Source organism: Dasypus novemcinctus, chromosome 13, assembly GCF_030445035.2.
Source record: "Dasypus novemcinctus isolate mDasNov1 chromosome 13, mDasNov1.1.hap2, whole genome shotgun sequence".
Lineage (NCBI taxonomy): Eukaryota > Metazoa > Chordata > Mammalia > Cingulata > Dasypodidae > Dasypus > Dasypus novemcinctus.
This window is the reverse complement of record NC_080685.1, coordinates 100,970,539-101,042,627: the sequence shown is the minus strand read 5'-3', so window position 1 is coordinate 101,042,627 and position 72,089 is coordinate 100,970,539. Positions and strand designations below refer to the sequence as shown.

The 72,089-nt window shown below is 39.2% G+C and overlaps 1 pseudogene; it reads left to right on the top strand.

Moving 5' to 3' along the window:
- Window positions 1-52,128: 52,128 nt before the first annotated feature.
- On the top strand, window positions 52,129-66,384 carry LOC101422520 (sorting nexin-18 pseudogene; annotated as a pseudogene).
- The last annotated feature ends 5,705 nt before the right edge of the window (window positions 66,385-72,089 follow it).

Sequence of the window (72,089 nt, the reverse complement as noted above, 5' to 3'; positions counted from 1 at the left end):
TCTGGAAAGGAAAAAAAGAAATGCTCAGAGGCTGAAAAACAAAGGGGAAGGGGAATTGAGAGAGGCAAGCAAAGCACTGGCTCTGGCTTCAACCTCAGGGCGTCGGCTGAACTTGAGGAACCTGAGCTTGAGTTTTGATGGCCCTGGCTGGGTGTGAAACCAAGGAAACAAAGCCCAGGCAGAGCCAAACTAAGACTGAGAGGCAAATGAGGACCCCCAAATAGACTTGGGATGTCAAAGAGTCACTCTCAATGTGAAGCCGAACTAGAAATAAACGCATTCACTGAAGGGGATTTTCGAGGAACATGCTTGTCCTAACTTTGGTGCCAAGTAAAGGGGGAAATTCTCCCCTGAAAATTCAGAAGACAAGCTGGCATTCAAATTCACACTGCCCATAAGATAAGAAAAAAACAAACAAAACCCACCTCCATCTGAGAATTAACTCCAAAGTAGTCCTGGGTTGATAGTATCCCAAAGACTAAGCATAAACAAAAACAAATTTCTCTGAATGTATGGACTTTCAAATAAGGCCCAAAATCAGATGGCAAAATATTCAAATATGAATAAGAGCAGATAAGGAAATTTCAATGTCTAAAGTAAGGTTTAAAGAAATAAAAATGGGGCTGATAATATAAGTAAGGAAAGGGATTGAAAAATAATCAAGCAAATTTAAAAAGAACCAAATAAATATGAAAATGTTAAAATTTGAAATTAAAACTCAAAACACTTTTTTTCATCAGTTGTGTTTAATTTTCATCTTTTTTTTAACAAATCAATTTTATTGGCATGTATTAATAAAGGATACGATTTATCCAAAGTGTATAATCAATGGTATTTGTTATAATCACATAGTTGTGTGTTCATCATTTCAATCATTATTAAAGCATTTTCATTATTTCAATAATAATAATAATAAACAAAAAACAGACAAACAAGAAAACTCCTCACCGCTCAATCTCTGTTTCCCCTACTGCACATAGCTGCTATTTCTGGCTCTTTTTGCACAATTATTTATTTGCTTATGAAGCTGTTTTGTTGAGATATATTCACATACCATATGATCTATCCAAAGTGTATAATCAATGGCTTTTAGTGTAACCATAATGTTGTACATTCATCATCATAGAAATTTTAGAACAATTTCATTACTCATTTTTTTTCCTCAGCCCTGTATAACCATTAATCTAATTTCATCTTTATAAATTGAATTAATTTACATTTTATACAAAAGAAATCACACAATATGTAGTACTCTGTGTCATCTCCTCAAAAGATTTAATAGCAGAGCTAAAAAAGACTTATTGAACTGAAAGATAAATTGGAAGAAAATATTCTAAAGATAAAAGAAAAGTTAAGAGACATGAATAATGTAAGAGAAAAGTCCAACATACATCTAAGATGATATGTGTAAAAATTGGAGATAGGTAATACATGAGGGGACAGCTTGAGATGCCTTGGTAATCTCACAGTCCAAATAGGAAAAGAAACTTGAGAAACTTTTTACCAAATAAGACAAATCCTAACAATTATTAATAAAAGTCATTACCTATAGTCAGTTGGGTATATGAAAATAAGTTTTCCAAATTATCAATAATAAAAAAAAAATTGACCAACCATTCTTAGAAGAAAGAATGGATTATTTTTCTATTCTCCCTAAGAAAATTTTAATTACATAGCTGCTACAAATACAGATTTTCAAAAACTATGCAGGAAAAAATGTAATAAAAAATTCTTTTTATATATTTTATATGTTAATTATTACAAAGTTATGTTAGTTTTCCTGCTTTTGTGGTTTTGTAGAATTTTTCAGCTTTAATTCATTTGTAATTTGTTGTGATTTCTCATTCTAAATAAACATACAATTTTGCATCTAATTTTGTATTTGTAATTTTTTTTTTTTTTTAAAAAGAGGACTTTCAAAATGTGAGTTTCAGGGTCCCCAAAACCTAGATCTACCCTTGATCTCAATTTATAGTTATTTTCCACAAAAGAATTTATTACCAGGAGTGTAACTTATAATTTTAATTAGCTAATTTGTGACTGGAACTTATTTTGAAATCAACTTGCAAATGTTAAATATGCAAAGTGTTTGTAAATGATTGGGAAAAAAGTAGATAAAAATTTCATGTACGCTTATCCTTCAGAGACCCTTAAGTAAGGTAACAGGCATCCAATTAGCTTCATCTTTTTTACTTCTAAGAAACTAGTGGAACAGGCCAAAAGTCTTTCCAGTTGTGAATATAAGGTGAACAAGATACAAAATTCTCGAAGGACACATATGTAACAGGAAAGATAGAGATAAACTGGTTTTTCGTGGATCTTCTGAAGTCCATGAAATTTTAGAAGGTCAGTTTCCTCTCCACTTTCAATTGTCCAGCATGTGTAAACAAATACCAAGAGGGGAGATCTTCAGGAAAGTAAAGTGTTGCAAAATAAATTATATAATATAGTCCAGTGCCAAATACAAATTATTCTCAATTCATTGGAATCCTCTACACGATGGATAGAATGGAGAATGGCTAGTTATGTCTACATATTCTGCACTCCCTAGTACTAATTGAAAGTGTATGCAGATTAATGGATTTATGCATCAGTTACAAAAGAATTATATCTGCTAGTATTTATCAGCAGAACAAGCACTCTAGCTTCCATTTAAACAAAACATATTAATGTTTCCATTAGCTAAAGATTAGAATTAATTGAAATGAACATAGCATGACTGAGAATGCAGTACTTTCTTATAATGGCTTTCTCTGGTTCATTTATTCATTCTACTGATATTTACTAAGTGCCTACTTTTTGCCAGGCACTGATGAATACTTTGTAGAAGGCTCTGAACCAGAATTTTAAAAATAAAAAAAGGGGGAAAAATACCCTTCCATTTCAATAATGTTAGAAAGTAGATATTATAATAATGTAGAACAAATGTTAACTAGGTATTTTACTAGATACCAGTAACATCACAATGATCAAAAGAAACCAATCCTCTACTCTCATGGTACTTGTAGTCTAGTGGTGGAAGAATTCATATGAATCTTAAATGATCCTTACTTTCACTTCTCAATACTCTAATAATAAAAGAATATCAATGTCATGAGAACCATGACATTGAGCCATGAGCCTGAGAACCAAATACTAAAGAACATGGGATTCATGGATTTGTTCAACTGAAACTTATTGAGATCCTGTGCATATCCCTTTGGCGCTCAGTGTTTTCAAACAGACCAATGGTATCCAACAGCCCACACCTGTGACCCTCTACCTGAGGAAATTTTTAGGGTAAGCAAAGGTAGTCTGAGTTGCTATGAAGACAACACCCTTAGAAGCAGCCTTCTGCCAATGACAACTGAGATGGCAGACAATGCCCCAGCCTCTTTGTTCCGTGGTCGGGACAACTCTGCAACGTTCCACAGGTCCACCATCTTCCCTGAGAGCCCCAGAGGGATTAGGAGCCAGTTGTCCACAGTGGTAACTGCTCACTCTGAACTGGCATCCTTGCCCTTCCTGTCTTACTTCTCCACTCCCCAACTAGAGCATCCTAGGAACACAGTCCCAAATAAGCCACTTTCATTTCATTCTTTGTCAGGGTTTCCTTCTGGAGGAAACCAGCCTAAAGCAATCCCAAAGGTGTTTCCTTGACTTCCTTTGCTTTCTCAACAGGAATATAAATTCTATAAATTTACACTTAAAGACAAGGCACAATTATTATATCAAGCTGTTATATAAGAATATTCTCTTATGAAACAATCATTATCTGGTGGGTTTTCTGGAAGAGATTATTTAGGAATAATTTGTATTGTGCTTGTTTTGCCACAATTACTACTGCAAAAAAAAAACTCGTTTGTAACAAAAAAAATATTTATCTGAAAAATAGTTGATATTTTTACAATGAGGCTCAAAGTATAAGCATGTGTGAGTATATACTAAGTAGGTGAGCTTTTGTAGGAGATAAGCAAAACAGCATGAAAGCAGAAAATTTTCTCATGCTCTGGATATATAGAAAAATATGATGAAACCTCACATTTTGCTATGGCCTTTGAAACATTGAAATCCTTTTTTCTTTTATTCTCCTTTATCATCATATGCTTCTTCTAGTCCCTTCTTTCCCTCCCTTATTTGCAATAATTTTACTATGAAGCATATTTTTATTGAATTGTGCTTATAACATTTCCATATAAGGGAGATAAAGGGGCACATAGCAATGGTAAAATCCATCTTCTACCATCCATTAGGGTCACACCGAAAGCACCCTGCAAAATAAATTTATTCTGATTTTGAAAGGCTTTAGCAAATGAGTTATTTCTCAATGGTCAAGAACTTTCAGGGAACATATGAACCTTTTGAAAATTTCTCAGGTATGCAATTTCTATGCACATTTTCCTGAGAAATAAACCAATAATTTTCATAGCATTTCAAAAATGTCTTTTCGTTTGAAAAAGGCTAACAATGGCTCAGTTGCAAAGAAAATCAACGCATAGATTCAACTGGTCTTCTACGTCAAAATCTGAACACTGACAGGGAATCGGTAACATCCTTAGACCTAAAATAAGGACTTTTTGGTGGAGAAACCCAAGAATTTTGAACCCCAACATTCTCTGTCCTATCTCAGCTAACAGAAGAAGCCCCTTCTTAGTTTCCACTGGGAAACAGTTATGATCGCACCTGAAGCCGATAACCCTAAACTTAACCTTGCCAAATGTCACCTCATCTCTACAAGATTTGCCTTGCTCCGGGCCGTGAAGCTGAGTCAGATCTTAGCAAAGCTGGAGTGAAGCTCCAAGAAAAATAGCCTTCACACCAAAGGAACTGCCGAGCCTGGGAGCTAGGTCCTGGCGTAAACTTGGGAAACGTAGGAGTAGAGTTTGACAATGTCAGATGTATGCATGCTTGGGGGAGGCGGGGGAGGAGGTTGCAGAATGCAAGGCTGGATAAGAGAGAACTTACTAACCAGAGAGGTCTTACTCGATGCCGGATTCAGTGTTTTGGCAAGAACGCTGGATGGCCCCTAATGATTTGGGAGCTCAGCTCTTTGAAGCCTGGGCTCAGTGATGGCCTCCAGCAAACAAAACGGAGATGATAGATTGACTTTAGCATACTACGGAAGAAGGGATTGGAAGCCTCAAGAAGATAAAAATGTTCAAATTCGTTTACTGGATATGTTTCAAGAACCTCCATCTAACTTTTTCCAGGGGAGAGCCCTTAGAATATTCCCTTCACAGAGAATATTACTGTAAGCCTTTGAAAAGGGCAGCACCATCTTAAAGAAATGCAGCTCTGGCTGTCTTCTACAGCTCAGTGATGCTGGGGAGGGGTGCTGCGTCGAACTGGGCTCCCTAATTCCAGTGGGGAGGATGGCATTCTATAACACACAGGCAAAACGGCAACATAAAACTGCGAGAGGCAAGACAGCCATCATCAGGGTGTCTTGACCTCCAGAGATCTATGATAATGGCTATAGATCACAGTATTCTTAAGTGGAGAGCAGGCTAAGATTTTTTTAGTTAACTGATTTATTGAGATCTAACGCACTACCAAGAAATTCACCTTTTTCAAGTTTTTGGCTGTTATGGATAATATTGCTATAAGCATTCATGTACAAGGTTTTGCTAGAACATACGTTTTCAATTCGTTTTTGATACATACCTAGAAGTAGAATACTGTGTCATATGATAGCTCTACATTTAACATTTGAGGAACTGCCCAAGTGTTTTTCAAAATGGCTGCACCATTTTAAAGTCCTGCCAACAATGTATGATGGTTTCAATTTCTCCACAATCTTGTCAACCTTTGTTACTGTCTGTCTTTTATTTTAGCCACCCTAGTGAGTATGATAAAGTGTCCTATTGTGGTTTTAATTTGCATTTCCCTAATGATTATTAATTATTTTGACCATCTTTTCACATGCTTATAAGCCATTCTCATATCATGGAAGAAATTCAAATCTTTGCCCGTTTTCTAAATTGGGCAAAATCTTTTTACTGTCGAATTGTAAAGAGTTATTTATATATTATAGATACAAGTCCATTATCAGATTCCTGATTCACAAACATTTTCTCCTATTCTGGGGGTATCTTTTCATTCTCTTGATGGTGTCCATGGCAGCACAATTCTTTTTTAATTTTGAAGGAGTCCAATCTATTTCTTCTTTTGTTATATATATCATATACAGGAAACCAATACCTAACAAAGGTCATGAAGATTTATTCCCATGTTTTCTTCTTTTAAGAGTTTTATAGTTTTAGTGCTAACATTTACATTTATGATACATTTTGAGTTAATTTTTGCATATAGTGTGAGGCAGGGATCCAACTTCATTCTTTTGCATGTGGATATCCGGTTGTTCCAACATCATTTGTTGAAAATATTACTAATCTTTTGATATTCAAAATATCAAAATCAGGCAAAAAGATAATTTAAATAAGCCACCACTGTACAAAATTGTGACCTGCACACAGTTTCCAGGTCCAGGTAATTTCCAGATACTGAGTCTATCCATTGAAGTGGAGAACAGGCTCCTTGAGGAGGGTCCTTGAAATGCCTCCATACATATTTGTAGTATGTGTTCCTTCTGTCTCTCCCCAGAAGGTATCTGTGGCCATTTCCCTGAGTGAACTACATTGGTACAAAGGAATTTATTAATATTTTTAAAATAATTGTAAGTTATGGGGTATAGCACTGACACTGGGAGATTCCAAAGACAACGTGGTTCTGGTTTGTGCAGGCCAAGTTCCACAAACCACCACTCCCCAAAGTGGTTATTTCCCCAGTTTCCCTGTATATAATTGAGATAGATATACTTAGCTCCTGGAAGAACCCTCACATTGGTTCCTTAATGGCCCTTATGGTAGGAATGACAATGGAAGTCCCTTAACAGCCACCATCTCACCAAAATAGTGTATCAGACAGAATACTGCATTCCTACAAGAAATGCAAAATATTAGAGTCATCCTGAAACACTTGCAAGAGGCAGTGTTAATGATCTTTATTATATCACCATTGAATTCACCAGTCTGGCTTTAGCAAAAACCAGATGGCTTATGGGGGATGACAGTAGACTTGCAAACACTTAAGCAAGTGATATTATTAATTGAAGCTGCTGTGCCAGGTGGGTGTCTTGACCAGAACAGAGCAATGCAGATTCTGGCAATTGTTATACAGTTATGAATCCAGCAAGTGCTTTCTTCATGATACCCATCCAAAGAGGGGATCAAAACTTGCTCACCTTTCTATAGCAAGGACAACAACACATCTTCACTATCCTAACTCAGGGTTAAGTTAACTCCCTTGCTTTCTAGCATAATGTAACCCAGGGAACTTAGTTACTTTATATCATGCTGGTCAATTATATTAATAATATCATAATAATTTGGACCTAATGACCAGTCCAGGAATTGGCAAGGACCCTATATACACCAAGTAAGGCTCATGCATACCAAAGAATTAGAGTGAAACCCTCACAAGACTCAGAGACATGCCACTTCTGTGAAGTATCCAGAGTATAATGGTTGGGGTGGGCATTTGTGAGAATATAATTACTAAAATAAAAGATAAAAGGGAGACACAGCACTTTGGATTTTGGAGAAAGTGTATACCACACTTAGGTACAATGCTTAAACCCATATATTGGGCAACTTAGAAGGCAGCCAGTTTTAAGAAAAGCCCAGAGAGAGTTTACACAAGAGCATTTGCTCTGAAAGCAAAATAAGACAAAGACTATTGCTATCAAAAGGCCCCTCCTAAAGCTAGCACCTAATCCTAAAAAGATTTAAACCTGTAAGCGAAATCCCAGTCTACATGTATGAATAATAAATAACCCCACCATTAACTCATGGATCTCTTTGTTTTTCCAAAATCCCAGCAATGCCTGACTCTTGAGGATTCCTTGCTCGCTCTGGTGAGGATCCAATGGTTTTTGATTTTGTTTTTAATATTTGTACTAAATCAAACTGGATTTGACATGTTCCTCAATATGAATATCAGTTAAGCACCAATTGGTATTTTACAATTTTTATTTCAAGGCTAATGTATTTGGGTCACATGGTATTCATTTGTTCAATATTATTTCCCATTTGATGGTCTACAGCACGTTTTGTATGCTTCTTTTAACAATTGCATTGGGTTATAGTTGTCAACGCTATCTTATTTCCCCTACTGCATTCTTGCGTACTTGAAAATCAATATCACCTGGTTTCTTCAGCAATTAATATACTTCATTCTGGTGGGTTGTTTAAACTTTCTGCCTATAGCATCTCCCTGAAGGTGAACATTTGCCTTACTTTGGACATTTTCTTTGATCTTTCCTTTCTCTGAAAGTCATCTGAAAGTCGTGACTGGTGGTATCCTGAGACTACAGTGATTTTCCTACATATACTTTCTTGTATGACCTCCCACAATTGTCCAAATAATTGTCTTTTCAGATCGAGGACCACCATTATTCTCATTCCCAGACCAGACCCAGACTCCGCAGCTGTTGTAACCCTCGTTCACACATTTCTCCTTCACTGCCACCATCCTGATGTCTGGCTACATCCTTCATCCCATTATCAAAAGGGCACTCTCAAACTCACGAGGCAAACTCTGGAGTATAAGTTATTAGGAGATAGAATGTCGGTTGAGAATGGGAGCTGATGCTTACTGTGTGTAGAATTTTCAATCTAGTTTATTGTAGAAGTGTGGAAATGAATAAAGTTGATGGCAATACACTACAATGAGTACAAGTAACACTGCTGATTTATAAATGTGATTGTGGATGAAAGGAGTCGTCTGTGGACATAAATATCAATTGAAAGGAAGCAAAAGGATAACCTAGGGACTACACCATTGTGACTTCAGTGATAGATGAAGATTGTGGTTACTAGTATAAATAGAAGAAAGTCTTTTTACAAAGCGTTATGAATATGGTGATACACGGGAAAATTACAAATAACGTAGCCTATGGATGATAGTGAACAGTAACACTGTAATATTTTTGCAACATTGGCAAAGAAGCTATTATTTCAATTCTAAGGTTAACAATAAGGTGTATAAAGGAGTACCCATATTCCTTTTAGAGTAGTGAAAACATTCTAAAAATGACTGAGGTGATGACAGCACAACTCTGTGATAAAAATGAGAGACACTGAGTGTGCACTTTGACTGGATCGGACAAAACATGGGGCCACATAACACAGGGAATCCAGTGATGGAAGATGGACTGTGGTTAACAGAACACATATGACAATGTTCTCTCACGAACTATTACAGATACACAACACAGGGTTTAATAATCAGGTGGGTTGGGGGGAAAATACACCAAATGTAAGATATGGGTTATAGTTAATAATGATATTTTGGTGATACTCTCTCCTCTCACAGTTTGTAACAAATGTTTCACAACAATGCAAGTTGGTGGTGGTGGGGTGATGTATGGGAGTTCTGTATAATGATATGCATGTTTGTTTTGCAAGTTCACAACTTTTATTACACATTTATTGTTTATGTATGTTCATGTATGAATGATATACTTCAATTTTTAAAATTTAAGGCACTCTTTTTGCAATGTGCCTATGAACTGATTTATAAATTGGTGTGGCCCAGAAAAATGGGCCAGTCAATTAGCTATTCTTCTACATCAGTCAACACCAAGTATTTGTTGAACGTCAACTATTTGGCTCACACTGTGTTACTCATTCTGAGAATTATCTGTAGGCCACTTAAGTCTGGGACATAATATTTATGTATTTTTCCTTTTTAATTCTTTCAAGGTTGTGCTCCCTTTTTCTGTAGTTAAACACTGTAGTGATTTGTGGTAGGGTTATCTCAAAGGTTTGATAATACTCTTGCACCATCCTGTTAAAAGCCTGCTGTTAAAATCATGTGGGCTGTTGCTGATACCCAACACCACAGGGAGGTATTAACGTATGAGACCATTCTTCTCTTAAGCCAGATATCATATATTTGAAGAGGCAAGATGAATGCAACTAAAATAATTGGATTAGTTCTAGACAATAAGCTCCCCTATTACATGGTAAGCTCTTTAAGGTCAATTACCAGCTCTTGTTCATTTGTTTTTCCTGTACATAATAATTTTGTTTCTCAGAGAACAATATAGGGCCGAAGTGAGAAAGTCAGCAGTATAAAATAAATTCCCATGAAATTTGGATAAGAGATAAATATCCTAGTTTCCAGAATTGATTATATATGAAATGACATTTTCCCCTTACCACAACATGATGATATGGAGATAGGACTCTAAAATAAATGAGAATAATTTCACAAAGAGCACACAAAAATTCTAATTACTTTATAGTCACTTCCTGTTCCTTAGAGTTTTTAAACAATGGTTTAGGTTCAGCATTTTTCATTGTTTCCCAAAATTCATATTTTGTCTATTTTGGAAGATAGTTCATGCAGGTGTACTCCAAATAAATTACTGATCTCTCTTTCATATATCAACATGAATTCTGGCCAGGTGCTCTGTTCCTAGGAATTTAGCAGTATTGTTTAAAATACACAGATCTTTTCGTCTCTTTTCCATCTGAAATTCCAGTCTGCCTTAGATTACACTGCTTTTAAAAAAGCAGTACAATCAGATTTTTTCGCAAAAATGATGAAAATCCCCTCAACGGGTAGGATATCTAGAAATCCTCTGAATCTTATATCTTCTTCAGCTAGTTCCTTCATCCTAGTTCCAAATAATTTTATTTCTATTTAAAAAAAACTTATATAGGTGTATTTGTAATAGCCTTCCTCTTCAAAAAGAATTTAAATTGTCTTGCCAAAATATATAGGAGAAAGAGGCAAAAAATTAATAAAATAGAAATTAATGAAATAGAAAATTAGGGTTGAAGAGAATAAGGGAATATGCAGTCAACATAGTAAGTGAACCTAATTGTAATTTTCCTGACAACAAAAATTAAAAGGATAGCCAGTATGTTATACAACTTAAAAAGTCAGCAAAGAAGAAACATAAATTCTTCTAGAAACACATATAGTGTTTCATCAAAAATGCCTAATCTTTTCTCTAAAGTACATTAAGGTGGTGGTAATACCTTGCCATTGGTCTTACTCAATAATACTTATTAAGCATTTAATTTGTTCAAGGAGCTGCACTACACATTGTGGTGAATATCAAGATTTTTTAAAATCTAGTTCTTACCCATAGAAAATTCATAATTCAGCTAAGCTGACAAGGCATGTGCTTATAAAAGTAACTGAAAATACAAGGCTGTATATTATAATGTGAAATAAATTGTGTAGATCTTAAGAGTTGGAGGAATTGAGAGGAAGGAGAGTTTGTGGCGCCAGGTTTAAGATAACTATAATACAAGCAAATCTGAAGAAAGTAGGTCCGAGATTTGGGCAAGCAGGAAAGAATGCTATTGGAAGTCCTGAGGGCAAAGATGAGGTCGGAATCCAGGGCATCGGGACAAACCGGATGGCATAAGCAAGTTTTAGTCTTCAAGAAAACTGACCAGATTTGGCTCTCAGAGATCCAAGCCAGGCAGGAAGACACAGTGGGAGTAAAATCCGAAAATACATTCACAAGTCAGGATTCAATCGTCAAGCCAACTATCAATGACCAAGTGAGGAATGGATTTCCACCCAGGAGACTTGAATTCCTGCCTGCCGTTACATAGACTCCTTGGAGCGAGTGGGTTATGGGGAGTAGGAAGGCAAAGGGAGGCCGTATTCTCAGGGGTATGGTGCGCCTTCAGAGGGCCAGCTCTGGGAATTATCTTTCGGGAGCCAGCAACCTTCAAACCAATTCCAGAGTGTTCAGAGAAGAACAAGCAGGATAGGAGAGGTCTGGAAGCCAGATGTGAGTAACTGAGTGTGTGTGTCTTAACGGCCAGGAGCCTAAGAGGAGCATGATGATTGTCTTCAGATTTTTTGAAGGGCTGCCACGTATATATATAAATGTAAATTATTTTATTTCACATTGGTGTAATATTTATTGGTTTCCAAGCATTAAAAGCATAGTCTCAGTTCAAATTTTTCTTAAGTGAATGGCCTACTTTGAAAACCAATGAGTTTTTCATCCCAAGAGCTGGAAGTTGAATGACCCTCAGTCAGGAATTTTGTAGCTAATACTTTTGCATTGATGTAGAGCAGGGGTTCTAAACTTTTTTTGTTCCATGAATCCCTTTGCTAGTCACAGATCCCTTCTCAAAATGTAGCAGCCAATAGTTTTATGACACTCAACTAGTGTCAGGTCTAACAACAGCCGTAAGTTCAAAGTATGGATGAGGGTTAGTGATTTTTTGAGATACACACTATAATGAGATATGAAATGACTACTACTGTGATTTATTGCATACATTCATGAGTGAAGGAAATACTAGGTTTCAGTTAGAAGTCAGAGAAAATATACATAATAAGTTGATTTTTTTTTCAAAGGGTCCCCTGATTAAAAATCCCTGATGTGGAGACTTAAGCAGGAGCTCCACTTTCAGAACTCTCCAACTTTATCCTTTTGTGAGTCTCATAGTTTTAACACTACCTCCCTTCTAACCAGGGAATATTTTGACCCCTCCTATATGCACCAAATATGCCTAATTGTGCTGATAGTAATTGCCACATTGTTCAGGGAAAGAATGTATTTCACAGGTTCCCCACTCTGAACTTTCTGACTTGAAACCCTTGAAATGAAAGCTAAAAGAAGTCCAGGAAAGCAGATATGGCTCAACTGATAGAGCATCTACCTAACACATAGGAGGTCCAGGGTTCAAACCCAGGGCCTCCTGGCCCATGTGGTGAGTTGGCCCACAAGCAGTACTGCCACACGCAAGGAGTGCCATGCCACCCAAGGGTGTCCCCCATGTATGGGAGCCTCACACGCAAGGAGTGCACCCCTCAAGGAGAGCCGCCCTGCATGAAAAAAAGTGCAGCCTGCCCAGGTGTGATGCCATACATACGGAGAGCTGATGCAGCAAGATGACGCAACAAAAAAGAGACACGGATTCCTGGTGCTGCCAAGAATGCAAGGAGACACAGAAGAACACATAGCAAATGGACACAAGAAAGCAGACAACGGGGGAAGGGGAAGAGAAATAAATAAATCTTTTAAAAAATTAAAAATTAAAAATGTAAAAATTTAAAATAAAAGACGTCTGAGAGCTTGCCCAAAGTCACAAGTAACACTGCTGGTTAATAGCAGAGCTAGGATTTTATTACTCCAAAGCTTAATCTCTTTCACTTCAATACTCTGCCTATCTGGCAGGAAGAGAATGCTAGACGGTAGAGTAAGTACAGAGCACAAAGTATATCTTTGTTAAACGAGAACCTGGGCAGGTCACAAACCAATCACCTCTGACACTAGGATGATTCCTCAGATGATGTTCAAATGTTACCCTGCCCATGCAGAGACTAATATGGTAGTCTCCAAAGCAGGGTCCGTGCATCCTACTGACAATTCATTGGGGTGGAAGAAGAAAAGACTAGAACTTCTGTTTATGTTAATTTTAATATAATCCCTCTATTATTGGTTTTGTATATGTAATATATAATGCATTATTAGAGAAGCATATATATATATGATTTATGCATACATATATATATATATATAAATGCACTCTCAGAAGCAATCAGAAAAGCCTGGAGACCACTTAGTTTAAAATAGTCCATAAATAAGACATAAACAGACTTATGCAAGTTTACTTCATCTCTGAGTTGCGCGTTCAAATACTTTTTCCTTGTGTTACACAAAAACAGAGGCAGAGCGGGGACAATGCATGCCTCAGAGAATTAGTTCTGACTGGCCACTTCCAAAGAGCTCCAAGGAGCAAAATAGATAAGAGATTTTCCGTAAGGCTCATGACTGGAGAGCCAAAGTGGGGACAGAAATAACGGCTCAATTTCTACTGCAGAAAGTAGATCCTGACTCTGTGGGAACTTCCCTTGAGGCACTGTTATTTGTGTGGAATCAAGTTATTAATTAGTAAGCCCCTCCAGCAGCTGCCTTTCATTACAGTGTCCCAGTCAGGGCTTGCACTCTTTTAGTAGCCCAGCTCAGTGGATTTGGGTAACAGAGGTCGACGAAGTCCATCTGTCAGGGTTGAGCCTTGGGTCACATGTAGCAGAGTGGAATTCCTGAGGACCAGCTATTTATTTTGAGGACTAGAAGTCCATCTTTTGTCTCCTGGACTGCAGCTACCAAAGGAGCAGGAAAATGTGTTGACTAGTCAGTATCTCACCGCTCTTCTGAGAACTTTAGGGAGGTGTCTGAGAAAAAAAGAAGTGGCAAATATGTAAATTGAAATAAATACTGTTTAAAAATTATGGCAAAGGATGCCTTACTGGGCCCTTGTGCCTGCTGCGTTTTGGGGCGAAGAGTTCTCATATGGGTGGAGGTGTCTTTGGGACATGGAGCTGCCCTGGATGGTGCTTCAGAGGCAATCACCGGACATTGTAAATCCTCACAGGGCCCGCTGGATGGAATGGGGGAGAGTATGGGCCATGATGTGGACCATTGACCATGAGGTGCAGAGGTGCCCAAAGATGTACTTACCAAATCCAATGGATGTGTCATGATGATGGGAATGAGTGTTGCTGGGGGGGGGGAGAGGTGGGGCGGGGGGGTGGGGTTGAATGGGACCTCACATATATATTTTTAATGTAATATTATTACAAAGTCAATAAAAAAAAAGAAAAAAAAAAAAAGAGTTCTCATATGAGGAGTTGTTGAAAGCCCAGTTCTGCCAAGCGAGGTGGGCAACAGGAGGCACTTAGAGCCCTCTGAGGCAAGGCCCAAAACTCAGCCTGCTCCGCCTTTCCATGGACGCTGCTTATGACTGCTTAGAAACAGTCTCAGAGAAGATAGTTTTTGGCTTCTTGGCATCAGAACTTCAAAGTCAGCTCAAGGAACCTCTTCATCACATGAAGTAAAGTCCATCATAAGCTGTTAAAGCAACCTGGGAGCACAAATTGAAGTTCAGACTAGAAATCAGAGGCGACGGAGACAGCAGAGGTGAGAAAAGATGCTGCCCTCCAGCATCTTACTGAATCAGTAAGACTGGCTAACAAAACCCACTCTGGTTAGTCTACAGAAAAGGAATTTTTTAAATTGTATCAAATAGCTGAGAGGGAAAGGGGCAAAAATCCAGGTTCAGAGGCTATCCTGCCCAGCACAGGGTCCTAATTAGAAATGCACTAGATTGTTCCAGGGAAGATGCTACAGTGGCCACCACCGGGCAGGAACCGCTCAGCTCACGCCGCCACGAGGCTGGACCCTGGATGCCACGCTGGCCTCTGTCCCGCTGCTCCTGCCTCCACCCTCAGCAGGCTGGAGGCCCCACAACGCCGTCTTCCCGATGTCACTAGTTTCCGAATTGAAGTCTCACGTGGGTGAACATCCTTGGTGGAGAACAGGTCACAGGCCTGTGCTTTAACCGCAAGGGTTAAAGAAAGGCCTGGATCTGTCTTCAACCTTAGGGAGACAGGCTCACAATGTAAAAAGTTTGCTAGACATTATTATTTTTTAAAGATTGATTGATTGATTGATTTCTCTCCCCTTTCTACCGCCCCTCCTCCCAGTTGTCTGCTCTCTGTGTCCATTCGTTGTGTGTTCTTCTGTGTCCCCTTGTATTCTTGTCAGCAGCACCGGAAATCTGTGTCTCTTTTTTTGTTGCATCATCTTGCCGTGTCATCTCTCCATGTGTGCAGTGCCATTCCTGGGCAGGCTGCACTTTTTTCGTGCTGGGCGGCTCTCCTAGCGGGGTGCGCTCCTTGCGCGTGGGGCTCCTCGGGTCTACACCCCTGCGTGGCACGGCACTCCTTGCGCACATCAGCACTGAGCGTGGGCCAGCTCATCACACAGGTCAAGAGGCCCTGGGTTTATAAATCCTGGGCCTCCCATGTGGGAGGCGGACGCTCTATCTGTTGAGCCAAATCCACTTTCCCTAAAACAGTTCCAAGGCTGGGGAAAATATCCAAATCAGGTGACGCTCTCTCCCTGAAGGCTGGCTGCCGGTGATCCTGGACTCCCGCCACCTGGCAAGGCACAGTCAAGCTCTGCCAGGCTCTGCCTTCTTTTCTAGGCTCTGTTCCTCCCTGAGCTCAGCTGTGAGTGATCAGCACCTGGTGGTGTCTCTCCCTCTCCCCCAGGCCTCCTTGCGTCAGCTTCGTGTTGCTGTCTGTGGCTTTCCTCTCTCCTGGTTCATTGATTTCAGCTTCTGGAGGCTTCTTTCTGTCTCTGCTGCTTTTTTCTGTGTCTTGCTAAACACTTAAAAGGTTGCAAGGAGGCCAAAGAATTTCATGAATGCATCGTGTTGGAACAAAATGTAGCTCCTCATTACCTGGTTCTGCCTGAAAACTATTATGGAGATCCATGAAGACAAGGTTTCCTGTTTGGTTGGACTAGACTCTTCAAAATGGCAATAGATGGTGTACCTTCATTTGAAAAGAAATCTAAATTGCAGCTAGCATGAGGCAATAGTGGGCAAACAGAGAAATCCCTTCCAATGTCAAGTCGTGAATATCTGGCTTGGGAAAAAAACTAAACAAGAGCCTAAGCTTAGATACAAGATCAGGACAGAGCTTACCTAATTTTGCTGAAATCAGTCGATTCAGATAAGCAGATATTTTTATTTGATAAAGACGCAAAGTTTCTGTTTAATCCCTCAGTTTGGGACAACATTGAATTACTGCCATTTTTCCCTTGCTGTATAAATGAAAACGTTAAGCTACACATACTAAAAATGTACCGGGAAGCTCAAGTGATTGAGCTCCCGTCTACCATATGGGAGATCCGGGATTCGATTCCCGGGGTCTCCTGCTAAGACAAGCTGGCCTTCATGGCAAGCTGAGAGCTGGCCCACGTGGCCTGCGTAGTGAGCTGGCCCGAGAAGACCGCTGGTCCACATGCAGTGCTGGCACAGCAAGATGATGCAACAAAAAGAGACACATAGGAGAGACAAGAAGAGATGCAGCAGGCCAGGGAGCTGAGGTGGCGCAAGAGAATGATCGCCTCTCTCCCACTCCAGAAGGTCCCAGGATCAGTTTCTGGTACTGCCTAAAAAGAAGACAAGCAGACACAGAAGAACACCCAGTGAATGGACACAGAAAGCAGACAGCAAGCACAAAACAATGATGAGGGGGGAGAAATAAATAATCTTTTTTTTTTAATGTACAAAAAAGTATTGTACTGTATTAAGCATCAACAAGTAAACAGTGAAGTTATGGACAGGCCTTTTGGTCTGACAGTCATAGAATCAAAAACTATATTATGCTTTTAAGATACATTCCAGGGATTTTGGTTTTACGATGGTGAAGAGTGATATTTATGTTTTTTTCTCCTTTCAGAGATTATTCCCAAATGGCAGAGAGTATAAAGAATCAAAACATGAACTTCATCTTGAAATATAAATTGCAATAAATGAAAAAAAATGCAAATGGGGACATGACAAAGAAATTAAATTCTTTAACTTTTGAAAATTAAAAAACATGCTTGAAAAAGAAGAATGAGGCTGGAGGACCAACACTTCCTGACTTTAAAACACATTACAAAGCAACTGTGGTCAAATTAGCACGGTACTGGCACAAGTGTAGATATATCAATCAATGGAATCGAATTCACAGTTCAGAAATAAACCCTCACATCTATGACCAATTGATTTTTTAAAAGGCTGCCAAGTCCACTCTATTGGAAAAAAATAGTCTTGTTCAACAAATGGTGCAGAACTGGATATACATATGCAAAAGAATGAAGAAGGACACCTAACTCACACCATAGACAAAAATTAACTCAAAATGAATCAAAGACTTAAATAAAAGAACCAGGACTATAAAACTCCTAGAAGAAATTGTAGGCAAGCACATACAGGATCCTGTGTTAGGCAAAGTTTTCTTAGACTTTACACACAAAGCATAAGCAATGAAAACAAAAATAGATAAATGGAACCACCTCAAAAATTAAAAAGTTTTGTGCTTCAAAGACTTTGTCATGAAAGTGGAAAGACGAGCTATTCAATAGGAGAAAATATTTGGAAACCACATATCCAACTCAGGTTTAAAATCTGGAATACATAAAGAAATTCTAAAGCTCCACAATAAAAAGACAAACAATCCAATTTTAAAATGGACAAAAGACTTGAAGACGTTTCTGCTAAGAAGATATACTAATAGCTAAAAAGCACATGAAAAAGTGCTCAACATCATTACTTCTTAGGGAAATGCAGCCAAAGCCACAATGAGATACCATTTCACAACCTCTAGAATAGCTACTGTTTTTTTAAAAAGTAGAAAATCAAATGTTAGAGAGAATGTAGGAGAAATAGGAACACACATTCATTGCTGGTGGGAATGTAAAATGGTGCAGCCGCTGTGGAAGACACTTTGGCAATTCCTTGGGAAGCTGAATGGATAATTACCATACGACCTAGAAATCCCACTGCTAGACATATAACCAGAAGAATGAAAGCAGGGACTCAAACAGATACTTGCACACCTATGTTCATAGCAGCATTATTCATAATTGCCCAAAGATTGAAGTGCCCAAGCATCCCTCAATTAATGAATGGATAAACAAAATGTGGTATATACGTTCAATGGAATATTATTCAGCTGTAAAAAGGAATGAAGTCCTGATACTTGTGACAACATGGACAAACTTTGAGGACATTATGCTAAGTGAAGACACAAAAAGACAAATATTGTGTGATCTCACTGATATGAACTAATTATAATAAGCAAATTTGTAGATTTAGACTTTAGAATATAGGTTACCAGGGATAGATTGAGGGTAGAGAATAGGGAGTCGATGCCTAATTTGTACAGAATTTCTATTTAGGTTAATTGTAAAGGTTTGGAAATGGATGTTGGTGGTGATAGAACATTATTGAGAGTATAATTAACAACACTAAATTATGTAGGTGAATGTGGTTAAAAGGGGAAACTTTAGGTCATATATGTTACTAGAATAAAAATTAAAAGATGAAACATAAGACTGTATGAAATAAGTTAACTGCCTCAGAGAGCTAGAGTCTGGAAAAGTGGCTTACTGGAAATCGGGGGGTGGAGGAAGGATGTGAGTTAATGTCTGTAGGGGTGGAATCTGTGATGAGCTGGGGGTAAGTATGAGCACAAAGAAGGGACAAAATGGGGGCAAGGGGTTACCTTCGGGTGGGGTTTTCTGGGTTTGAGGGGGGCTGGGGATGGGAAGAGGGGTAATATGGTCCAAGAAATAGGTGGGAGGGAGGGGCAACATACAAACATGGGAGAGTGTCAGAAGTTCGTTGAGAACTAAATGTTGAGTAAAACGTATCAAAGTATAAATAGGAGGGTCACCTGGTTAGGACGCTCAGGGGGTATGGTCTGATGCGGGACGGACTCCGGAGGGAATAGCTGAAGGCTCATTTTGCCAAGGTGGGTTCTACCATTGGGTGGGGTGGACCCATATCCTGGGGAAGACTAATGCCGTCGAATAGAGAGAACTGTATCTCTCGTGAGAAAGGACGGCTCCCAGGGCATTAGATTGGCAGGCGTTGTGGGCCCTAAGGGGAGGGGAAAATGGACGTGCAATGGATAGAACAAAGGTAAATAAGGGGGCAAAAGAGGAGTTATGTGAGAGTACACGAGGATGAATATAAAACAGCTAATATTACACCAAAAACATATAGGGGACGACAGACTAATAATGAAAACCATAAGACAAAACATAGGATAACTAAAAAATTTAGAAAACTGTACAACCTAAAGTATGGACCACATAGTAAGCACAAATGTTACCTTGTTTGAAAACTATAGTTTCGGAATCTGTACATCAGTTTCAGGAAATATGATATGAATAAGTTAAAAGATTATTGCTGTGGAAGGGAAAAGGTTTTATGGTGGATCTGGGGAAATACTGTATATTGTATATATGAATTTTGGTGATCTAAGACTCTTCTGAAGCTGAAAAAAAAAAGACTGTATAACACAGTGAACCCTAATATAGATGATGGACTATAGTTAGTAGTACATATGAATGTTCTGTCATGAATTATAACAAATGTATTACACTATTACAAGGTGTTAGTAATAGGGTGGTATATAGGAAAAATACACCTAATGTAAATAGTTAAAGTACTACTTTTTCATCAATTGTAACAAAGGTAAGTATTGTTAAACAATACTACAATTATTTTTAAAAAGTGTTATCAATTGTTACAAATGTGCCATACCAATGCAAGGTATTGGTGGTGGGCTGATGTATGGGAATCCTGTATTTTACACATGATTGTTCTGTAAACCCACAACTTCCCTAGTTAAAAAAAAAATACAATGTCCGAAAATGACAACAAGAGATAGTGCAAACAGTATGAAGCTGAATACATGAGGAAGCTATTTAAAATCTGTAAACAGTTCCCCTTTGGAAGGTAGACCTTAGATGAGGTACTAGGGGAGAGAACACTAGTTTTTGTTGGCTTATTGATACTTTAAATATTTGATTGCTTGTACTTTTTGGATTACAATTAAAATTGCTTTTAGGGAACGGATATGGTTCAGGCAGTTGAGCACCTGCTTCCCACATGGGAGGTCCCAGGTTCCATCTCCAGTGACTGCTAAAAAAAACAAACAAGCAAAACAAATGAAAAAAAAACAACTCAGGAGAGCCGATGTGGCTCAGTAGTAGAGTGGTGGAGTCTCCCACACAAGGTCCCGGGTTCAGTCCCTGGCTCTGGTGCCTCAAAAAAAATAACTTCTTTATCCCCAAAGCTAGGACTACCACAGTTCCTGCAACTCTGAACCATGGGAAGGTGGCTTAAAGAATAAGTAGAGGGAAGCGGACTTGGCCCAGTGGTTAGGGCGTCCACGTACCATGTGGGAGGTCCACGGTTCAAACCCTGGACCTCCTTGACCCGTGTGCAGCTGGCCCATGCGCAGTGCTGATGTGCACAAGGAGTGCCCTGCCACGCAGGGGTGCCCCCCGCGTAGGGGACCCCCACACGCAAGGAGTGTGCCCCGTAAGGAGAGCCACCCAGTGCGAAAGAAAGTGCAGCCTGCCCAGGAGTGGCGCCGCCCACACGGAGAGTGGAAGATGCAGCAAGAGGATGCAACAAAAAGAAACACAGATTCCTGGTGCCGCTGATAAGTATAGAAGGGGTCACAGAAGAACACACAGCGAATGGACACAGAGAGCAGACAATGAGGGGGGGTGCTGGAGAAGGGGGAAGGGAGAGAAATAAATTAAAACAATAAATCTTTAAAAAAAAAAAAGAATAACTAGACACTTCGCAAAAAATTGGCAGGTGCAACCCTGGGGCTAAATTCTCCCAGCTCAAATTTCCTTACCCATCCCAGTCCCACCCTGTCTTTAGTCTCCCCATTGAAAGCAACTGTGGCTTCTCTTGCAAACCTCCTTCTCAGGCCCTGACGCCTGCATGGGCTCTGCAGGCTGAGCCCCACTGCTGAACCTGGGGCACAGTCACGTGCTCTCACCCACCCTGGCCTGTAGCCTGCCATTTTCAGCACCACTGGAAGACACATCGTAGAAAGCCATGAGTCAAAGTCCGTGTGGGAAACAAAGGACAGCCTAAGACTGAGAAGAGCAACTAGCCATCTGGGCAGCCCAGCCAAGACTCCTGGTCGCATATTTCTTGCATCCAGCGTTTACAAATCATTAAGCGTTTGTGTGCCAACTCCTTCTCCCTAATGTCTTCAAGAGTCCTGGCCCACTTATCTCATTATATCTCAAATAGAATTAAATTATTTGCAATTAAATTACATTTAATTTACATTTACATTTAAATTACATGCAAGGAAAAATTTTCTGAGACCTGCAGCAGAAAGCCGACAATTTGGTCTCCCTTATTCAAATTAAAGTCGGAAGTTTGGAGGATTTTTTATTTGCTAATAAATGTACTAGCATGCATACCAGGACACATTGCCTAGCACTATTGCCCCAAGACCTGCTGGAGACAGAAGCAGGAGAAGGTGTGAGGGTCCCCTTATAACTTGTTGCATTCTAAGGTAGCATAAGAGATCAAGAAGGGCTGACTGGCGGAGTCTGGGAAAGGGATCTCAGCTCGTGGGATGTGAGGGCCTTGAGCTGCGAGAACAGGGAAGCACCAGCTCCTTCTCTGATTTTATTAGGGCCCGGGATGAAGCGGCAACACAACGTGGCATGTGATACAATATTGACTCCAGTCCTACCCTGTTAGCTCAGCATTTGTTTTGTTTTGTTTTGTTTATTTTTAACTTTTTTAATTTGAAGTCTGGCATGCATATATGAACATCCTTCAACAATAAGTGCATAGTGTAAGTGTGAAGTTACAAAACAAACCATGCATATCATCACACACGGCTGCCGTACATTACCCAATCACCAACACCTTACATTGTTGTGAAACGATTGTTACAAGCTCTGAAAGAGTATCACCAAAACATTACTAGGAACTGTAGTCAGTCGCTTCCTTTTTGTGTAACCCCACTCCCGGCAGGAGCAGAAGTCTGGGGTCCAGACCTCAATTCAGCTGTACCATGTAGCAAGCTGGTGGCAGAGATTAGCATGGTTGGGGAAGCACCGTCCTCCCTCGTTTTTCCCAACCTCCATTCCCAAACAGAGATCTTAGCCTTGCAGTTGATCAGGATTGATTGATTTAAGCTCTGGACCGTAGCTGGTTTCCATGGAGTTTTGCTAGGACTCAACTTCCTCTCTGAGAGGCCCGCACGCAGAATATCAGTCTTAGACAAATTAACCCTTGCCTCTCATTTACTAGATTAGTGTATCCCTTCCATAAACGTTTAAGTCCCTTTGTGATATCAAGCCCTGTGACTACAGAGATGAACGCCGCATTACACTGCCTTCGAGCAGTTCTCAATCTAATAAGCAAGGCAGACCTTGAACGATGGAGCATATGTGCTCCAATAGAACGATGTATGGGATAATTAGAGCAAGAGGAGGCGCGAAGAATCTAGGTAGAGTGGGGTCAGAGAAAACTTCCTGGACTACTGAAATTACCAAAACGAAGATGAAGAGGAAGGGGCAGAGTATTCTAGGCAAAAGGGATAGGAAGTGAAAAGGCAACACGGAAAGGGAGGCTATGGCCAGTTTGAATATCTGAGAGTAATTGGGGTTGTCTGGCACATGTAAGGCACTGCAGGGAGAGGAGAGCAAAGACCGCAGGGAAAGCTCTTGTATCCCATGCTCAGAGTTCAGAATTTATCCTATTGGAAATGGGGAGCGAGTGTTTAAGAAGAGCAGAATTGAAATTTAGAAAGATTAGCATCAGTGTGAGAGAGAAACTTCAGTGAGGAACAGAAGAAACTGAGACCTCGAGCGGGGAGCCCAATGAGGAGGCAATACGGAAACAGACAGCAAGGTCAAGGCAACGGCAGTGCAAGGAGAGACGACAGAGACTTCAGACGAGGAACAGAGGGGAGCTATTTCCTCTGCCCCGCTCCTGCGAGCATCCCTGGCTTGGCATCTCACAGAAGCCTCCCACGTGGTCTCCCTGCTCTTCTCCTTGCTCCCTCTGCAGACCACTCTCAACTCAGCAGCCCCAATGAATTCTGCTGAAACTTACCTCTGGCCACGTCACTCCCAGGTTCAAAACCCTCTACGGGCCTCCGGTGTCGCTGCGGACAAAAACAGCCTTGGGCTCGTCATCACTCTCACCTTTTTTCCTATAGCTCAAGCCCTCATTTTCTCCACACCAGCCTCCTGATGCAGAGATTTTTCTCTTGTGGGTCCCTTTTCTGGAATGCTCTTTTCCCAAATATTCACACACTTCTTTCTCTCATCTCCTTCAGAGCTTCTCCGCATGGCCTTCTCTGAACACCCTATGTAAAATCACAACCCCCTCCACTCCCTAGTCCCCTTCCCTGGTTCATTTCCTTTGGTTCTTATTACTTACCCACCTGCTGTATAATATTTTGCCTATGTCTTGTCTATTCACTATCTACCCCCAACCCTAGGCAATAAGCTCCATGTGGTCAGAGATTTTGATCTGTTTTTGGTCCTTGCTGCATATTCCCAGTGCCTAGAATAGAGCCTGGTATGTGGTAGGTACTTAATAAAGATTTAGTAAACGAATGAACGTTTAGGAAGTAAAATCCGTAGGACTTGGCAACTGATTAATCATGGGGGGTAAGGAAAGGGAAAAACTCTAGGGTACCTTGTGGGTTTCCAGTTTGTGTGACTGTGGAAATGACGACATCATTCAGGTTGAGAAGAACCAGAAGGGAAATATAATTATTAGGCTGGTGCAAAAGTAATTGCGGTTTTGCATTATTGAAATGTGCCGTTTGATACTGGAATACATTCTTAAACAAATGTGGTTATATTATACATCATTTTAATGTGCATTTCTTGCTTTAGGTTTTTTTGCTAATGACTTATTACTTGCTGTTTATTTTATATTTAGTTTAGACTATGGAAACGACGTTAGACAAAAAGCAAATTCAAGCGATTTTCTTGAGTTCAAAATGAGTCATAAAGCAGCAGAGACAACTTGTAACATCAAACATGCATTTGGCCAGGAACTGCTAACAAACGTACAGTGCAGTGCTGGTTCAAGAAGTTTTGTGAAGGAGACGAGAACCTTGAAGATGAGGAGCTTAGTGGCCGGCCATCAGAAGTTGACAGCGACCAAGTGAGAGCCATCATTGAAGCTGATCCTCTTAAACCGCACGAGAAATTGCTGAAGACTCAACTTCAACCACGCTACAGTCATTTGGCATTTAAAGCAAATTGGAAAGGTGAAAAAGCTCAACAAGTGGGTACCTCTTGAGCTGACTGAAAATAAAAGATATCGTCATTTTGAAGTGTCATCTTCTCTTATTCTATGCAACAAAATCTAACCATTTCTCGATCACGTTGTGATGTTTGATGAAAAGTGGGTTTATGCAACAACTGGCGATGACCAGCTCAGTGGTAGGACCCAAGAAGCAGCTCCAAAGCACTTCCCAAAGCCAAACTTGAACCAAAAAAAAAAAGTCAGGGTCACTGTTTGGTGGTCTGCTGCCAGTCTGATCCACTACAGCTTTCTGAATCCCAGCAAAACTATTACATCTGAGAAGTATGCTCAGCAAATCAATGAAATGCACCAAAAAGTGCAGCACCTGCAGCCAGCATTGGTCAACAGAAAGGGCCCAATTCTTCTCCACGACAAGGCCTGATGGCATGTGACACAACCAATGCTTCAAAAGTTGAACCAATCGGGCTACAGAGTTTTGCCTCATTTGCCATATTCACCTGACCTCTCGCCAACCAACTTCTTCAGACATCTCTGACAACTTTTTGCAGGAAAAATGCTTTCACAACCAGCAGGATTCAGAAAACACTTTCCAAGTGTTTGTCCTATCCCGAAGCACAGATTTTTATGCTGAAGGAATAAACAAACTTATTTCTCATTGGCAGAAATGTGTTGATCATAACAGTTCCTATTTTGATACACATCTTGTGTTTGAACCTAGTTATGATGATTTAAAATTTATGGTCCAAAACCACAATTCCTTTGCACTGACCTAATAGTTCTATTTTCAGCATGTTGAGTTACGGTACAGGGGAGACATTTGTGCCACTTACCAATTTATTATTGCTCATGCCAAAGCCATCCGTCTTTGCCGTGCTTTGTGATAGTGGAGCCACACCCTCCAACCATTTCTCCTTGGCCAGCTGCCTCAACGTCAGGCTTTGTCAACGGAGAATCCCGGGAGGACACTGCAAGCACGGGAGCAGAAGGGGCTCCCCTTTCGACTTCTGGTGTGTTTCTATTTGAGCATAGCAGACATTGGGTCAGCATCTGGGAGCCCGGGGTGCTCACATCAGCAGCCCTCTCAGACAAGCTCTACCATGTTTTTCTGCCACGTGCCGGTTCCTCTGACTACCACTCACTCACCAAAGAGTTATACATTTCAGCCTTGCTGGGGAGGGTAACTTTCCTAAGCTCTTTTCTTCCATTTTACTCTTGACAAGTGGCCATGGGCCAAGGGAGGTTAGGTGAGAGACAGAAGGGAATTGAAATGAAAATTCGCAAGGGGAAACCATAAGACTTTGCCTCTGAGTAGTGAAGAAGAGGAAGCTGAGTTTAGGGGCTCTGAATTCGTAGTGGCACTCAGCTGCAACTAGGTGAAATTGTCACAGAAAGTTACAGAAAAGAAAGGAAGATTGCTTCCACTGGAGTTGAAATGATGGTAAAGCAAGTGTGGCCAAAGAGAAAGAAGCAAGGTGCAGAGCCGGGCAGGGATAGACCAGAAGCTTGTTAAGGAAGGAAGGGAAGCCAGGGTAGGGCTGGTACATCAGGGGTTTCAAAGGGGGATAAAGGACTGGAGACCTTGATGAGGTCGAAGGCTAGGAATAAGGGCAGAAAGGGACAGAAAAACCTGGAAGTGTGAGAGATTGTGGTCAGAAAACAAATGGGGACTTGAGACGTTAGAAGTAAGGCAGTTCTGGATGACACAAGTTCTGGAGGGACTGAAGTCAAGTGTAGATGAGTCTTGGGGCTAAGGAACTGCGAGGAAGCCTTACTGGAAGGTACGATGCAGAATTGGGGTGCTCAAGTCAATTACCAAATCCGTAGCTATTTGGGGGATATGTGACCCAAATATGAATGGATGACAGCCTAGAAGGGGGAAGAAGGTGATAGATGTTGGCTATGTAACCTGAAAGGAGACTTCATTCAAAGATAGAAAACCATATTAAACTTGTAAAAGACAAACAACGAAATGCAACTACAATTTTTAACCTTCAGCTTAAAAGGAAACTATATCACTGTCCATTCACTGATATTTTACATTTTCCAGAATCTAAATGCCGCATGTACTCTTACCAAATCAACTCTCTAATTTTTCATTTATCAAATATTTTTTAGTACCTACTGTGAACAAGGTACGAAACAGAAGAACAGGCCTGAACCGTTGCAGAGGCTTGAGTTTCAGAACTGACCTGCTTTTAACTGATTGTATGGTTTATGCATATTTCAATTTCTTTGGGCCTTGGTTTTATATTTACTGCAAATTGAGGTGATTGAGTTTAATTATCTCTAAGGTCCTTCTGGCTCTAACATTTTCTTCATACGTTTGTTTTATATCTGTTCGTTGCCTCATTTTTGGTCACTGCTCATTTGAATCATAATTAAAGAATGAACAAGAAAGGAAAGTATGGAAACCAAGGGGAATGTTTTTTAATCTGCCAGCAGCTCTAGGAGATAATACTAGCTGAACTTAACTGTTCTGTGTTAAACCATCTCAAAAACATAGTTTAATATCTTCAGGTTTCATTACTCTACACTGTGTATCCAACATCCTTAGTCGCTGACCTTTTATTTCATTTACCGCTCCACAGTTGTACTAAAGTGGCATTATAGCAGGCATTTAATAAATCCCATGGACTATTAAGATTTTTCTTTATCTGTTGTTTAAATTAACAAAACATTCTTTTCAGTATGAACTTGATGGTGAAGTATACAAAATGGTTTCAATTATAATTCCATGTTCACATGTTCAGAACTTGATGGAAAAAAATGCCTTTTTTGGGCTGAAACTTTCCATTCCATGTTCTATCTCCACCCAAATACAGTTATTTTTTCTTCTCTGGAAAATTTGAGAAAATCCGTATGATGACTTATGAATGTGGAAAAAATGCATTCTTTCAAAAGTTTAATTAAATAAAAGGATCAACAATTACAAAATCTTTATTGTAAACCTACCATACATATATATATATAAATCCAAAAACTATAAAAATAGTAGGCCTAAGAAAGGACATCAGTTTCTTATTCACTTAAGGAAGCCCTAATTTTTTTTTTAATGTTTGCTAATTTGAAGTTTAGAAAAAGCTGTACTGTGGAAGCACAACAGGAATTTTCATAATAAAAGTGATACATTCAGTATGTTTTTATGGTATGATTACTTTATTAATTTTTACTAAATGATACATGAAGGGCCAAGGAATAGAAGTGAGAGTAGAGATTGTTTTCTAAATTTTTTGATGCTCTATATAAAGTATGTGCTCAATAAATGCTTACTTATCAAATAAAATTTGCAGAATATGGCAAATAACTTTTTTAGAGCTTAAAGTTAATTTTGTCCCCACAACAATTTACTCTGGAAATTTAAAAAGGCATCTTTCATGGTTATTAAGTTCCCTCAGACTTTTTTCCCTGGAAACAATTTATTCAGGAAACATAATTACATCAGTAAGCCTTTTGAGCATTCCTTTTACCAACGCTTTCTGGGCTTCCTGCTTACTACAAATTCCAAAACCATCCACATAGGTAGCAATTCTTACTCAAGCTTCTCTTTATAAAGAAAATTGATAGCTAGCTAAATACAGTAACTAACCTTAAATCAATAATTCATAAAGCCCAAAGCTATCATTTCCTACAACTTAAAGAAAGAAATGAAATCCAATTGATTTTTTTTTCACTAATAGGTCTTGATCTTTTGGCATGTTTAGTTTAGATGGATGCAAAGAAAACAATTCTACATGTAACAGGGGAAGATAAAGAGACCTGAAGTTAGCCAAAATGTTAGCACCAGTAATTCCAAATAGGAATAGTCTCACCATAGGAAAGATTTGTATTTTCCAGATTTTTTCTTTTTCTTTCCAGATAAAGAATTTGAAGTTTGAGACATTTGGATGTGTTTGAGAACTAACAAAATAATGCCACGTAGAACTGGGGAAAAAAGCCTCTTAATTCCTTGTCCAAAATATACATTAACATCAATTGTTACCTTTTAACAAATTCTTTGGTGATTTTTTTTAACCTTTAAACAAAGAATTTATAAGGAATTTGGAGATTTTTAAAGAGTCACATGAGCAACAAATTGGTCTAAAAGATGGTTGTACAAAAATATAAATATATTTTATATAAATATAAACATAAATATATATAAAATAAATATAAATATAAATATATTTATATAAATATAAATATAAAATATATATAAATATAACACCCTAATGGACTTTTGTTCAGTATATTGTTGGTAACTGGGACTTTATCCTTGTTGGCTTCAGGCTATACTAATCCCTGTACAGTCTGATTTTTCCTTCTGCCTGTCTCCCAGGAGTATCTGAAAAACTGGCACAAAACCCCAGCTTCCTCAGAAGCACCTTTCCTTTTTTTTGGTTTTTTGGTTTTTGTTTGTTTGCTCATTTGTTTCACACTTTGCCATTTGAAATGTAAGCATATCATTTCCATTCATAGGTAAGGAGTCAGAAAATACGTGGTGTGGTGTTGGCAACCGGGTTAAAGAGGTACAAAAAATGGCATTTATAAGTTAGAACTGGTGTCTTGTTTTTAAAAAATAGGTACATCTCAATCTTGAATTTTGGAAATACAATCAGCAAACTTCTGTTTTTGCAAAAAGGTTGGGAAAGTGTTCTGGTTAGCTGAAAAGTCCACGTCTCCATTTTTGAACGTGGCATTCTGATTAGCTTGATTCCCTGAAAGTGCAGCTCTTCTGTTCTTTGCTTTGTTTTGGGGCAGAGGGGGGTGTGATTTTTTTTCAGCATCAGAAAGAATAAATTCCAGTATGTGTTGAAATTGTTTTTGTTTCACTTCTTTTGTTCCTGTAAATACAGGCAAGAAACAGGAGAATGCCATTCCAGAGAAACTGAAAGAGAAGAATGGTCCATGAAAAAAGCATTCTCAGTCAAATGATATGTATTTGCATGTCTTGATGAGAAAGTCATCAGTCACCCCTGAAGTAACAGTTTCAAGAAAATATTGTATAATCTCACTGATGTGAAAGAATTAGAAAAAACAAACTCACAGAGTTAGGACCTATAAAACAGGTTACCAAGAGATAGTTAATAGGGCATATAATATAATATAATATAATATAATATAATATAATATAATATAATATAATATAATATAATATAATATAATATAATATAATATAATATAATATAATATAATATAATAGTTAAGGCTATTATATATAATATATTATATAATATAATAGTTAAGACTTAAAATGTACAGAATTATTTGGAATGATGAAAATACTTTGGTAATGAATAGTAGTGATGGTAGCACAACATCATGAACATAATTAACAGCACCGAAATATATATATATGAGTGTGGTTAAAAGGGGAATGTTAGGTTGTATATATGGTAATAGAATTAAAAAAATTTAATATTCATAGAACTGCACTATACAAACAGTAAACCCTAAGTTAAACCATGGACTATAGTTAATAGCACAATTATAAAAATGTGATTTTATCATTTGTAATAAATGTACCACACCAATGCAAGGTGTTAATAATATGTTGGTATAGAGTAATCCTGTATTTAATGCATGATTGCTCTGTAAACCCACAATTTCTCTAATAAAAAAAAGGAAAATAAAGTAAAATAGTGGGAATCATAAGCTGGAATGTGGTACTTTGGGAAATGAATTGGAGGGACAAGAAATAAAAGCAATGAAAAAGAGGTCATCTTCTTTCATCTTTACTTTTAGTTGTTAAATACAATCATACATTCAGAGGAGGTCATCAAACGTAGGTGAATTGTTAAAAGCAATAAACATTGTATCCACTACCCCAGCCTAAACAACACAGAGTATGACCAGTATCTTTGAATCCCCTCTGTGTGCCTCCTAGATCTCACCGACTTCCCCCTACCAAAGGTAACCAGTAGCTGATATTGAGTTAATCATCCCCTTGCAATACAGTTTCACCAGGTGTGCATATATATATATCCCTAAAAACTGTTTTTGTTTGTTTGCTTATTTTTGAAGTTTATCTTGGGGAGATCATAAAATACATGTTCCTCTAAAACATTCTTTTTTAATTCAGTCATGATTTCAAGAAGCGTTCGGGTTAGTTCAGAAAGCTGTAGTGCATTTATTTTATCATGTATAATGTTCCTTTCAATGAATATACTAAAATATGTCCATATTTTTTCCTGTTATTAAATATTTGTGTTTTACTATTAAGAAAATACTGACATCCATAATATTGTGCATGTCACATGTAGACATTCATCTTTATTGTAAATTTTTTTTTACCAAACTGATTGACCAAATTTACACTCCCTCCAACAGTTCATAAGACTTGCCATTGCCCAACAGTCTCTCCAAAACTTGGCAATGTTCAATCTAAGTGCACTTTTAATTTGCATTCTCTTAAATACAAATGAAGTTAAATATTTTTCATCTATTTTTGATCCATCATGCTTCCTCTTTTGTATTTAATGCCTAATCATTTTTCTTTTGTCCATTTTTGTGCAGTTGTCTTTATTTAATTGGTTTGTAAGAAGTTTTTATATATTCAGAATACTCATTCTTTGTTAGGTATGTGGACTGCAAGTATCTTGTACCAGGTTGTGATTTATCTTTTTACTTCTCATTATGGTGTCTTTGATGAACAGAAGTTCAGATTTATCCATCTTTTATTTTGTGGTTTGTGCTTTTCCTTTCTTGTTTAAGAACTACTTCTGAAACCATGGGGAAGATAGTCATGAATCCCAAATGATTGTCATAACTAAAAAACAGGATTCAGGCCAAAATCTGCATGTCAGGATTTCTTTCCCTTCCATAACTAAAATCCTCTCCTGAGCTTGTTTTACAGGCAGTCAAACTTAGGTTAGGTTCTAACTTGAAGCATGCACAGAAACACAGATTACCCCTAAGATAGTGGGAATAGTAAGCTCCCTCTTCAGAATGAAAATTGCAAGAATGAAAAAAACATTGGAAGCAAATGAAATGCAAGGGTTCACTTGACAAGAAAGTTCCAGTGCACAGGTATATTTTTACCATATATAGACAATTCTATAAACAGCCAGTTGGGCTATGCCAACCTGAATCCCCATCATCATATCTACCTACCTTTGTTCCCATCCCATAAAACTCCCTTAATTCTCAGATCGAGGAGACAGAGTTGAGCTTGCCTCCTGTCTCCTTGCCCGTCAACTTTGCAATAAAATTCTTTCTTTTCTCAAAATCTTAGTGTCACACTATTGGCTTCTGTGCACATCAAACCCTAAGCCCATTGCTCACAACAATTCTCTAACCAATGATTCTCTTGTTTTCTTCTGAAAGTTTTAATATTTTTTGTTTTACATTCAAGGTCTTAATCTGTTTAATTTCATAGAGATAACCAATTGTCCCAGAAATATATTCCAAATAAACTTATCTTTTTCTGCCTGATGTGGAATCCCATTTTCATTATTAATCAGAGTTCCAGCTATGTCTGTTTGTTTCTGAGCTCTCTATTCTATTTCAGTTACCTTTTGGTGTATCCTTATGCCAATACCTCATTTTCTGTAACTTTATTTAAAAAACATCATGTTTAGTAGGAAAAATCTATCTAATCTGTTGTTCTTCAGGAATAGCTTTGTTATTATTGGTCTTTTTCTCTTCTGTGTAAATTATCTTTTCAAATTCCACCAAAAACCCTACTAGAATGCTGGACGTTGTGTGCCCTGTTGTGGCCCACTGGCTGGATTGGAGGAGAGTGTCGACTACAATGTGAACCACTGTCCATGTGCTGCAGCAGTTCTCCAGAATGTATTCGCCAGGTGCAGTGAATGTGCCACAATGATGGAAGTGTTTGTTGATGTGGGTGGGGGGTGGGCATATGGGACCTCCTATTTTTTGAATATAACATTTAAAAGAAAATAAAGGGAAAAAATGAAAAATTAAAAAATTTTTAAAAACCCTACTAGAGATTTTATTGCAATTATACTAAATATATATGTACATATAGGTGTGTATGGTATCTATAATATATATTAATATAAATTGGGAGTGAATTGGCATTTTTAGCATTAATTTTTCCTATCCATTATAGTATGGTGTCTTTTTTACTTAGCTTGTAATTAATATCTTTCAATAAAATGTTATTCCCTTATTCATAAAGCTCTTTACTTGCTCCGTAATTTGTATTCCCAAAGTATTATTATGAATGGTATTTTTTCTATGATTGTACTTTCTAACTCTGGTTTGCTTTACATTTGTATATTAGTTGTATATATTGTATATACAGTAAATTTAGTACTCTATTTTATTGATTTTAATGCTTTCTATGTAGATTACTTTGGGTTTTACATAAAGATAACCAGATAATCCATGCCAGTCCTTACTATTTTAATTTTTGTTCTTGTATTCTTCCTCTAAGATCTTTCAGTCCAATGTTAAATCAGTACTCACTACTGACTTTACTGAAACTTATTTTAATTCTGTATCATTCAGTATGTTTTCTATACAAATTTTTACAGATACCTTTTATCAGGCTTTAGGTCCCCATCTATATTAGCTCAGTTAAAGTTTTGACTGCTATAGCAGAGACTAACTTAAAAATGGCTTAAATATCTATTTCTCTCTCATTTTAAAGTCCAAGAGATTATGGAAGCTCTTTTCTGTAAAGCCATCAGAAATCTAGGCTCTTCCTCTCTGTTGTTCCACCAGACATCTAGAACAACACATACAAAGACCTTTTGCTGTAGATTCTTACAACAGATCAGGTAAGATCTTTCAGAAATATGGCCTCAGTTGGGAAAGCAAGGGGTAAAGAGAAGTGAATAGATTAAAGATGTTTTTCTGATATAAAATTAACAGCACTTAGTGACACACTGGATGTGAAGAGCCAGGCTTTTGTCTCAAGCAATGGGTAGATCATGATACGGATCACGGAGTTGGGAAACATTCAAAAGGTGCTGGGGAAGAGCACAGGGTTGGAGATCACAGTTTCAGTCTTGGACCTGTTGTGTTTGAAATTGCTTCTGATTTCTCTAATGGGAAAGAGAATTCTAGTAGGCAGTGGCTTTATGGGTCTAAACCTCAGGTCAAGTATGGAAACCATCAGGCAAGATATTAAAACATATAGAGAGATCATTGAGCAATTTTAAGTTGTAAATTTAACAATTTGGGGGACAGGTAAAATTTCAAATCATCTTAGGAAAAAATTCTATATTTAGTAAGTTTTAAAATTATATAAGAATGATGGAATGGGGTCTCAGATGAGGTTGCTGGTCAAAAGTGCTTTATCCTTACCTAGAAATTAACAAACAATGATTTTTGTCTGTTACCTCTGTAATTAAAAATTATTTTTAAGTTGAAAGATCCGAAAGGTTCCTCAAACTAGATTCAATGGCTGAGAGCATGGAAAAACATGAGCGTATAATGCAAGGAAAAAAAGAAGTGCCTTAAAATCTTTAAGAAGCACAAATAAATATATAAGAATTCCGTGGACCAAATATGAAGAAAGCAAAACTTGTAATTATTTTAAGTAAAGGTAGAGTTAACAAAAGAGATTCCAATTAAACTTGGACCTTGGAACTTACATTATTCTCTGGCAAATGTAAAAAAATATACTTCCATGCCAAGTAAGGGTCCAGTGCCACAATCCTGGGGTCACTCAAAGGAGAATGTACCATCTATTGGTTTTCTGCTTTTACACTCAACCACAGACAAAACCTTAGTTGTAGTTTTGGCACATAATATTAATGTTAACCTTATTCTCAACATAAAAATTAAAAGGTATCCGGCATAAGGCATCGCAAGAAACAGGAAAAGGTAAGGAAAATATATGGGTGTTTTTCACTTTACAATGAAAATCAGTTGAACAAATATAGATTTATGTATATTATTTTTAGAGTTATAAAGGTAACCAACGTAAGAACTCAAAATGATATTTTAGAAGGAGGAAATGAGTGAAAAGAAGTAGAAATTATATAACTATGTGTTTTCATAATGAGAAGTGATAAATAGGGATAAAGGCACATTATTTATGGCTATGGAAACTGTCAGCAGAACAAACAGAGGCAGAAACAATTTTAAAGGTTGTCTTTGAATAATTGAAACTGATATGGGTAGGCATGGGGCAGAAGAAGACGGTAACTTTTGGTCACCAGGCGCATGCAGCATTACTTGCATAAGTTTTTTAAAAATAGGTTTCTTCAGTTGCAGGACTTGAAGGGCAGGGTGAGGAGATACTAGAGAATCTTTTGAGTTCAACTTGGACATCCAACTGGACAGCCCAGATCGCCCAGGTAATGCTAAACTGAGTTTGGAATAAATTCATCAGTGCCAGAGCTCCACAATCTTTATCCTACAGCTCGACTACTCTAATAACATGCCCCCCCTCCCCCCCAGCAATTAATACAAAGAGAAAACAACCTAAAGGAACACACACTTAAAGGAATACAAAATACTTTCACGCTCTTCTTATACTTAATAAGAATAAAACTAGGAAAGTGGGTGTAACTCAGTGGTTGAGCACATGCTTTGCATATACGAGGTCCCAAGTTCGATCCTTTGTACTTCCATTAAAAAATAATAATAATAAAACTAGTAGTATTATAATAGCTACTACTTTTGGCCTCTTATACTGGGTCAGACATTCGGATAAGTGCTTTGCATAAATCATCTTTACAACAATCTTATGAAGTAGACATTATTCACATTTGATCAATGAGGAAAATGAAGTCTGGAGAGTCACACAGGTCATAATTCAGATTAAGATTTGGGCCTGAATCTCTCTGACCCTAGAGCTGGCACTCTTACCCCTGGTATACAGCTCCACAATTCCTCATCTGCTCTTTTGAAACACCAAAGGCACTGGGGAATCTGGATATCTTTACCTGGTAGCCAAACCTGAACTGGCACGAGGCTTCTTATTGTCCTTATTTATCCCACTTAGTGTGAATATTTGTATTTTTGTTGCAGAAATACAAATGCATTTTCTACAGGTTGCTGTTCTAGAACTCACTGGGATGTGTAAGTACATTCCCGAATCTGAAATACGCAGAATTCCTAGACATTGCCTGCCTTCGAGGGTTTGGGAGACGAGATCATGACCAGTATATACAACTTATTTTAATCTTTTAAAAATACTTCAGAAATCACTGGATCAAACTTGGGAGGAAAAATGTTTATAGATTGGAAAAAAAAGGATTGGAGAAAACCTATACTGACTTATGTGATATGGCTAGGAATATACTTTTTTGAAGCAAAGATCTTTCATCAAACATTTGTTTTTCATTTATCTATTTCCCATAAAACTTGATCTGTGAATGTTCAAAAAGATTTTTTAATGCTGTGGTAGTTTGGGCTGCAATTCAATGGGAGACTCCTTGCAAATATATTTGCTTCCCATTTATAAACTTCTGAAAAGTGAAAATTTGCCTTTTCACAAAGTTCAAATGAGAGAGAACAAGTGATTATGACCTTCTTCTGGTGTGAAAGTGGCATGTTGATTTGCTCAAGCCAGGGAGTGTGTATGGTTTGAATTAACCAATAAAACAAAAAATGTTAAAAATAAATTTTGAGCAACAACACATTAAAACAATTATACAAGTGTTATTTCTAGTAAACAAACAGATTTAGATGATATTATTGCCTCCCTACATTTTTTTTCAAAAAGCATTAACACATAAAAAGTAAACAGTGCTGTTTTTGTGGCTTAAAATGACACTTCCATGTAAATTGTCTGGTGCTATTAAGCAGTTCCTCTGTATTTACTACATTCATTTGGCACATATTGATGCTGGCCTGATTGTTGGGCTTCTGTGAACTTAAGTGAACTGTTTCTTTTTCAAATCTTTATGAGGAACATTTTCAAATATACACCAAAGTAGAGAGATTAGCACAATAAACCACCATTATGTCTATCATCCAATAATTATCAACACTTTGCCAAACTTGCTTTTTTATCCTCTCTCTCTCTCTCTCACTCCATCTCACTCTTCATTATTTCTTGCTTTATCTCTTCAGGAAATAAAAAAATTTTTAAAGTGAATCCAAGATATCCTGACATTTAACTCCTAAGTGCTCTGTTGTGAATTTTTAAAATATAAGGACATTTTATATTTGTTTGTTTCTTTATTTGGGGGGGGGGCATTTTTCACATTGAAAATTAAGAATAACTATAATTCTTTAATTTTATGCTGGATCCAGTGCATGTTCTAATTTCATTCATTTCCTCAAAATGTCTTAACAGTTTTCCTGCCTTTTTTTCATAACATGGACTTGCTAAAGATTGTTCTATTATGTTGAAATGAAAATAACCTGATTTGTATGACCATAACATGGAATAATATATTTCTTACCATTTGAGAACCATGTGAGTCTGTATTTCACCTCAGTGAGTGGTCACTGAGGCTGGAAAACTTGGGTTCAAATTCCAGCTCCTCCCCTTACTCACTGTGTGATTTTTTGACGGGCTATATAATTCTCATATGCCTCACTTTCCTCTTCTGTAAAATGGGAAAATAATAGCAACCACCTCATAGGGTGGGTGTGAGGAATAAAAGACTTAGTGCATTTATAGCACTTACTACATGCCTGGCACATGTGAAGCACTGCAAGAGTTGAGTTTATTCTTTTCCTATACTATGCACCTTTCTGGACCTACTATATGCTTACTTTGAGGATTTCTGAAATTTGCTCAGCATTTCTAGCATTTTGAATCTATATGTTACTATACTTAATAATGGGGCGGCAGACTTGGCCCAGTGGTTAGGGCGTCCGTGTACCACATGGGAGGTCCGCAGTTCAAACCCCGGGCCTCCTTGACCCGTGTGCAGCTGGCCCATGCGCAGTGCTGATGCATGCAAGGAGTGCCCTGCCATGCAGGGGTGTCTCCCGCGTAGGGGAGCCCCACGCGCAAGGAGTGGGCCCCTTAAGGAGACCCGCCCAGCGTGAAAGAAAGTGCAGCCTGCCCAGGAATGGCGCTGCACACACGGAGAGCTGACACAGCAAGACGACACAACAAGATGACACAAAAGAAAGAAACACAAATTCCCGTGCCGCTGACAACAACAGAAGCAGACAAAGAAGATGCAGCAAATAGACACAGAGGATCGACAGCTGGGGAGGGAGGGGGGGGGAGTGAAATAAATAAATAAATCTTAAAAAAAAAAAGAAAGAAAGAAAGAAAGAATGATAATACACACACTAAAATAGAGGAGGAGACTTCTGTACCAAACATGAAGTTGTACTGAGTTTCTTCTTGAATAGAACCAACCCCGAACAACCATCATTACTTATACTAAAAATCCTAACGACAATAAATAAGACATTCCCAACTAGGTTTGGAGCAAGTAAATCACCATCATAATCATCATCATCGCCATACTAACATTTAGTAATCTCTCACTAGTCCTAGCATTTATTAATTCACTTCATCTTCTCAATAATCCTACATTGTTCCTGTTTTTCAGATGAGGAATTGAAATGTAAAGAGTTTAAGTAACTTGATCAAGTTCACAGAGGTGGTAAGTTGTAGAACCAGAGTTTAAAACAAGCCTGTACTATACTACAAGTACTGGACAGGACTGATGCTTTCAGAAGATAATATCATGTTGACAACTATCAAGGCAAGAAAGAATACACAGCATCTATAATTTCTGTCTCAAAAACCAAAGAAATTGGTCATCAAACTATAAATGAAGCAATAAGAGGGAAATTAAACTAAGGAACTTTGAGAGTAGAAGCCCCCCCTTTTTTTTTCATTCCAGAAATTTTTTAATTACAGGAAATATCATACTCATTGTACAAAAAAAAAAGCTTAAATACAAAAAAGTAGGGCAAAAAGAAAAACAAATTAAAATCAATTTTTGGTGTGTCTCATTTGGTGACTCTCATGTGTTGTGTCCATTTCAAGAATTGCACACTAAGCTATTATAGAGTTGTCTGGGTTCTTGCCAGTCTTTACTGGATATAAACAAACTTCATCTTCTTAGTCTTACATTTGCATTTATCTCACTTCTCTGATTGCCCCCTTATGATAAGTTCCTTATAGAATTACATTTTTTATGCAAAGTCACTTGGTGTCATTAAATGACTTCACACCTCCCTAAAAAGTTATACTCCAAAGAACCAACCAAAAGAAACTGCATTTGTGATTATAAAATGAATAAAACAAATCATTAAGAAATTATAGAAATGGGAGAAATCCCTGAAGGCTGGACATACACAAATGCCGAAATTATTAGAAGCCCTCAGTGGTCCGCTGAGAGATGCCTACTTTCACTTCCACTTTTTTTTAACACTGTGGGCTGACTTGTACATCAGAACAATGAGAATCAAGAAAAGATGCCTGAAAAGCATATCTTATTAGATGACAATTGGAAAGTGGGTTGGTTTGCCCCAGAGAAAGATGTGAAGACAACAAATAGCTATTCCTATCTGAAGAACTCTCTCATTCAAAAGTTCTGTCTAAAAAGAATTGGGGCCAAAACTTAGAAATGATAGAAATGAGTTCCACACAAGGAATAGTCCAACAATTACAGTTGTCCAGAAGTAGAATGCATGGCCAAGAAGCAGTGTGCTTCCCACAGGGAAAGGAGGCGCACCACCAGAAGAGCATGGCCCCTTTGCACAGATCAGAAGCACCTCTTACAGAAGTAAAATTTTAAATGTAAAACACATTACTTATTTCTCAATAATGAAATTAAAGCAAATGTAAACACATTCTGTAGCTTACAAAAATCAAAGCATTGAACAGGACATATAATAATAGAAAATTTTAAACTGCATTGATAATTGAGAACTCAAAGCCACAAGGACATATGATTCTTTAAAAAGTAGTTACACACTTTGTTTTCAAGGAAACAAATTATCTTGACAATTTTAGTGCTAACTTCCTCTACTAACTCATTTTCCAAAGAAATTGTCTATAGATTTCCTATGACCTTGCAGGTCTTGAATAGTTTTTAACCCATGTTCATTATGAGAAGGTACATTCTCAACTGGTGACAGATATAGGCAAAATAAAAAATACCTTGATAGAGACAAAAGTGTTTGGGAATGAGTCCATAAATAATTGATGCAAAGATATGTCAGTACTTGAGCAGACTTTAGAAAATGTATAGTTTTTAATACATCATACATTGATATTCCATGAATTATATTCCTTATTACATTTATCTGTCATCCAACAAATATGTATTGAGTGTCTATATGTGCCAGGCACTGTTCTAGGTGTTTGGGATATTCTAGCAAAGAGAAGAGATGAAAGTCTGCCCTCCTGGAGCTTATATTCTCGTGAAATTCATCTGTAATTTTTTATCTAGCAAAAAAACCTCACTTTCATCATAGTTCTTCATATTACAAAAGTCACCCTGAAACTGACGAGCCCTGATGAACTTTCAGGATAGGAAGCCTTTCTTTCAAAGATGATATTATTGCAACAAATTTTGAAAAAAATAAATAAATTGATTTTGAAACTCAGTTCAAATAATAAATAACATGATTATGTTGTCCAAGCAAATATTTGTTCTAGTTTTTCTGGTATTTATTTAATTACAGAAGTTAGTATCAAAGTCAAGAAACCATAATTTGTTGATCAGTAACAAAATATAGTCTTAAATACCTTTATTTCAAGGGGTTTGTGTCTGAGACAGAATAAAGCAATCAAGACTGGGGCTTTTCAGAAAAATTATATAATTTAAAATGATTCTTCTTGTGCTTTCCCTCTTGTAAGTTTCCTTAAAATCCGTCAGTTATGATTATCCTGAAGGTAAACCATACATTCACAATTTGCACCCTCAGTGACCTTCTTGTGTTAGATTCTGCTGAAACTAATAGATCTGAAGTAATTTCCCCCCTTTTTTTTTTTTTGCATTCTATTTTCTCCAAATATCTATTCTATGGTAAAGATTTTATTTTATTTTATTTTATTTTATTTTATTTTATTTTATTTTGTTCTACAATGGTTTTCCATTTTCTGTTTTCTGATCTTGATATCCCATAAATTATATTCCTTATTACATTAATCAGTCATCCAACAATATGTATTGAGTGTCTATATGTGCTTTGATAATGTCGCATAATCTCTGTGATCACAGGTTTCCTCATCTGCAAAATGAGTCTAATAAAACTTAACTTGTTGAGTGGTAATGCTTGTTGAGGATTCAGTGAAACATTTTCAAGCACCCATCATACTGCAGGTGGTCCTTAAATGTTGGTCTCTCTGACTTTGATAAAAGTAAGATTGCCTGATTGCCCCACTTGTTGCAGAAGTGATATCCTGTCCCTTTTGTTGCTCTTTCTCAGTGATCCCACTCTGCCTCAGACAGGTTATTTTCTTTCCCATTCTTTTCCTTCCTGTTTTTACTTGCTTCTCCAGTCACTGCCCTTAGGCGTTCAGCCAGTCCACTGTAGGTACCCTGAGCTCAGGCACTAGGAGATTATTATCACTGCCATTCCTGCAATCTCCAAAGCCACCCTGAGTGGAGATGGTGTCCAGGTTCTTGGCTTCCTTGCAAGAAGGAACTCAAGGACTAGCCACGAATTGATTAAACAAGCAGAGAATTTACTGGCGACTAAAGCAAGAAAAACAAAGTACTCCTTTCAGAACTGAAGGTGGGCATTCTTGAGGGAGAAAATGTGAAGTTCTGCCCTGGACACCCCTGTTTTATGGGGGTACAGGACTCCAGGTCTGTGCTCATTAGCATATTTGGGACGAAGCTGGGGAATTCCATTGGGTGATTTGATTTTCTTAAGGGTGATGGGCTGCTGTCTGTGGTAATTGGCTTCTGGCTGCTGTCCACGAGCTCTGCAGGGCATGTTGACCAACCGTGATCGACCTCTGCTCACAGTCCTCGAGATGTGAGGTAACCTGAAAGCTAGGTGGGCGGGTGGCAGAGATGCCCCTCTGCCCCTTCCCTCTTGGCTGGCTGCCTTCTGATAACACAGCCTTTGGGTGTGGCCGCAGGCGGCTATAAGCTGCCCCTTCCTGTGTGGCTCAGCAGGTTAATGCTAGCCAGTAGGTTTCTCCTAACAGACTGATGAGGTTTTCTGTCCCCTTCTTCCTCAGATCCCTATTCTATCCTGCCTCACTATCATTGCCACTAATACCACCACTATCCACAAAAACAGTAAAAATAATAGCTCCTACTTATGTTTCAGAGTACCTTGTAATTCTAAACTGTGTTATTCCCATTTTCCAGCCAAAGGAACCAAGGAACAGAGATTTGTTTGCAAGCTTAGAGAAAAATTTACCAGTATTCTTCCCAGTATTAGCCATATCTCAGCTAACAATGTATGGCGATGAATTTTTATTTGTTTTTTCTAACTTAAAACTGATCTTGAGGATCAAGGGAGAACCCACATTCTGGCTGTGGGTTAGAGTCTCTTTAAATGTTGGTTAAAATAAGTTACTCCAGAGAGAACATTACAGCTTTTAGGAAATCGTTTCTGATTTTGCCACTCTGAATTCTGTGTTACAAGCATATTGTAAAAGAAGCTATTGCTGAGGAAATTATAGCATATTACTTGTTTATAGAAGGCCTAGTAAGGGAATGAAAAGTTAGGGACAGAGGCAAAAATAATCAGTATTTGTGTGTGATCATCTATTTCTATGAGATAAAGATGAAAAAGAGAACAAGGGAATGTGGAAAGCAAATTAAATCCCTCCTGTTGATCATCAGTAAGGAATTACCCAAGCAGTCATATTCCCCAAAGAGGAAAATTATTTAAGAAAAGCCACCTACAAGGTGTCCACTAGGGCAACCCCAAATCTATGAACCTTCTCCTGGAATGTTCTTAGTTAAGAGAAGAAAGGTGAACTACCCAAAAATATTAAAAATAAAATTATACATTTTATAATTTTAATAGATTTTACTAGAGGCTAATATAATATATACTGCAATAGGATGATGAGAAAGATATTTAATTAGGCTAGCTTGCTTTGGTACTATCTACTTTTTAACTGTCACAGCAAAAGTTATCCTTAGAGAATTTGCTTAAATTGACTAAATTGCTAAAATAATACTTTCTCTAGTTACCCCTGTATTTAAAAAGAAAGTGAGAAATTTTGAATATGATGTTGTAGAAACTGGCTAAATATTTATGCAATTAATATGTACTGAATATCAAACTCACATTTTCCCCATTCTCTTCACAAGGATCAAGTAGTTCAGGAAGTAAATGATAACGGAAAAGAATATGTTGGTAATGGCAAAATTTCTGATGGTGCCATATTTAAAAGAAACAGATTGAGGAAAATATTCAAAGGCAAAGGATATAAGAGAGGAAACAATTAAAACCTCAGCCAAAAGAGAGCAGCTGTGGGAGGAGGATGGAAATAGAAGTGAGATTTTAAAAGAAAACAAATACAATTCTTATCATGATTTAATATATATTTATTTGTAGAAATACTAATGTACCTATAAGTCATAATCAGACACAATTCTTGCCTGGAAAATAAATCAAGTGCCCCAGAGTGCTAAAGAGAAGAAACTTAATAACTTCAGTATATTAGTTTATAAAATAGAGATAACTCAGGAACTGAAGTTTATCTTTAGCCTTTCTATATAACTACTCTTATTATCTACTTGTGCTTTTTCTTTCAATTTTATCATTTCTTTTTAATTAAATTGCTTACATCCTACTGCTTCCACTAGAATATGACCTCCCTGAAAATGGAACTATACTTCATTTATTTCTGTATCCTCAGTCCCTCTGTATTCTATTTACCATCAATAAAAGGCTCATCTGGAAGAGCCTCAAAGTCATTTACTATCACTTCCCTCCATGCTTGGTCCTTTTCCTAATTTATGCACCTAAATTAATCGTGTCACTATCTAGTGTCTATCAACATGGAAATATGAGGATCATTGTTGCTTTTTCCCTTTCCTTTATATCCTGCACCAAACTCTTCCACAAAAAAAAAAAACGGCAATCGATTTTATCTTAAAAAGGTCTCTCCAATGTGACATTCTTTGTCCATCTTTGCTGGCAATCTGATTTCTCACTTCAAGTGCTATCACATCCTCATAACTGGCTTCTAAGCCATGCATTTTACCCCATTCCTATGTATCTTTCACTGGAAAGATAAACCTGAAAAGTTAAGATCTATTTAAACAAATAAATAAAATTCAGAGTTTTCCTGTCACCAACGAGAAAGTTCAACCTTTTCCCATGACATCCAGATGCTCCATGATCAGATCCCATTGTCTTTCCTCAAGCCCATTTCCCACACCCACACTTCTTCTCAAATTCTATGTGTTTTATAATACATGATTATTTATGTGCCTATTTGTTTAATATATCTCTCCCTCACAAGATTTTAAGGTCCATCAGAAAGGAGACAATTGTTGTGTTGTTCAGCACTGTGTATCCAGGACCTCCTCACAGTATCTGGCCCAAAGTGGGCTGTCAATAAATATTTCTAGAATGAATACAATTATTACAGACACTGACAGGGAAGAAAAAGTGAGCAGATTAGTGTAGCAGTTTGATATTATTGATGAAGTCCAAAAAGAAATTTTGAATTATGTTTGTAAACTGGTCTTTTCCTCTGGGCATATTAGATTATATTGGATGCAGAGGATGACTTGATGAAATAATGATTAAGGCTTTTACTGGGCCACATCAGTAGGATGTTGCATCCCCGCTCCTTGGTGGGTGGGGACTCACAGATAAAAGACATAGGAAAGGACAGAGTTGAAGTTTTGATGCTGGTGTTAGTTTTGAGCTGGAGCCCAGGAAGTGAACACACAGGAGAACAACACAGAGGATTAGAGATGGCTCCTTAGACATGGCAGAAGCCCCAGAGGGAGAGACAGAGCCGTTTGCCTGAAAGTCTACGACCTTGTGGAAAGGCAAGGCCTACAGAGCCTCATAGACTACAGCTTACCTTGTGGCAATAACAGAGCAATGGAGTCTGGAAAGAGGTAAGCCCCAGGATGAGAAGAACCCAGGATGCCTGAACCCTGGCATATGAGGGTAGCCGTCTTGCTCCAATACATGGAAAAAGACTTTGGGGAAGGAAGTAACTTGCACTTTATGACCTGGTAACTGAAAGCTTCTACCCCAGATAAATACCCTTTAGGAAAACCAACTGATTTCTGGCATTTTGCATCAGCACCCCTTTGGCTGACTAATACTATTGGGGTCTTGAATTATATTGTTAATTCAGTGGAGGAGACAAATCAACATAATGGCTCAGATGCTATCTCCTCAGGAGCAACAGAGGGGCCAGAAAATAATCTGGGAACAAACAACTGCAGTTGACTGTGGAATTTTACAATGATATGTTTTCATAGGGAGTCACTGAAGTTTCTAGTTCTTCTTGAGAACTAGACTAACCTATGTTAGTCTTCCTGACTAAATCACTCACTAATTTTGGAAAATAATGAAAAGTGTGCTATGTTTGAAATATGGGATTTAAAGGATTGCTCTTACATGATCAGTTGATTTACAAAAAAAGACTCACCATAGGATCCCCTTCAGTGGGAAACTCTTTAATTATTTTAAAACAATCCTTGATTTATAGCAATTTAAATACATAAGTCGTTGGGGAGGCAGAATCGTATGGCCCACCCCAAGACATATACTTGTCAAATTATCCAATGCTCAAGACAAAGAGAAAATTCTAAAAGCAGCAAGAGAAAAGAAAGCCATCACGTACAAGGGAAGCTCCATAAGATTAAGTGCTGATTTCTCATCTGAAACCATGGAGGCAAGAAGGCAGTGGTATGATATAGTCAAGGTACTAAAGGAAAAAAATTTCCAACCAAGAATACTCTATCCAGCTAAACTAGCATTCAAAAATGATGGAGAGTTCAAAACATTCACAGATAAACAGAAACTGAAAGAGTATGCCAACAAGAAACCTCCCCTTCAAGAAATTCTAAAGGGAGTTCTGCAGGAAGAAAGGAAAAAACAGGACAGGCAGAGTTGGAGGAGAGTGTAAGAGAAACAAAAAAGACAAAAATAGAAGGAAAAAACACAAACAAAATATGACAAACACAAGTCCAATCAAAATATGGCTAACACAAATAATTCCTTGAAAGTAATAACACTGAATGTCAATGGATTAAACTCACCTATCAAAAGATTCAGACTGGGACATTGGATAAGAAAATATGACCCATCTATATGCTGTCTACAAGAGACACATCTTAGACCCAGAGACTCATGGAGGTTGAAAGTGAATGGCTGGAAAACAATCATACAAGCAAACAATAACCAAAAAAAGGCAGGAGTAGCTATATTAATATCAGACAAAATAGACTTTAAATGCAAAACAATTGTGAGAGACAAAGAAGGATACTACATTTTAGTGAAAGGGACAATCTGTCAAGAAGAACGAACAATCATAAATATTTATGCTCCTAACAAGGGTGCCTCTAAATACGTGAGGCAAACGCTGGAAAAACTAAGTGAAAGAATAGATGCATCTACAATTATAGTGGGGGATTTTAATACACCACTATCAACTCTGGACAGAACATCTCAAAAGAGAATCACTAAAGAAACAAAATATTTGAACAGTATATTAGAGGAGCTGGATCTAATAGACATACACAGATCATTACATCCAAACACAGCAGGATATACATTTTTCTCAAGTGCACATGGATCATTCTCCAAGATAGACCATATGCTAGGCCACAAAGAAAGGCTTAATGAATTCAGAAAGATCAAAATCATACAAAACAATATCTCTGACCACAGTGGAGTGAAGCTGGAAATTTGCAAGGGACAGAGGCCCAGATTTCACACCAAGATTTGGAAATTAAACAGCACACTCTTAGAAAAACAGTGGGTCAAAGAGGAAATCTCAAAAGAAATCAATGACTACCTTGAAACAAATGATAATGATAACACAACATACCAAAATTTATGGGATGCAGCAAAACCAGTACTGAGAGGGAAATTTATAGCCATAAATTCATATATCAAAAAAGAAGAAAGAGCAAAAATTGAAGAACTAACAGCACATTTGAAGGAACTAGAAAAACAACAACAAAGTAACCCAACAGGAAGAAGAAGGAAGGAAATAACAAAGATAAGAGCAGAACTAAATGAAATAGAACATAAGAAAGCACTTGAAAAGATAAACAAGACCAAGAGCTGGTTTTTTGAGAAGATCAACAAAATTGACAAACCTTTAGTGACACTAACAAAGAAAAAAAGAGAGAAGATGCAAATACACAAAATAAGAAATGAGAAAGGCGATATCACCACTGACCCCACAGAAATAAAGACTATCATAAGAGGATACTTTGAAAAACTATATTCCAATAAAAATGACAATTTAGAGGAAATGGACAAATTCCTAGAAACACATAAGCAGCCCATATTGACGAAAGAAGAAATTGATGATCTTAACAAACCAATCACAAGCAAAGAGATAGAATCCGTCATTAAAAATCTCCAACTAAGGAGAGCCCAGGGCCAGACGGCTTCACAGGCAGTTAAAAGCATGATCTTGAAGTGAAGCAGGTCTAGCTTGAACGATGGCAAGTTAATAAAATTTCCTCAACTTCAGTTTCCTCACCTGTAAATAACAGTAAGCACTAAATACTTTAAAATATATAAAGCATTTATCTTAGGCACCGGCCAGTAGAAAGTGTTCCATAAATGGTTGCTTTCAAAAAATCAGCATTCGGAGTCTTCACCCAAACACCTGTGTCAATGTTCTAGGAAAATTCTACAAATTAGATTGTGTGGTTTATATTAGTGTTAAAAATACATGTGTGATTTTCCTTTCTTAAATAAAAACCCTGATGGAAAGTCATACTCCCAGAACACATTTCACTGACACCTATAAATTGCCTGATCCTTTACCCTGATGAGGCTGGAAGTCTCTGAATTAAGGATTTACTTTTGTTTCCTAGTTAAAGGGGGGAAAAATGTTTGATGTAGACAATTTTTTAAAAGACCACAATCAAATAAAAAATTAAAACAAAGGAAGTTTTTCATTTTAAAAGATCACAGTCTTTTATCTGTGTGGCTCCTCTTATTAAAAAGTAAGTATTCAATGAAAGGATTTAATCTGTATTGGGATAGAAGGTTCGCAATGAACAGTGACATCCCTACGATATTCCGAAGCCTGTGGGCCATGCTGACAGCGTTTGTGCTCCTGTTGGTGTCTACTCTATAACTAAAGATGTAAGTCAAAAAGCTCAACTGCATCGAGTAGAACCATCAATACCTAATTAGTTCTCAGAGTAAATGTCTTTTATCTTCAGAAATGGTGCTTTTTATCTGAATTGCTTAACTCGACAATTCCCAGATAAAATTTGCATTTGGTACAAGAGATTCCACCTGCAGCATTGAGTTAGAATGCACTGACCCACGGAAACTTTTAACATGAATGACCCTGTTTGCTATGATCAATACGCCTTCACTGACTGACGCTTTTAAAGCACACTCCCTTTGAGAAAAGAATAATAGAAGTATAAAATATAAGGACATATAACCAACAAGCCAGTAGAAGTGGCTGCCTAAGGATCTGGGTGACTGGCAGACAAGGGGGAATGGAAAAAAATTCCTTGCATTGTACACCTTTTGGTATTATTTAATATTATATGGGTTATAATTACCTATTCAAAATTAAATACACAATAATTTTTTTAAACAACAAAGAAAATTAACTTCTGCCCCACCTACAGAGGTACATAAAGCAGTGCTCCCACCCTCGGGAGAATCTCCCCAGCCTTCGCCTCCTAAGCTTTGCCATGAACCCTCTGTACCTTTCTGCTTCATGGAGGTAGACTTCTCTCCTCTGGTTGACCTTTCACGTGGATGGCCTGGTGGACTTTATCCTAGTTCATATTACTAAATACTGGCTTTCCAGTTTTCCTTAGCCTTATCCTCCACATCCCATGGGACTCCCCAAACCCCACCCCAGGGACCGGGGTACAGATTGCCGCTTGCTCCAGATGGGAGACCTGACCCCCGCCCCATCTTGGGGTTTGTAACCGTCTTGGAGTAACCCATTTTGGAGTCTAAAGTCCGAGTTCAAAGGCTGAGCTGTACCTTTAGTTATGTGACCTCAAACAAGACTGGGAGTTAAAATCCTGCCCCCGCACTCACCAGCCGTGCAAACCTTGGCAGATTCTTTTCCTCTCCCTGGTCTTGATTTCCTTACCCACAGCACTTGGAGACAGAACTCCAAGTAAAGTAGGCAGGCCAGATCACGACACACAGGGGCACTGGATGGTGAGCTATTATTATTATATAGTTGTCGTTGCCGGAGCTGATGTCTAGGTTCTTGGTTATGTCACGAGAAAGAATTCAGGGATGCGCCACAGTTTCTCAGAAGGTCAGAAAAGAGTTTAATAAAAAGATAACCGACAGGCTCAGACAGGAGCTCAAGGGAGGGACGCTCGCTCTGTGCTGGGCTTCCTGGGTTTAGGGGCTCCCCCAGGGGGGTCGGGTCTGCGCTGACTGCCGTATCTGAAACCAAGCGGGGGAAGTTTACTGGGTGGTTTGATTTCTCGGGGTCGCTGTCGGGTGGCTTCTGGCTGCTGTGCACGAGCTCGGCCGGAGTTCGCTGAGCCAGTGAATGAAACGGGGGAGGGGGCTGGCGCCCCTGCCCTCCCGCCCGAGCCGCTCTCAGATCCCTGCGAAGCGCGCCTGAGCTCGCTGGTGCAGGCAGGGCGCGGCGCCTCCGCCCCTCTTACCAGGAGGTGCCTGTGGCTCCCTGGGAAAACCTCCTCCTTAGGTCCCTACTCTGTCCTGCCTCGGTCACTATTTTATCAGTATTACTTTATCTCACCTCACTGTGCCTTATCTTCTAGAACAGAGTCAGCAAACTTTTTCTTAAAGGGACTGGGCATAAATAATTTAGGCTTCGTGTGTGCCCAGAGGCGAAATCGAGGCTATCCTGTAGGTACATGTATTAACATTTAAAATATAACCATTTAAAAATGTAGGAACCGGTTATCAAATGCTTTTTAAAAACTGGTGATTGGCCAAATTTGGCCTCTCCCTGGTAGTTCACCAACCCCTGTGCCAGAACAACACTGTCCAACAGAAATTTAAGATATGCCTCAGATGTGAGCCACACACATAGCTGAAAATTTTTGCTAGTGGTTACCTTAAAGAGTGTAAAAAGAAACAGGTGAAATTACTGTTATTAACATTTTAATTAACCCAACATATTCAAAAAATTATCATTTCAATATGTAGTCAATATAAAAATTATTTCAATATTATACATTCCTTTTTTTATTTACTAAAACTTTGCATTTTATATGCACAGCACATTTTAGTTCAAAAGAGACACCTTTCCAGTGTTCAATAGAGCTAAGTGGCTGGTGACTATCAATTTGGACAGTACAGCTCCAGAAGTATGAAAGGAAGGGTTTGGACAGAATAATATGGAAGTTTCCTTTTGCTCTAAATAACATTCAGTTATGAAACTGATCTGCCTTTCTAGTATCTCACCAGCATTCGTTTATTCTTCCACTCATTTATCCACTGAATGTCTTCACCGTAGGTTCCAGGCCTCTGTCAAGCTCTAGGGAAAGACAGACAGTGGAGGAAGGGTCCCTATTCCCGGACAGCTTCACAGAAGCGGTGACCCACGAGCTGAGAAGCCAGAGTGGTGAAGGGTTTCAGTTCCAGCGCAGGAGGCGGAGTGATGAAAGATGGGGCAGCGTGGAACGGCCTGCCCTGCTGGGGCCTGCGGGCCACTCTGGCTGACCAGACTCGGGGGCTCCAGGAAGGAAGGCCACAGCCAAGACTCCACGAGGATTTATTCAGCATGGCTGCTGAGAAATGTGATTGCGTCCTGGAGCTTGTGGGGAGGCGGCCAGTGGTGGTGGGTGGGAGCCGGCCTGGTCAACTTTACGTTTTAGAAAGGAATACGTGCGGGGCCTGCACTGGAGCGGTGAGAGGCAGGAGACAAGGGGACACGCCGGGAGATCATTGTGGGGACTGCGACAAGATGAAGGAGGCCCAACCAAGGCGGAAACTGAGGAGACACAGGGACCAGCCAGGCAGCGAGTAGTTGTGCAAGGAGAGAAGGAAGTGGGAGGAGAGAGGGCAGAGATGCCCAGATTTCTGGCCTACCTCGCTGGAAAGATAACTGGGTTTCCATTCACCGTGGCTGGAAAAATAGAGGAAGCCCTTCATAGGAGAAAAGAAAAAAATCCCCTTATACAAGATTCCAAAGAGATCCCTGGTGTATTGACTGCTTCTCGACAGCAAGTCTGCCTGATCAAGTTCATTAAACAGGATTGATCACTTTGTTCTTCTATGAAAAGTTCCGGGAAAGAAATGGGATTTTTTAAAGATGCATTGTGTGAGTTTCCAGTCTTCAATTGGAGCAATAATACCAATGTATTGTTTGCTGCTTGTTTTCGGATGGAACATTTTGAGCTCATGATCTAATGTTCCCGAATAAAGCACAAACTTCCTACAGAAAACCAAATTTCCCAGAACTGCAAACTAAATGCTCTTTGTTCAGTGCTTCAGTGATGGAAATACATCAAGCATCACTCAGTTACTTGTTGCTGTCTGGTCAGTCTTTCTGATCACATGCATGTTTCAGTCTCTTCCGTTGCAGATTTCACTACCGTGATGAAAGGTCTTTCAGTACAGCTCCAACTGTTACCTTGTTTTAGACAATCTTCATCGGTCTGTTCCCAACTTATTCTTTATTTTTCTTCTCTGCCTTTACAATTGCACCCTGCAGTCAGCTCTTCGGGTTGACGCTGTCCAACAGAGGCTAAATAATTAAACACTTGCAGAGAGGAGGTGAGCTGGAGGTCATGAATCTCTGCCTCAATAATTTCATCACTATTATCAACACATTTTCCTCTCTGTTTCTCATTCACATTTGAATATTGAGGATGAAATACAATAAAATATCTATTCAAATAATTACAGGAACAAACACTGCTGTAAAGCTAAAACCGAGCTACTAGCTGGCAAGCAGTCATAAGAGCCCAGAGACACAACACCTAGCTCAGAGTAAGAAAGACAGTTTGGGTCTTTTATTGTATAATGTATGAAAAACCACTCAGATAGCAAACAGAAGAGACGGAATGCTTATAATCTTCTTCTCAAACATTAGGTTCCCAACGGCTCAACTGATTCATCACAATGTTTACACATTGCTGGGAGGGGCGGGGGCAGTATCTGTCTTTCTGTGTCTGTTTGGGTAGCAGGTTTGGTTTTTTATATAAAGCTTAGACACTTTTCGAATTAAAAGGCTCCCAGAGAGAACAGCTGTAGCTCAAAGATTGAACACCTGCCTCCCAGGACGATCTCATACGCATCCTCAAGAGTCCCAAGAGGCCAGGTCCCTACTTTCTCCCTCCGGAGTCAGAATCTGGGACACAGCCAGCCTCAGGTGCGTGGGGGTCGGGGCAGCTAGCGTGAGCCTCCCCTGCCGTCTGGCACCGTGGCTGTTCACCATGCGCGCTCGCATTCACAGCACGCCAGGGCCTCTGCTGCAGACTCGGAAGTTCACTCATGAGTCATAACGCGAAAATGACTGGGCATCAGCAGAAGACCTAATATGAAACGTGGGCCCTCCCCTGACGTCCCGCTTGGAAGTATTGATGACGAGGACTCCCTCCCAACCAGAGCCACATTCCACATTGGGAAGCAGCTCGGGGACAGCTCCACTCAGGCCCTTGGGAATGTCAGAAGGTTCTTATTAAAACGAACACTGAGTAATAAACTTTAATGGTCTCCAGAGGTACGCAATGCCAAAGAATAATACTTTAAAATATGCCGATTTAATAAGAGCACTTATAAACTCCTCATAAATCATTTATTGCACAGCAATTTTGAACTGCCCAAAAGATACTAAAAGCATGATAAAGTATAACTTGTGCTAAACTAAGCCTTATGTCTCCAGTATCAAACAAATAGATAAATTGATGTCCTTAACCAGCAGCTGAGGAGGAGAAACCATGCGTAGCTTTAAAGGAATCCTATAACATCTGTGAAATTTCCATGTCTGTTGGCTGAAATAAGCTTTTCCCTTTCACAGATTTTTCCTCGTCCTGGAACTCCCCGAAAGCTGTCAACCCAATAGATCATGCAGGATTGTACGACTGCCCATCACAGGAAATTGCTGTCCGACAAAGGTATTTCCAATCTGTAATGATTACTCTGTCATGTAGCTAGTTAAAGTAATATAATAAAGCCAAGAAAATCTGATGCTTCCCCATCTGTCTGGGTAACCAGTATTCTTTCTCTCACACCTGCACTTAACAGATGCATTGCATTTGTTAGTAGAATACAAAATAAAACATAACAAACCCCGTTCTCTCTCATTTGCATAAGCAGCATCAATGTGGGAAAGGGGGATGGAATAAAGGCTCTTGGTTTCTTTCCCTTGTATCTTCTAGTTGTCAAAATCTGAAAAGATATATAATCACCCTGACAAGAAAAGAGTCAGCGGTTTCTATGGCAATGTTGAGAAAGGAATGCCAAAGATAGGCCAAAGGGGGTAAGAAAGGGGTCAAGATTACGACTACAATTCCCTTCCCTTCTGAATCTTGTTATTTTCAACAGTTTGCCAAGGAAAAAAAAAAACAATTTTAGTGACTTTTCTTGATGCTTCATGGGTAAGTGTCAAACTGCAAGTTAAGGAAAAGCATGTCTGGGAGGAAGAGCGGGAAGGAAATTCTCATAATGAAATCAGATTCCTGAGAGTGAAGCTGACAGAGCAGCTTCGGGAGTTTCTCTGACGTCCCCAGTGTAAGACAAACCTTGCACTTAAAACAAGGCCCTCGAGAGAAAATGAGGAGGAGGAGGTGGTGAAGCACTTTGATTATCTCTTGAGACACTTTTCAAGCGTGGGCAAGACATAACAGCAATCTGCCGAGTCCCAGATATTTTAATTATCTGCCATTTAGCTTGTTATGGAGTTATAGTATTTGGAAAGTATGAATTTGGAAAAGTTCCTGAACTGTGGACTATCGTGGCCTAAGACCACTCCGTATACGAAATGGCTACCTGAGGCAGGTACTTCTTCCTCATGTTTCAATTTCATTATGTTTAAAACTGCATATTAAAAATTCCTGTTTTTGTGCCTCAAACAGCAGGGCTCCTCGGGGCTCTAGAAACATCTTGACCCTATAAGCAGGGCAGACAAGCTCAGGAATTTGGCACCCTGTCAGTGGGCCTTACTTTGGAATTTGTGCTCCCCAGTGTAACAGAGTTAGACTCATTTATAGTTTCCCTACATGTGGCTCTGTTGCCCCTTTTATCTGAACTCATAATTAGCACTATACCTGATAAATATACATCCCCGAGACTTAAATCTTTGGTCCGGACATGTGCCAGCTGAGCCCTGAATCTCAGCAGAGCTGCAGCACCTCATTCCAGTTCACTGGACTCACCCAGCACAACTAACAAGGAGATGATAATGGACACCGCCCATCCCAAGGAACAGAGAGTGTCTGCATCTGCAAGCAAAGTAGTTCCATCCAGCTGCCCCATGGGATCTAAGCCCCCTCTCAACTAGAAAGAGAGTGGGCATCACCATCCCCAAATCCTCAAGATCGGGGATGAACAATGGACGAAGCAGACTTATAAGTATTCTACCATAGATTTATTATTAATCTAGCAAAGGAAGGAATTTTATCATTGACATACAGGCAGTGGCCACCAGAGTTTCTGAGAGGAGGGAGAGGGAAGAATGGTGTATCATGGGGGCACTTTCAGGACATTGGGCTTGTCCTGCATGACATTGCAATGACAGATACAGGCCATTATACATTTTGTCACAACCTATAAAATTATGTGGGACAGAGCGTAAACTATAATGTAAACTGTAGTCCATGGTTAGTAGCAATGCTCCAATATGTGTTTATCAATTGTACAAATGTACCACACTAATGAAGGACGATGTTAATGTGGGAAAGTGTGGGAGGGAGAGGGACAGGGAATATGGGAATCCTCTACATTTGTAATGTAACATTTATGTAATCTAAAGCTTCTTTAAATTTAAAAAATTAAAATTTTAAAAAATCCTGTTTGCACGTGCTGCTCGGTCTAATGGAAGAACTGGGCAAGGATCAGTGAGTAGGGCTCGCTGCAAGGAGCTGACCTAGAAGTGGATCTGGCTAATGAGGTGGGGCAGACACCGAGGCCATAGAGCCTGTGTGGATGTGTATCTGTGTCTGTGTTGGGGTTGGGACATTGTTACCCGGGTGCGTGTGCAACAGACAACCAGGGTAAAGGCAAAGAGCGAGCATCAGGATTGAACAGCACTGAGTAGCAGGTCTCCCAGCAACAACCACTGAGAGTGCTGAAGGCGAGTCCACATGGACTCATTTGTCAGCAGGCTTTTATTAAGCACCTCTGATGTGCCAGGCACTGTCCAAATGTAAGGGATGTTGAGCCAACTAGGAAAAGGTCTTGTCCGTGAGGGGCCTTGTATCCAGTTGGGAAGACAATTAAACCAGTAATGAAAATAAAGAGGGATGAGAGCTACAATGAAAAAGTACCAGCTGCCTGGGAGAACAGAGCGGAATGCCATATCTCGGCTGGGAGAATAGGGGAGACTTCCTGGAAGAAGTGACACATTAGTCAACATAAAGGATGAATAGCAGCCAGCCAGGTGAAGAGGGAGAAGACTATCCCATACCATGGGATGTTCCCAGATCCATGGGGTCTGATGAACTGAAAGAAAGCCAATGTCAGAATATTGAATACGTAGGTTGGAGTAGAGGGAAAGCAAAGACACAGGCAAGCTCCTGAAGGTTTTATGAGTCAGGTTAAGACTTTCTCTAAGGACCAAGAGAAGTCATTAAAGGAACGTATTCAGAGGAGAAGTATGACATGATTTGCATGTGGTGTGGAGGGTGCATTTGAGCAAAAATTAGCTCTCAGCTTCACAACTTTAGGATGCTGCTGAAATAGTCCAGGCAAGTGAAGCTGCTGACACGGACTAGGGTGGTGAAGGTGGCGTTAGAGAGAAGTGGATGGATCAAAAGCCCTTTAGGAACTGTACTTGACACATCACAGTGGCTGATTAGATAGGACGTGGGGGAGAGAAATGGGAGAACTAAGGCTGAAGTCTAGGTTTCATGCTTCAACTACAGCGGGGATAGGGATGATGCTGGAATCTGTGGGTGGTCTTCGTCTCAAGTTCACTCTGTCTGCAGGTGGCAAAAGCCCTAAGGTTCAGAAAACAGAACTTCAGATCCTGGAAGGAGGAAGGCAAAATCAAGAAGCCCCCCCCCCCCCCCCCCACCTCCTGTGCCCTCTCCTTTGGGTTATGACTTCTGCACTTGCCCTCCAGCTCCAAGCTGCCCAAGCTCTGCCAGCACAGGGTATTGACAGCTTGTGCCTCAGTTCTTAGAGGATCCCTGCCTTTCCCCACTCCCCCCTGCATCCCCCCACATTTGATTCTGTCTGTCCAGTGAATGGATACCTTGGGTAGGTGCAAGTAAACCAGTTGGTTTTTGTGAAGGACTTTTTCCTCCCCAGAGAGACGTTCTCCACTAGTCAAAATTGTTGCCTTCATCGGATCAGAGACATTTCGCTTTTTCAATTTCATATACCATCCTGGAGAATTTTTCAGGCAGTGATCCAGAAAAGCTGCTTGAGAATTATAGCTTAAGCCATTATCACAAACTTTTCCAAGATGACAAGCAAAAGATCAGGAAACCAACATTTCCTATTAGTCATTCATTCGTTCTCTTGTTCATTCCATTAATATCTGTAGAGTCATTCAACAAACATTTAAAAGGCTCCTTCCAATGTTCCAGGCTGTGCTGGGCACTGGGGAAACAGCCGCACTCACAGTGCATACATTCTTATGAAGACTTACACACATAAACAAGTACTGGTTTTGTTGTAGAGAAAGCCAAACAGGGTGATGAGCGGAGAATAACCAGGGATGGCCATTTTCCATGGAGTGGTCTGGGTAGAGCTTTCCAAGCAGGCAAAAGAGCACAGGCAAGGGCTAGGGGTGGGGAAAGTTTTATGTATCGAGGAACAAAAGGGTTGCCCAGGGGTGCTCTGAGCAAGTGGATGAATGTTTTAGGCTGCAGGTGGAGGGGTGGCCATAATAAGAAACTTGTGTTTTATTCTAAAATGTAAAGGAAACCCAGGGATGGTTTTAAGCAGGGAGTGACAAAATCTGGGGTATGTTGTAAGATCACTCTGGCTGCTCTGTGGAAAACAGACTGAAGTAGAAAGCAAGAGATGGCTGTCCAGAGCTTGCTGCAGGAGTCGGGGTGAGAAATGATGATGGCTAGGAAAGGGGTGGTGTCCCGAGCGAGGCACCGCTTCCGTTTTGCACTTCTGTAAACGCTTCCCCGTTCATCTCCCAGATGACTTGTGGAAACTATTGATCTGTGGAATCACATCGTCGCAAATGTCGTTGGCTTGAGTTCTTTTTAAGTATGTTCGCATGTCTTGGCCTAGGTAACAGGTGTATTTCAGGTCACAAAGGAAGGATTCCGAATGCAGCCATAAACACTGGTGGGTCGGTTTTTCATCCCTTCTTTTTCCCTCAGCCCCACCCTCTTGGACGGCACTGCATTTGCACAGCTGGAAAAGATGACTGTTGGGGGCCAGGACTCCAGGACTGCCCAGCAGGCCAAGGAACCGCTTTAAAAATAGAATATTGAACCGTTTAGCAGCCCCATAAAACGTCCAGATGCTCTTAGGTGGGGTCTTTGGCTGGCTGGAGACTAATCGCAAGGGGGACTTTGCGGGCCCTTCTAGACATTTTCTGCCCCTGTTTCTCCTTAACCTCTAACTCGGGTTACACTGATAAAGTCAGCTAGTTCCGTTTTGCCTTCTGTACACTAATTTGGACTACCGTGAAGACATTTGTACATGAAGGCATTTTTATAGCCCCATCTAAGTGGATGACACACAGTATCTGTCTTAGTTTTCTGACTAAGCCTTAGCAATAAAAAAATATCGCTTGATCCCCATTTAATCTCCCTCCTCAAACAGATCTATTTTTTCCCTATAAAATTTGCACTCCCTGAGGACACACAGTCTGCTGGATGTAATTCACACTTTGGGGTTCTCTTTTGGTTTAACCAGAACTGGTGACGGTACTCTCTGCAGGATGACTGAGAGCAGCTTAGGGCAAAGAAGGGAATTACTTGAAGATTTCCTATGTGTGTATTCAAGGGTAGGACTTTCTTAGCATGTCCCTGGAAGGAAAATTAATGGCGAGTAACTGGTGACAGGAAAAGAGGTTTGAAGCATTCTGCATCTGGTGACCCCAGCAGATTGCAGTTCAGATGCTCTTTGTCCTTTTGTAGGATTTCAGCTGTCCCATTAGATATTTCTTGGCACCAAATATTCCTTCCTAAACATTTTCATTTCTAATAATGAAACTAATCTAGTATTTCCCAACATTTATAAAAAATAAATTTTCACTATGCCTCTCATTTGAAAGAGATTTCTGGGAAGGAAAAAAAGCTTCCTGGTATTTTATCCCTGTGTTATCCCCATAACTGTTATGGTGTCACTCAACTGGCATATTGACATTCGTGTGTCAGAAAAGAAAAGAAACTCAACATAGGGCTTGACTTTCTGTCAGTTTTGACCCACTTCAAATATTTTCAGGAGTGGATAGCATGATGGAAAAAAACACACCAAAATTCAATTTCTCAGACTATTTCCTGCATTGTCTTCCTAAGCCAAATGCTTCTTTTTTAAAATGGGATCCAGCCTATTCATGAAGGAGAAGTAAGTTGTCTGTTACCTGGGCCACAGCACTGACTTCCGGGAATCAAGATCTTTCATTGGCCCACTATGGGTCGTATTTTTAATAGAAGGTAGAAATTCACGCTGATCATATTCCCAGTCAATTTTTTTTCATTTTTAAAGATCTATTTCTTAACTTACATAGCATAAAATTTACTTCCTGTGCAGGTCTGTGGGTTTTGACAAATGCACAGACGTGTATATCCACCACCACAATCATGATCTAGAACAGTTCCATCACCCCTCAAAATTTCTCTCACACTGCCCCTTTATAATCAGCTCCTCACTCCCACTCTTCTGTATTCCATCCCTATCATTTAGCCTTTTCCAGAATTCCATGTAAATAAAATACCATACGAAGCCTTTTGGATTTGGCTTTTTCACTTAGCAAATGGTATTTGAGATTCATCCAAGTTGTTACTTGTGACCCTAGTTTGGTTTTAGTTATTGCTGAGTAGTATTCCATTTGTCTGAAGACTATGGAGTTTGTTTCCAGCTTTTGGAGATTAGAAATAACACTTAAAAAAAATTTAAGTAAACCTAAGTTTTTCATTTCTCTTGGGTAAATACCTAGGAGTGAGATAGCTTGATCACGTGGTAAGGAGATGTTAAATTTATTTTAAAACTTTAGAAAGATTTCCAAGGGAGTTGTAGTATTTTACATTCCCACCAGCAATACACAAGAGTACCAGTTGCTTCGCATCCTCACCAGCACTTAGTATCGTCATTTCTTCCCTAAGTTTTAACTATTCTGATGGGTATGTGAAACTAGCTCACTGTGTGGTGATAAATTGCGTTTCCCCAATGATGACTTCTTCAGTTCCAATAATCACACCCACCACACTTTAGGCAGAAAGGAGGGAATGAAGGTAGGCAAAAAGCATATACTAGTAAAGGCAGCTCCCTCTCTAAGGAGCGTTCCTGAAAGTCCCAGCCAACAACTTCTGATTACATATCATTGGCCAGAACTAGTCACATGTCCTCCCCTACGTGCAAGGAATGTTAGAAACGTCATCATTTTATTGGATGTGTTGCCACTTCAGTGAAATCAGGTAACTCTAAGCAAGGTTTCCTTGCTTCTCTCTCATGCCTCCTCACCTACAGCAAGAGTGATCATTATGAAAGTTCATCAGCTCATGTGTCTCCCAGGCTCAAAACTGTTCAATGCTTCCCATCTCTCTTCAAGTAAAATCCAAATCCCTTACAACTGTTAGGAAGTCCTTTCTTGATCTACCCCCACACTCACTTCATGGAGCTCATCACCATGCCCCAGCCATACTTCTCTTCTTCCTCATGAACAGACTTGGCATGCTCTCACTTCCAGGCCTTTGCACTTACTTTCCCTCTGCCTGGACTGTTCTTCCTTCATTTATCCTTACCACTTTACCCTCAGTTCTTACAAGTTCACCAAAGAAAAAGCACCTTTATCCAAGAAGCTTCCTATTCTATAAAAGCATCTGAGATTAAGTAGAACTACCAACCCCTCATGTGTTCTACTCCTTTACTCTTTTTTTTTCTTATTGGCACCCAACATCCTCTGACATATTATATATTTTGTTTGTTTGTTAGTTTGTGCCCTCTTTCTGAAACACAAAAGCACAGGGGTTTTGTAGTGTTCACTCATGTCTAAAATAGGGCCTGGCACTCAATAAGTGCTTGCCGAATGAATGGACGGGATGGGGTTTGCAGAGGACATGTAGAAGGAAGAGGGCTGTGTGGTCTTTCCTCCCTCCTTCCTATGGGGTCTTTGGATTCCACTCCCTGGCTGAGTGAGGAGGACCCCAGGAGAGCCAATCAGAGAACTCGGGACTTTGCAGAAGCAGAGCCTGACGTCACACCCCAGGCTGTGTGTTTGATGAAACAGAGAATTCTGAGAAGGGGAGTCGGGTGGGGTTTCCTGAAATGGCAGGCCATAGAGAAAACCCTGTACAGGAATTTGGAGGAGCTGGAAGCATGTTGTCTTCTTGGCCAAGGAGACACCTGCAGGCAGACAAGAGTCTTCCCGGCTGGGACTTCCTGGCAGAAAGAAGCTGTGCAGGGTGAACGTCTAGGTTCATTAGGTGAGAGGAAACACATGCTCTGGAGTTGCATTCTTTAGCAGAATATTAAGGATTAAATTGAGACTTAAGGCTGCATGTTTTATCTGTTAATTGAGCTGCTATGGACTCACCTGCACCAAAGAGCAGCATTAAATGTGAGTAGGGTTTTGCTTAGATGTCAAAAGTATCATGAACTTCCATTTGTTTTGTTTGAAAATACTTTTTCTTGGACTGTCTTATTTGATTTTCCATTATCCAAAGTATTTAGAGAGGCAGAAGCACATCAAAAGTTTCCTTTGCCCTCTATCATGAAGCGACATAAAAGAAGTCATAAAGAATGGTCTTCGCGTGGATGCAGTGCTTTTATTCAGGAAACCTAGAGTCTTTTACAACAAATATTTATTTTCTGTTTTATAGCATTTCAACAGTGCTTGGAGACTAATCCAAGATCAGTGACTAGATATAAAGGGGAAAAAATCAAAGAATGAAATATTAGGGCTGGATTCTTAGAAAAATCAATTCCCTGTATATCACAGTAATCACCAGCTGCAATATATCAGCCATCTGACTAAAAACTAGCCTCACCAACCTAGGGGATTATTTATTAGTTCCCACTGTGTGCGTAGGACTATTCCATGCACAGGGATGTAACAATGAGCAAAGATCTCATGGAATTTACATTTTAATGAGGGAGATAGACAGTAAGCAAGATAAACATACTGTGACTGGTGAGAGCTAAGGAGAAAAACAAAACAATAAAGAGGAATAGAGAGTCTTGGTGAGCAGTTGCAAAAAAATCCTTCAACGAAAAATCACATTTAATAAAGACTGAAAGAGGTGATGGAATGACACATGATGATATCTGAAGAAAGATTGTTCCAGGAAGAAGGAAAACATATTCAAAGACCCCGAGACAAGAGCATGCCTGCATGTTCATGCAAGGGCAAGGAAACCAGTGTGGCCAGAATGGAGTGGCCGAGGGAAAGAGTAGTAGAAGATGAGCTCAGAAAGTTATTGGCCACCTGATCATGGAAATGCTTAAAGGCTATTATAAAAGCTCTGGCTTTTACTCTGAGTTAGACAGACAGGAAGTCTTGGAGAGCTTTGTGCAGTGGCATGACAAGGTCTGACCTATATTTTAAAAAGATCTTTCAGGTATTACAAATACTCTGAGAGGGACAAGGCCAGAACTAACGAAACCAGGTAGGAAACTATTGCAGTAATCCAAGTGAGAAATGATGGTGTTTTAGACCAGGTTGTAGTGGTGAAGGTGGTTGCACATGGTAACAGAATATATTTTTTTTATATAACCAACAAGACTTAGTACAGGTATGATGTGGGATATGAGTAAAAGAATCAAGGATGGCTCCAGGGCTCTTTGTCAGAAGAATTGGAAAAATGGAGTAGCCGTTTTCCGAGAGGGAAAGTCTGTGGAAGGATCAGGTATGGTGGGAAAGATCAAGAGTCAGTTTGACAAACATACAATATGATTACAAGGTGTTAATAATAGAGTGGTATATGGGGAAAATACACCTAATGTAAGCTATGGACTATAGTTAGTACTAATATTTTTTCATCTACTTTAAACTTTATTTCAACTTCAAAAAATAAAATCACAGACAAAAGACAGCTTAACAAATTATGGAATCATTACTTTAAAAAAATCTTGTCCAAGTATATTTATCATATTTAATCCTTAAAACAAACTCAATTGATTCTCCAGTGTTCCAAAGGATGAATAAATGAACACATATTGGTCAAATGACATGACTAAGGTCTCCTTGTTAATGAAGAAAATGAAAAAAGAAAAAAAGCTCGTTCATATTAACATCTCATGAAACTAAGTCCCATATTCGTTTTTTTACCTTTAGCATCGATATAGTACCTTCTTTGCCTTTGCTACAAAAATATTACAATATAACTGCTAACTATAGTCTATAAGTTATATTAGTTGTATTTTTCTCTCGTATCACCATATTCTTAACACCTTGTAATAGAGAAACATTCTGGTGTTTGCATTATTAACCATAATCCTAATCTACTGTTGAAATCACTATATTACACAGTCCCTATATTATCCTTTAGCTGTCTTTCAATTAACATTAACTTCTCAAGACTACCCCTTTCAACCACAATCACATTAATAAATCAGCAGTGTTAGTTACTCATTATAATATGTTACTATCTGTTTAAGTCAGCCAAAGAGGTGCTGATGTGAAATATCAGAAATTGGTTGGTTTTTATAAAGGATATTTATTTGGGGTAGGAGCTTACAGATACCAGGCCATAAAGCATAAGTTACTTCCCTCACCAAAGTCTGTTTTCATGTGTTGGAGCAAGATGGCTGCTGACGTCTGCAAGGGTTCAGGCTTCCTCGGTTCCTCCCTTCCTGGGGCTTGCTTCTTTTTCCTCTTTGCATTTACTTCCTCGGGCTTCAGCATCATACTCCAACATCAAAACTCCAATATCAAAAACCCTCACATCAAAAGCTCCAACTCTGTCCTTTGCCATGCCTTTTATCTCATCCCTAATGAGATGACCCAATCAAAGCCCTAATCATAACTCAATCGTGCCCAGTAATAGACCAGATTACAAACATAACCCAGTATCTATTTTTGGAATTCTTAACCATATCAAACCACTACACCATCAACTCTATTTATTTCCACATATTTACAATAATATTTAATATTCTTTCATCAATTATAACAAAAGTACAAACACTGATGCAAAATGTCAACAATAGGGGGTTTATGAGAACATTGTGTTTTTAATGAAATTTTTCTGTAAAACTACACCTTTTCTAATTAAAACAAAACAAAAAGCATGGGATTATATAACACAGTGTACACTGTTAATGGATGATGAGTCCGGTTAATAGTACAAATATAAGAATGTTCTTTTATGAACTAGAACAATTGCACATCACTATTACAAGGTATTCATAATAGGGTGGTATATGAGAAATAATACATCTAATGCAAAATATGGACTATAGTTAAAAGTAATACTTTAATATTCTTTCATCAGTTGTAACAAAGTTACCACTCCAATGCTGAATGTCAATAATATGGGAATATGAGAGTTATGGGGTTTTCTTTTTGGGGTAATGGATATGTTCTGAAATTGTGATGTTGAATGCACAACTCTGTGAATATATTGAGAGCCACTGATAGTACACTTTGGATGGATTGTATGGTGTGTGAATATATTTTGATAAAACTAATTTTCAAAAGTCAGTTTGAGACATATTAACCTTGAGATGCCTTTTAGATATGTGTAAGAATGTCAAGTAGGGGATTTCGGTGGGGATAAATCTAGGCAAGAGGCATAAATTAAGAAGTTGTTGAACAGAGATGACATTACATATCTCTGCATTTGCCACAACACTCCGCAATAATTTTTGTTTCCCAACAGAAGGATGATATTATTTGACAGTGCAGGGAGAGTAACTTTGCCACTGATTTGTGATGGCTCTATTCCTGTGTGAGAAGAATTATAAAAATGACTTACCACAATCAGTTCAATGTTTTAGATAGTTATGTTTTTATTATTTATAACCTTTCCATTTCTAAAAAAGAGGTCAGGCAATAAAAATTGTTAGAATACATAAAATAAGGAAATTAAAATGTGCAAAAATAAAAATAAATTAGAAAGAGAGATTAAATAATACCCATGAATAAAGGATTTCTTTAATTTCTTTTTGTGTTCATCACACTTTGGGAGAAGAGGAAAAGGGAGTATCAGCCTCCCTGGGAAATTTCCTAAAGAACATTTTAATGTATTATATCACTTTTGGAAAAATTTTGACTGTATAATTTTGAATCAGTGAATTAAAGTTTGGGGAAAAAATGGCTGTTACCAACCAGTGAGATCCATCCATTAAAAAATTATTTGATCCTTAGCATTAATTAAACATTATCTCCTAAGAAGGATAAAAAGATGAGCTGATAATATGTATTGTGCCTTTAAGATACATTCCAGGGATTTGAGTTTTATAATGACAAAATAGAGATATTTCTGTCTTCTTCTACCCTCAGAAAGTGCCTTCAATGGCAGAAAGTATTAAGGATCAAAACACAAACTTGATCTTTGATGACACCAGAAGACATCTAAACTACAATAAATGAAAACCTAAAGCAAATGGAGGAGTAACAAAAAAGTGTGGTGCTTTGAAGTTGTGTGTATGCCAGAAAAGACATGTTCTTAAACCCAGTCCACTCCTGTGGGTGTGAACCCATTATAAGTAGGATCCTGTGATAAGGCTACTTCAGTTAAGGTATGACCCACCTCATTCAGGATGGATCTTAATCTTTTTTCTAGAGCCCTTTAAAAATGGAATGGATGGGTGGGGGGAGAGAGAGAGAGAGAGAGAGAAGCCACAGAAGCAAGAAGCTGAAAGCAATGAAAACCAGAAGAAAAGGGAGAGACCAGTAGATGCCGCCATGTACTTACCATGTTGCAGAGGAGCCCAGGAAGAAAGTATTACTTTGATGATGCCTTGATTTGGACATTCTCACAGTCTCCAACTGTAAACTAATAAATTCCCATTATTTAAAGCCAACCCATTTCAAGGTCTCCACTATGAGCAGCCTAGGAAACTAAAACCATAAGCAACACAAGCAATGAAAGTAACAACAGATAAATCTGACTCCATCAAAATTTAAAACTTTTGTTCATCAAAAGAAATTATCAAGAAAGTGAAAAGATAACCTACAGAATAGGAGAGAATAGTTCAAACCATATATTGGATAAGGGTTTAATAACCAGAATAGGAAAAGAACTTAAATAGGCAATTTCCAAAAAAAGGATATACAATGGCCAATAAGCACATGAAAAGATTCTCAAAATCATTAGCCATTAGGGAAACGCAAATCAAAACCACAATGAGAGCTATCCCCTATCGACCTGCTCTGACCTGTCCCTGGGCTCCCATGGCAGCTTGGCCCTGCAGCACCACCTGTCTGGGGCTGAGAGCTCTGCCATGGTGAGCTTCAATCTCAACTGCTTCTCCATCTTCATCAAGTCGGGTGGAGAGGCTTCGTGCTCCATGAGTTCTCGGGCTTAGTGAGGACAGGAACAAGCTGTGTGTGGTCCTGGGGCACTACATCCCTAGTGGCAGGAGAACCCCTACCCCTTCCAGGGCACCATTGATGACCCCATCAGCAGAGCATGTTTCTGAGCTTGAAGAGCTACATCTCTTATAAGATGGTGCTCACGCAGGTGCTGCTGCAGGTGCTACAAGTGCTTGGCCCGGCTATGCGAGCACCTGGCAGAAAAGTTTCCCATCATTCTGGTGCCCTGCCTGCCACAGAAGAGGCCACTGGCCACTTGGAGGAAGACTTCATCTCCAAGGGCAGGAAGGGCCTGATCAGGTGGAGGAACCACATGGCCAGCCACTGGTGTTGGCACAGTGCAACACTTCCAACACTTCCTGATGTGCCCCAGCAGCACAAAGGAGAAGTTCTGGAAACAGGGCATAAGAAGGATGAGATGGTGGATGCCAACTTCTTCCTGAGCCCCAGTTTCTGCCCCTGGAAAAGGACAGAAGGAGGTAGAGAGCAGGATCCATGGCTTCAAGTGTTTCACCAAGAAGATGGACGACAGCGCACTGTAGCTCAACCCCACTGCCAATGAGTTTACTGGCAAGCAGGTAACCAGCTTAAAGGAGTAGCAGAAGGTGGGCCAATTCTTCAGTGACCTCAGCCAGGCCTTTGAGCTGGACCAGCTGGCCTTCTCAGTGCATCTGAACCAAGCCATCACCTTCACTGGAGATGCTTATGATCCATCAGCGAGCTCTTCACTGAGCATCTCAGGCAGGACTTGGACCCAGTCATGGACCTGTTAGGGTTGAAGCAGGGGCACCTGGCCAATTCCCACATCAACCACATGCAGAAAGGAGCTCTTACCAAGTAAGGGAGAGCAGGTGACATGTGGAAAAGGGAAAATGGAGGTTCAAAAGGTTAATTCAAGATCTCTGTAACACTATTTCTTTTGCCAATTTTGCAGAAATTCACCACTTCCATCAATTTCGTTAAGAGACTTCAAATCAAATGGTGGCTCCCAATGCATTAGGGCAGTCGAGCATGTCAAGCCCTCAACACTGTTGCAAGTATCTCTGAACATGGCCCTTCAAGCAATGAAGATTGACTGTCACTGTGGGCCCTGAGGGGAGGGGGAAAGAGGTATTGAATAGATGGAATCAATGTAACTTTGTGGGCAATAGAAGTGTTCCATAAGATTATGCAAGGATGGATTAAGACATGTTAAATTACACCAAAAATGTGTAGGGGCTGATAGGCTAAAATGTAAATCATAATGTAAAACATAAGATAACTAAAAATTTAGAAAATTGTATAGTCTAAAATATAAACCACAATGTAAACCCAAATGTTACCTTGTTTGAAAGTTATTGTCTCAATATCTGTACATCAGTTTCAGTAAACATAGTATGAACATGTAAAAAGTTATTGCTTTGGAAGGGAAAAGGGTTTTATGTTGGATATGTGGGATTACTGTATATTGTATATATGAATTACTGTGATCTAAAACTTTTGTGAAGATAAGCTTAATTAGGAAAAAAAGAAAAAGAAAGGATGTAGACAATGAGGAAAAGACGGAAGAAGTTGCCTTGCCAATTTGCATACAGGGCAACACTTATTGCAGTGATGCAAGGCAAAACATCAAAAACAAAGCTTTTGCATTTTTTAATTTTTTGAAACCCCAATTTATTTTTACCTTAATTTTTCTAAATTAATATGTATTCGATATCTAACCTTTAAACTCATCACCATATTCCATTTTACTATTAGTGGAACCTGGAAATATATAGGGCTTCATTTTTCAAGAAGTTTTGGATCACAGAGAGGTTCAACAATGGCAGGGGAGGAATACTGGTATGGGATGCTATTGACAGGGGACACATGGTTGGCAGGGAGTTCTCCAGGGCATTTATCCAGGGTACATAAAAATGTTTGGATATTTTCATAGTGGTTACAATTAAAAACAACAACTGAGGAAGTGCTGGGTTCCTAGCCAGGGGAACTCTATCACAGTCCCTAAAGGAACAGCAACAATCCCCCAAATGCAATGGCAAAGACCAAAAATGAAGGAAGGTCCAACAATGAGCCCTTGATACTAATGACTGTGCTTGTAAGCCTGTGCACCTGCAATAAGAACAAGGCCTTAGAGCTGCAGGGTGCCTAAGAGTTATCTCCTGAGAACCTCCGTGTTGCTCAAATGTGGCCAGTTTCAAAGCCAAACTCAGCATGTAAATGTGTTGCCTTCCCCCCAGCATGGAACATGATTCCCAGGGATGAGCCTCCCTGCTGCTGAGGGATTACTACCAAGTATCAGCTGATGATGTAACTAGAAAATGACCTTGAATAAAAGGGTCAACTCAGACGAGCAGAATATCTCAGTCTACATATAATACCAGAAGTTAAAAATGCTTTTTGACCCGAATCAAGGGGAAAATGGAAAGGACAAATGAGTTTATATGGCTATGAGTCTCCAAAAAGAGCCGGGAGGTTATCAGAGGGGTTGCCCTTATGCAAAACTGAGCAGAGTCCCAGAGACAGATAAAGTAGATACAACACAGGTATTGGTTCTTCTGAGGGCTACAGAGACCCACAGTTTCTATGGTCATGGCAGATGGAGTTCAGTGCTATGTCAGGTGACCCTACTTTGGAGTTTGTGTTTCTGTGTGATGGAGCTGGACTCAGATGTGATCTTTGTCCACAAACCTCTCCTGTTACTTTTACCGGATCTGTAGTTGGTTCTGGGGTTTAATGTATACCCAGGGCACCTGAATCTCTGGACTGACCATGTGATAGCCAGGCCCTAAGCCTCAACAGAATTGCAACTCCTACACTCTGGTTTATTGGACTTACCCCACTCAGCTAACCTGGAGGTGGAGAAGATCAACCACACACCAGGGAGCCAAGAGTGCCTACAACTGAAAGCAGGAGAATTGAATCCAGCATCCATGTGGAATCTAAGCCCTCTCTTGATATAGATGTGGAGTGGACACAACCATTCTAAGGTCCACAGGATGGAGGAATAGAGTATGGTTTAGAATGAACTCACTGATATTCTATTCATGAACTATTGTGATTAGTAATAGAAGAAAATGTGGCATTGGTGTGGAGAAAGTGGCCATGGTGGCTGCTGGGGGTAGGGAGTGGGAGGAAGATATGTGATATGGGAGCATTTTCGGGGATTGGAGTTGTCCAAGGTGGTGCTGCAGGGACAGTTATTGGACATTTTATGTCTTCCCATGGCCCATTGGGTGGACTGTGGGAGAGCATGGTCTATGGTGTGGGCCATTGACCAAGAGGTGCAGCGGTGCTCAAAGATGTATTCACCAAGTGCAATGAATGGCTCATGATGATGGAGGAGGTTGTTGTGATGGGGGGAGGAGTGGGATGGGGGAGTATATGGGGACCTCATATTTTTTTCAATGTAACATTTAAAAAATAAATAAAGGCAAAAAAAAAAAAAACCAACAATAAGATATGACTATACACGAATTAAAATATCTAAATCTAAAAAAAAAGAGACTTCAAATCATAAATGCAGCATTTCTTACAACAAATAATATTTTTTTAAAAAATGACCCAGAAATTGGAAGCTCTTCACAAATATAATAGTGTTTAATGACTGAACATTGATTTATGGATTTTTTTTCAGTTGGAGGATAAATTTTTTTTCTTATTTTCTTTTAAATGTTACATTCAAAAAATATGAGGTCCCCATATTCCCCCCACCACCCCTACCCCACTCCTGCCACATCAACAACCTCTTCCATCATTGTGGCACATTCACTGCAGTTGGTGAATATATTTTGGAGCACTGCTACACCACATGGACAGTGGTCTACATTGTAGTCTACACTCTCCCCCATTCCACCCAGTGGGCCATGGCATGACACACAATGTCCAGCATCTGTCCCTGCAGCACCACCTAGGACAACTCTAAATCCTGAAAATGCCCCCACATCACTTTCCCTACCATCAACAGCTACTGTGGCCACTTTCTCCACATCAATATTACAATTTCTTTCCTTACTAATCATAATAGTTCTCCAGCAGAACTAGTAAGTCCACTCTTATCTATACTCTATTCCTCCATCCTGTGAATCCTGGGATGGTTAAGTTCAGTCCCTCTCTATGTCAAGAGGGGGCTTAGATTCACATGGATGATGGATGCAGTTCTCCTGCTTGCATTTGTAAGCACTCTTGGCTCCCTGGTGTGGTGGTTGATCTTCACCTCCCTGTTAGCTGGCCAGGGTAAGTCCAATAAACCAGAGGGTAGGAGTTGCAAGTCTGCTGAGGCTCAGGGCCTGGCTGTCACATGGACAGTCCAGAGATTCAGGTCTCCTGATTATATACCAACCCCAGTGCCAACCACAGGTCTGGTAAAAGAAGAGGCATGTGTAAAAAGGTCATCTCTGGGTCCAACTCCATCACACTCAGGAACACAAATTCCAAAGTAGGGCCAACTGACATGGCACTGAACTTCAGAGCCAGCTGCCATGACCATAGAACCTGTGGATCTCTGTAGCCCTCAGAAGAACCAGTACCCGGGTTTCTATCTACTTTAGCTGTCTCTGGGACCCTGCTGAGGCATGCATAAGGATTACCCCTCTGATGATTGCCCAACTCTTTTTTGGAGACTCATAGCCATATAAACTCATTTGTCATTTCCATTTCCCCCTTTTATCCAAGGTCAAAAGGCAGTTTTTAACATCTGATATTACACGTAGGCTGAGATATTCTGCTGGTCTGAGTTGACCCTTTTATTCAAGGTTTTTTTCTAGTTACATCATCGGCTGGTGCTTAGTAGTAATCCCTCTGTGCCAAGGAGGCTCATCCCTGGGAGTCATGTCCCACACTGGGGGGAAGGTAATGCATTTAGATGCTGAGTTTGAGCAACATGGAGGCTCTCAGTAGGTAACTCTTAGGCACCCTGCAGTTTTCGGCCTAGTTCATATTTCAGGCACCCAGGCTCATAAGCATAGTCATTAGTAACAAGGGCTCATTATTGGACAATCCTTCTTTATTGGTCTTTGCCATTGCACTTGGGGGATTGTTGCTGTTCCATTAGGGAATGTGATAGAGCTCCCCTGGCTAGGAACTCAGCACTCCCTCAGTTGTCGTTTTTAACTGAAACCACTATGAAAATATCCAAACATTTCTATGTACCCTGTATAAAAACTCCCTCCCAACCATGTGCTCCCTATCATTAACACCCCACACCAGTGTTCCTCCCTGCCATTGTTGAACCTCTCTGTAGTCCAAAACTTCTTTAAAAAGGAAGCCTAATATATTGCCAGATTCCATTAATAGTAAAATGGAATATAGTGATGGGTTTAAAGGTTAGATATAGAATACATAGTAATTTAGAAAAATTAAATAAAGGAAAAATAAATTGGGGTATCAAAAAATGAAAAAATGGAAAAGCTTTGTTTTTGACATTTTGCCTTTCATCGCTGCTATAGGTGTTGCCCTGTATGTACAGGCAATTTCTTCCATTTCTTCCTCAGTGTCTACATCCTTCCTTTTTTTTTTTTTTCTAATTATTAAGTTTGTCTTCACATAAGTTTTAGATCAAAGTAATTCACATATACAATATATGGTACTCATACATAGGATAATTTCTATGGCAGAATAAAAGCAGCTCTCAAAGACCCTATTGCAAACAGTATGTGGTGGTACAAGGATGGTTTTGTGTTCAAACGAAATCCAGCTGAATATATAATTATGTAGGAAAGAAACAGTTAATATGGTTATGTAACAAAAAACAGTACCATACATTGTAACTAAGTTATACTTTGTATGCCTACACTCCCATTGTAACTTTCAGAATAATGAATATACTATTTGCCTTATTGCTTTTTGAAGTGTGGGTATTTTAGTGCATACTTAGTAGACCTCAAAACCCACGAAGGCTTTCAAAGACGCCCTCTGTGGGTGACTTCTTACTCTCATAGTTTGAAATTACCTAAATTCAACCTATTCTCTGTTTACAAACTCTAACTAGAGCAGTTATGCTACTTTATGCCTTTAGACTCCGTTTTTTTGGTGTGTGTTTTTTTTTTTATTTCTTCCACCTCTTTTTAATTTCTCTTTAAATGTAAGCCACAATTTTATGACTGAAGAGTGAAAGGCCAGTGCATATAATGACAAACTGAAGGTGGGCGGCGGGGTCAGCTCTCATCAGTTTGCACAGCAAGTATCATCTCCTGATAAAATGTTGGCAAGAGCAGAGCAGTGAGACGCAGTGGTCCTCTCGAGTGGAAGTCTCTTAGGGAAAGAAATGGTGCCACTGTATTCCCTTAGATGTTGCACAGCATAAGCCTCTTCATTCAAGTGTCCTGAAACTTGATGTGAAGGTTTAAGCAAACATGTCTTATAAAACGGAGAAGTTTGATCAATCAGTGGATACAAGTACAGAATCAGTGACAATACACCCTTGGTTTTAGTTCTTAGAGATTTTTTGGTTTTGATTTTTAATCATGAAGATTTCCTTTTGGTAGTCAATGTATTTTTTTTTAAAGGACCTATACCGTTAACTGATTGAGACTCCACTATGATTCACTCATTTACATAACCAAAAACTTTTCAGGGATGTCTGTAAAATATAGTGTTAAATGTGATGAAAAGGAATATTAACTGGCCTAAAGTGAGACCAGAAATAATTTGTATTTTCCAAATACCGAAAGAAAAAAATACTTGATTTA